The sequence below is a fragment of the Varroa jacobsoni genome, unplaced genomic scaffold, assembly GCF_002532875.2.
Source record: "Varroa jacobsoni isolate VJ856 unplaced genomic scaffold, vjacob_1.0 contig00991, whole genome shotgun sequence".
Lineage (NCBI taxonomy): Eukaryota > Metazoa > Arthropoda > Arachnida > Mesostigmata > Varroidae > Varroa > Varroa jacobsoni.
The window spans coordinates 3,620-75,708 of record NW_019214565.1 but is presented as its reverse complement, the minus strand read 5'-3'; the positions used below and the strand labels follow the sequence as shown (position 1 = coordinate 75,708).

General features: G+C 40.3%; 1 protein-coding gene across 5 annotated transcripts; it reads right to left on the bottom strand.

Annotated features, from left to right (window-relative positions):
* Positions 1 to 16,052: 16,052 nt before the first annotated feature.
* LOC111271762 (uncharacterized) lies at positions 16,053 to 49,415 on the bottom strand. 5 transcript variants are annotated; one of them, XM_022852737.2, is made up of 6 exons: positions 49,319 to 49,415; positions 34,396 to 34,786; positions 29,093 to 29,277; positions 22,772 to 23,102; positions 19,244 to 19,415; positions 16,053 to 18,689 (listed from the first exon to the last, which is right to left on the bottom strand). In XM_022852737.2, exons 2-6 carry the CDS (start codon positions 34,532 to 34,534, stop codon positions 17,354 to 17,356), a joined length of 2,163 nt encoding a protein of 720 aa, XP_022708472.1. In that variant the 5' UTR covers positions 34,535 to 34,786; positions 49,319 to 49,415; the 3' UTR covers positions 16,053 to 17,353. The 5 variants fall into 5 exon arrangements, with proteins under 5 accessions (XP_022708472.1, XP_022708474.1, XP_022708473.1 ...); XM_022852739.2 differs by having other exon boundaries at positions 19,244 to 19,289; XM_022852738.2 differs by having other exon boundaries at positions 22,772 to 23,099.
* Positions 49,416 to 72,089: the final 22,674 nt, after the last annotated feature.

Sequence of the window (72,089 nt, the reverse complement as noted above, 5' to 3'; positions counted from 1 at the left end):
AGCAGTCCGTTGTTGTATACGTTGGTCACTTATACAGTAGAGTATACAGAAGCATTTGCTCGGATAAGCCCACGAAATGAGCCGGACACAAAAACAACATCTTCACGTAACCGTGAACAGATGAGGTAACAAGCTTCGTCAGTGAACATTTACGAGTCACAAAGCCAGCACTACCAGTAGAAGCAGTGTATCGTTGTTATTACATTAATTAGTCGAAAAACGATTTTACTCTTCTCCCTGTAGCAATACTGCGTACAACAACCCGCCATTACCTACTTGCTCAGTTACTTTGAACGAAGTCAACGATCCGAAGCCAGATCACTATCCAGTGGCGTGATCACCTGAACTTTCCAGACAGTCCTTCCCTTTCCACTCTCATCTGCTTGTTTCCCCGCTCGCAAACCGATCATTCTATGCCTTTCTTTCTTTTTAGCTTCGTGTTTCGCTTTTGTCTTCCACGACTATCTCTAATTGCAAGCAAGACGAGCCGAGAGGAAACAAATAAGGAACGAAGCGGAAGCTTCTTCGCAGCGAAAGAGCGCACATCTAATGGGCCGGTGAATCGGGAGGCCATGCCGAATCGACAACAAAGAAAAACAGATTGAATGAATAACAGTAGCACTGGTAGCAGCTATAGAAGCAACAATAACAACAACTACAGCAGCAGCAGCAGCAGCAAGAACTACAGATGTACTATCATCGACAACAGCGCCGACTTTACCAGACAACAACAGCAACAAACATACGACAATCATCCATCCTTTGCCTATTCCTAATACTGCTGTTATTAACCAGATCTCGTTCTTTCCTTTCCGTCCGTCCGCTTTCCGATTTCTTCGTCATCGTTTTTCCTGGCCGTGATCTTTTGCGTTGGCTTCCGAATTCTTAAGCCCTCTGGGTCAGAACAGGGCCTTACCACACCGACTGACTTTTCTGGTCATAGAGGCGCTTGTCTTCGTTATTGTATTCTGTTGTCAATGTTATCTGCAATTCGTTCTAACTCTTGGTTTGACAGTAATTTTAGCCCCTTTTTCCCTTCTCATTTCTCTTTTTCCTTTACCTAATCGTGTAATACGACGATCTACATTGTATATATTAATAGAGTGAGCAAATATACAAATAGAACTTTTTTGTATCCCGGAATTTTTATAATATTAAAAAAAATCGTCCTGAGTTTTAGGGCAAGGAAGGATATTCTTCAGTAAATACTTTCTTGTTCAACCATGTTTCTTCTTTCTATATATAATATACACATTGCACCAATAACGGGATTTTACCGTTCAGGACCGGCGGTTGACCTCTCGGTTAAAACGTGTGCTATATTCATAGTCGGCCGTAACCGAAAATACACTTATTGTTATCATATATTTATACATTTGTTCTGCTATACAGGGTACGATATCTAAATTGGAACTTACTTTGGCGGACCGTTTGCCATTATGGGCATGCGTCCATACTGGCACTATTCCTAGCACCAGACGAAACCTAGCTTTTTTCATCAACAACAAACTTGTCATGGCAAACCAGAGAGTCTCGTTCGAGCAAAGATTAGCCATTATTCAATCTCTATGCAACGGATTATCGCCTTAAAATCAACAATATACCACGTCGTACATAAGCATCCTGCTGTAGAACAAGCATAAGCAGGCTCGATCATGGCATAGCGAAAAGTTCGCCGCAAAAAAACCGTGGGAATTCCATCGCTGCCATTCAAAAGTGCATTTATAATTTTCCCTCTATTTTACCCGAAGCGTCAGTGAAGATATCAAGATATAAGTAATCTGACCATGTTATGACTTCAGGTACGCGTCATATGTCACAAAAGTTAGACGGAATATCTTTGAGGGCAATGGAATCAAAATATTTGACCAATGTTGACTGGTGCTCAATTCATTGAAGAGTGAAGGTTTTGTTTGACGGAAGTGTTTTATCCTGTATGATACAGTGAACCGCAGAAACGATCAATACATGTGCAGCAGTCCAAAAGATGTGCGTATTACAGGTCATCCAGCGAGACCTCACGCCATCATACTTCTTCCAGATACACAAACGTAAAGACGTTCATCTACATGTTCTATGAAATATTGCGTAATCGAGCATAGCTATGTCCGAAAGAGAACGGTACGTTTCTAAGAAATTGATGCGCTGATTTATACAAGCCGATTAGGATACTTGGGAACACAGGCATGTTTTAAGACAAACACAAAATGGTCGACAAAATAGTTAGATTGTTAAATTATTGTGTATAAAGCGTTTGACACAACAATGTCGACTTACGCACTCGTGCTATTGCAACGAAATCATTTGATTTAGACCCGTATAAAATTAGTATCCGCAGTTCATGGCGGTTATATTGGATGTCCATGACCGTCAGACGTGACACTTCTACGACATATAAAAAACACTTTGAAACATCTCCAATCAGATATAGTCTAGATAATACAAAGCTTTAAAAACAACCCTGACATAGGTGATTTATCACGTATATGAATATATTACTAGAAGTTTACGTGGTCAAGCCCAAATCTACCTTGTGGAGTGGCCGGAATAAACTCTTTTTTTCTAGGTTGCCTGTGTTATCCTGGCTCGAATATTTTTCTTCCACAAAAAAGAGTTTACTATTATCCATCTATAGAACGTAGTGTTAATTTCGGCAAGTTGATTGGTTTTTGCGATTCGCTTGGTAAGGTGGGAAACTTTTCGAGGAATGATATACACGATTCGTAATATATGCTATGTAATCAATATTTCAAGGTAAACCATGATCTTTTCCAGGGATACCTGGTTTACTGCCTGAGCGGTTTTGAAAGCACGGTTTGTTTAAGTTTATAAACGCCAGATTGGACCGACGGCAAGACTTCGTGCATCACTTTTGTTCGTGGAATGCTCGCTGAGCAACTTAGACGAATAAACGAGACCTGCAAGAGAGCCTTCTGTACGTCAAAAAATACGTCTCTATCCAGAAACGGCGTAATCAGATTTACGTTTCATAGTCGGTCGAAGCTTCCATATAGAAAAATTTTCAAGCTTATTCTCTATGCCACTCTTCAAATCTTACCTCATTCAGAAAAAGGGCTACATCTGCACGACCACCTAAATTTCCATTTGAAGATGCTTTTCAGACGTATTCTGTATATAGATGAAAATGGTACCATGGAAAAAGTTATGGTTAATAGTTAAGTGATCTTCATGTTTAAAAACTGTTTGTCTTTTTCTCTCTCATGTGTCAAGTATACGAAGTGAATTTTATATAAGGCTAGCTAATGAAATATAAATAGCTTTACTGTCCATAACATTATATCTGGATGTCTAAGACAAGGCTAGCAGATGTGCCGGAGCGAAGTATACAGCTGATGAATGATGTGCTGCAGTCTGCACACGGCCGACACCGACCACACAGGTCCGTCAAAAATTTATATATATATATATTGAAACACGTATGCTTAGCACAGAGGATCAACAAAACCACTTTCTTTATGTGCCCTTTTTAACAGTATTAGGATATCGCTATACTGGGTGATCTCGTAACTAACATTACGGCTTTTGCCGCTGCTTTCATTTATAACTCACTGCAGCAGATCTAACCAGTTTGTCATGTCCTGCACAGTCGTAGTACTTAACAGTGGTTTTACTTTCTGTACGAAATAGGAGATGGGGAATAATAGGGGCGAAAAAGGGAAGATCATGAATATATGTAAGCAACTCTGAACTTTTTATGTCCACAAGCCAGCCTGTGGCAAGTCTGGTCGTGCGACGAAGGGCATAGTGATACTGTTTGGCCGGCTGAACAAGGGGGCTAAGCTCGTTGGCCTGTAAGTAAGGTCGAGCTTTTGCATTCGTCGGACACTAAACGTTTAATGCAATGAATATAACTCTAATGTTTAACGCGGCACTTCGTCGCCTGATATTCCTCAAGAGCCAAGCTATGCGAGTATATTGGAGGGTTGGCTTGATTCCGACCATTGCGAGCGCTCTCAGTACGTTGAGTACACGCGGCCTCCGCATTGTCCTAAATGCATAAAACATGGAGGGGTCCTCGGAATCTTTGCGACTGCGTTATAGTTACGTAGATATAGCTTGTAGTGAAATGCATTTACAATAGCTTATACAATCATTGGAATATAAAAAATAAACTTGTGACTATCTCCATTTTGTATGTGTCATTGATGATGACGAAGATGAGGTTTATTATTATTATTGTTGTTGTTGTTGTTATTATGATTTTTTGCCATTAGTGTGGCAACGTGTTATTATATGCATACGTGCATATTTTATATATCGCGCCAGGTTAAATGTTGGTGTATAAAAGAACTAAAACATAAGAGAGCTCTTTTGACGGTTGTAACTCATTGAAATGAAAAACTAACTTCGGAAAGCCGACTGGAGCGTCCTGTTGGTATAATAAACAACACATAAATACCACACGATTTGTGTGAATGAAGAAAGCTAGTATGCTATGTTTTATCTAGTATTCAACTAGTGAGTCGATGCATAGTACCGAACTAGGCTTAGATGGGGTTGTCCTATTGCATCTGCGATATGCTTGTCTGGTAGATTGTCTTGGCAAAATTCCGCAGTTTGTAATATGTGTATATACTAACCAGGATAACATAGAGATTATCTTGATTGCGATCTCAGCTTAGGCGCGCTTTAATCTACCATTAACTTCACATAGCAATAAGAAAGGCAATGACTAACATAGTCATTATAGATTGAACCTTCTACGCCGACATGTCCTTGAAGCAATGTTAAACAGTGGTACCGAGACCTACCGTGGAAGGGTAATTAGGAACTATAAAGATTTTCTTTTTTTCCAATGGACGGGCACGTTGCCCTGTAATCCTTGCTCACGCATGAAATTTGCAGAAAAAATACACTGTCACAATAGTACGATAAAATACTTAAGTAAAGCTTTTCCTAGGTCGGATTGGCCTAATGGCTATTGAGACCGGCTTGCTTTACTGCTCTCGTCAACGGAGCCAGCCGCCAAAGGAGGTTGCGCTGATAGAAGGGGTACCTAAAATATTAGATATTCAAATTTGTATGAAGTCGACGTTATTGGGGTCAGCAATGAACAGTGAAAAGCTGTAGATACTTTTAAGGATTTCTAAGGAAAAGCAGTTACTGGAAGAGCTTAGATGAAACAGACAAAATACGCATCCGCCTGGTTTATCATTAAAATTCTAATACAGCTGCTGTTCGACGAATCCCTTTTCGAAATTAACTTTACGAACTGTCTTAAGTAAGTGTTGTCACAGTTCAGCCACAGACAGTCAAGCTCGAAGAGCTGTGATAGTGCTTCGCGTACGCACATTGATCACACAGCATCGATGTCAAAGGCGAAATATCCTAGCAATGTTTAATGGTAGAGACAAATTTTTCTAAATTGTTAATTTTAACTCGACTGAACTAAATCTGAAATTATGAAGACAATAGCATCTGTTTCTGCTCTTCAATCTGATCCGGGAAAGGGCAAAGGAAGAAATACAAAGTGGTGCATAGGTCTAGCGAAAAAACATCTATATTTTCAGCTGGTTACAGAATACATGTTTCCCTGGCAATGTTTTTTGCGTTTAGTTAAAAAAGAAAAAACTTGTTTTATAAAAGGGGACTACATCTAATTTATCTCCAGATATTTTGTTTAAAAAACTATGATTACCTACAATAACGGGCGTTCCCGACAGCCAAATCATGTTTGCCAATACGATTACAGTCACTTGAAGTTCACAATACAGCTCTTTGACTTTAAGTACAAAGACTGAAATCTCTTAAGTAGTAACTGTATTCGGCGCAATAAGAAACAGTTTGAATATTTGAGAGACTTTCGGTATGGGGGGTAACATTGGAGTTAATCAAACGAAGCTGCACAAGTGGATGGTCGACTGCAGGAACAAATATTTCTCAGATGCTCAGGTTGGAAGCCAGACTGCAGCCCTACTTGTCCCTCAGGGCTAATCTTTTGTGGTCTTGCCCTCCTACATCCTCTGTCCTTGACTGCAACCGGAGAATACAACGATAACCAACCTAACTAGGATATATCCATAGATCGACTTTGGCAGTAATATTTCGTCGCTGTAAATCAGTATCAAAATGTCCACAAAATGACTTAATGAAACTAGTTTAGTGGAGCCGTCATGGGGTTTAAATTTGGCAAGTCTCTAAAACATTAAACGCTTCACCTGAATTTTGTGAGAGAAGGTCGACGCTAACATATCATAACCAGACGAAGCTCTTTATGGTTAGGTAAGAACTTGAGGAACCGCTAGTATAGCCCCATGATGCTATCCTTTCCAGAGATACTTTGTAATTCGGAGTCTAGTATATACATATATATGTACTTCAATGAACCATTGTTTTTTCGGTAATGCAAATTTGGACAAGTTGGCAGTTTTTGAGCGACTGACTCGACAATTGCTGAGGCGAAAGGATCACTATAGGTTGAAGAGTTTTTTTACACGTTTCATGTGATTTTTCTCTCGAATAATGATTTTTGCTAGAATACTTCGTAATCACTTTATAAGATACGAAATATCTTAACACACATTTTTGATCGTGTTAATATATTTTTAAGAGGGCAATTTCTTTGATTATAAAATTCAAGATCTACAAAATGGTTACAGTTTTTTAAGCGGTAAAATGATAATTTTTGTAATATATGAAACATAAATCATACTCCCGACATATAAATCATATTCTTTTACCGTGTGAATATTATTTGAAGATGTTTTTTTCCCTATGAAGCGTGATGCCTTTTCTGGGCGGTAAGATTGATTGTAGCAGGACAGCTAGAGTAATTGTAAAGGCTAAAGGACGCCTCGTATAGGAGCAATCTGCACGGTGAAGGGTTAACTTCGCACGCACAGATAGAGTGAAATTTCCTTGGATTTTTATTGGCCATTTTGAAGTCAGACTCGGTTATTTCTTCAAGCAGAGGTATACACGCGGCGCGTAAACGAACTAATTGCAACATATTAACGAGCTTACCGAGGCAGTTATTTCAGCAATAACAACCAATTACTGAAACAGGGTAATAGAATAAGTGAATCGAGAAAGTCTGGAACCGGAAAACTCTAACGGGATGACAAATATTACACAACAGAATCTTAAAAATAATTCAACCGTACGGTCTGTAAAGACGTCGGTCTGAACTCGAGCGGTAGCCTTCGTCACGGGTCTAATATGACACTAAACAGGCTTATAAGATAATTGCAGCTCGGCAACAAGACTGCTGGAGTAATGGAAAAACGTAATTTGTGGAAGAGAGTAACTGCGACGTAGTAGGTAGACGTTGGGAACAGTTTGACTGAAGCAGAGAAATCATAGTACTGTAACGGGGTATCTGCAACGGGGTAAAGGAATCGCTGCAAGAGAACTGCAACCGAAGAATTGTAAGGTTGTGTATTTTTCATTGAACTATAATTTGTTCAACTAGGTATAACATCAATCAGATTAGTTTATGTTAAAATAAGCACAGTTACGGGTAACTACAAGCGACTAGTGTAATATCATAAAAGCAAATAAGTTGAATCGACGGCTTAAGCCAGGTACAGGCTAGGCTCCGCGGGTGCGTCTAGTAGCTTAGTAATATGTTGTGGTCTAGGTTTGAACCCGTGCTGGGAGCCAGCCTCTTGACGGAATACGTAACGGCGATATCGTACGTAAAACTCCAACTATATAGGTCTCGTTATACTAAGATCAACGGTCTTTAACAGTAGTGCAATCAATTGAATTATTATTAGTCCATATATCGCAGCATCCTGAAAAGGTGGAACAATAACGGCATAATATAGTGTATACTGTTTCTAGAGAATAATAAATCAACTTCAAGTCGTTTCTGGTTAGGTTGAGACATGAGTTGGGGCCAATGTACTTTAGTACAGTCAATAGAGTCCACAGTCCGAAAAAAAAGGGTTTCTTTCTATGGCCTTTAATAGGGTGCACTACGTGCTCTTTCTCTGCAAAATGGAATTTAATTTTGGATTCTATAATCTTGAGCAGGATTTACGAAATGAAATTGGGCGCTATACTTTGCAAGCCTCAAGAATTTCCTAAAGTTCGTGTTCAGCCTCTATTATGTTCTATAAGGCCTGTAATGAATAACAAGTGTGTAAGCTCTAAACACAAATTACGAAATTAGAAATCACAAAGATTGCTTAGAAGTATAATCAATCATCAATTGTGATTCAAATTTAGTACCACTAAATGTACAATACAGAGGCTTATATGTGATAATGTCGAGCCGACGGCACGACAGATCACTGAAACGGGTGCGTTCAGCAATCTGGTGCATCTTTTGATTGTTACCTCAAGTCCTAATCAACACACTCAATGTTTTTTCGTGCATCATAGGCTTGTCACGACAATAGACCTCCAGTCATCAAATCATCGTATTTTTGTATAATAATAGAGGCAGTGACCAATAAGCGTCTAGTTCTTAACTTAATAATTATAGATAGATTGGTTAATTGTGGATACCCAGATCCAATCTATGATCAGTAAGTGTAACAATCGGTGCTGCCGATGTCTAATAAATAACGAATGAAACGCCTCATTTATTGTATTGTTAATGTTATTACCTTTTTAGGTGTTTGGCAGTTGGTTAAGAGATCAAAGTGAAGGTACAGGTACGAATTTTATAACAGAAAGCTTCTAACCTTATGGTCATAGTTTGTTTATTTAACCTGTTAAGAGCACCTGAAATTGTCTAGAACTGAATTTTCCAAGTACGCAGCTTTTTACGTGTAAGAGTAACTTTAGGTGCTTTCCGACGTGCTGCACGTTACAAATTGGAAGTTATTGTTTAGCGAAATAAACGAGAGTTTTGAAATGAACTCCTTAGCGTGATCCAATCTATCATACCGATTGATTCCATGTATATTTATATTATTGAACTCATCGATATGTTACCAATTGCAGTGATGTGTATATATGTTAGAAACTCTATTATTTAATTAGCTGAAATAAAATTACTCCCTATTTTAAACAGGAAAATAGGCTGAATTTCAGTGATATTTGGTGTATTACAAAATACGTACAATTATATTCTATAAACCGAAAGATGCATACATTATGAGTCATGACCATTCCAATGCCAAGTCGTTAGACACCGCTATCAAAGTCATGCCTTCCTGGATTAATTTTAATCTGAAGTTTTACTATTTTGTTAAATTTCGATATACTTGAATTTTATCGCCCACTTCATTATCAATAAATTTTAATCAAAAGCTGCCTCGCGGTTTTGTAAAAATTTATATCTACCCGCCCCTCAGAAGGGAATAGGCTATTTAATTTTCGGTGTGACGTAAGTGACGAGACAATTCGATGTAGTTTAGTTCCAGACGTGTCGGGGCTATGTTAACTTTTTTCTAACATTTTTTTCCAAAACGAACAAAAAGGACATAATTCTGTATTCTGTTAAGAACGGAAGCCCTAATGTACGAATCGCTGGGAACAAGTTTTGGGAACACTCTTTCGCTGGGAACAATCTTTTCTACCAGTACACTAGATCGAGCGCCTATCTTCTCTTTGACATTAGACTTTTTTGATTATTGTTCTTGATTGATTGTCTTTACCCCGTACTGGCAAGAATGTATAAGGTTTTTATTATCTACATGACGACAGGCATAAGGGACCTGTATAGCACGTCATACGTTATCATGCATATCTTATTTTTGTTCTTTGGAAGAAAAAGCTTCATAGTATTGGAAAAGTATGTTAGCGTGTGAAATATCCAAAACTAAAAGAGCAAAGTAACAGAAGTTGCATAGATAATTTATGGCCATCTTTGATCTACTGACTGCATATAAACCAAACATCTAGGTCATTTTTGAAAAACTATTTAACATTAATTAAAAGTAAGAAGGTTGTAGGCCATTGAAAAGGTTTATCTTAGCCGATAATGTCAGTTGCACGTGCTCCCTAAAAGGAAAGGCTTTGATCAGTGGAAATTAAGTTGTTGTGGAGCGGCGACTAAGTTGCATGATTTATGAATTTATCTTAAGGATTTTTTAATGAAATAAAGAGAAGCTAGAATTGAAATCCGTTGACAGCTAATGAATATTTAATGTGAGTATCTAGCTTACGCGAATTTGCAGTGTTTGTTCGGAAACCTGAATGCAAAACGGCAATCCTCACACCAGGAGTAAATTCAGTCCACAGTCCAAGGCATGTTTCACTCAGTATCAGTTGAACCCAAACAACTATCTATGTTTAAGAATTATATAGTTCAGTATGTAGTTCATGGCACCCTGGTGTATTAAAAGTTTTAAGGTTTAAACTACTAGGTACAAAGACCATTTTAGCGGTTAGAGGGCATAGCCCAGAATTCTAGTGTGTTGTTGTATTTGATAGTGCTCTGTGAATATTTTTTCTATTGTAAATGATTTATCAAAACAACTTGCACACAGACTATGTCCTTCATTAAATTACTTCACCAGTTTAGCGCATTAACAAAACAAACAGCCTGTTTATAAAGGACCTATATACAGATATACAAGCTCGTCTTGTGTAAAGTTCGAGTGTCATCAGAACGCCGATTCCTTGCAGGTTAGTGGGAACAACGATGTTGATCTTAACCACCGTCATGAAGTTACTATATGAGACATGCTCATAACTATTCGGCTTGCAAACGATAATACAGAAACACTATCTAAAAAAGGATAAAAATATAATTTACTTTTAACTTATGGTACATGCTAGATTAACGACGTGCGTTGAATGAAGGCACTAGTGATGGTATGCAGTCAATTGCAAACCCCAAGCAGTAATTAGCATGGCTAAAGGCGACGGTTTTAGAAAGTGCTTTGGAAAATGCTTCTTATTATCGAAGGGTTATTTTAGCAATAGCACAACGAAGGGCAGAATAATATGATCAGCGTACTTTGATGCGCAGGGATAGATGATGTTCATGTCTAGCTGTTCCCACCTGAGTCCTTGTCTATCGTTCTTGCGTTGGAGAGCCTTTCAATCCCAACTGCTCGCTTCTAACCAACACAATCAATGCCGTTGCTAAATAGAGAACAGATGAACCCTTCAACGGAGAATGATTTCGAACGAGTCAGGGTAGAAAATTTGGAATGGCTAGAAACTGATAGGGAAGCCATTAGGTCTTATCAACAATGATAAATTTAGTGTGAGGTTAGAGAAGAAAATAGCGTGCGTTGAAGCAGGACGTCTTTCCTTCCTTTCTTTCTTGTCACTGTTTGCTTGTCTTTCTCGAATAGCGTTTAGGCTGCGCGAGTACTCGAACTTGTATGGAGCCCACAATGACATGGGCCTCATTGTACCGCCGTACTCGATGACTTAACTACACCACCGCGGTTTCCGCATGGTTAAGACATTTCTTTCACCATTGAATTAGAAGTTACTTCGAAAGAACAAACGGAAAAGGGCAGAAGCAGAAAGAACAATGTTCACATGATCCCACATCATTTCATGACGATAGAGGCTAACCCTTTATTCAACTGATAGCTTAATTTCGTACCTCACACATTATCGGCTTCGGCCTTTGGAAACATAGAGCATCTACGAGGGATACGGTCAGCAAGCGATTGGATTCAAGTTGGTGTGGTTTTTAAGAAACTCTTTATGTGGTTATGCTGTTTTCTTGTCTGTCATTCTTCGTAAGTACATGCCTGCTCAGGAGTTAGGTGACTCGAGGTCTGTCGCCACCTTCGCTTCGTTTATGGCGCTCAGAATCGTCATTGTCGTCACAAAATCCTAGTAGTACAGCATTTCCAAAAAATGCGCAGAAAATGTCTGCCTCCTCCTTTCCTCTGACGGCGAGAACGATATTATATCTTTAAGCAACGAGACGCTATGTTGACTTCTCTTGCGCCGCAGGGAATGGCCGGCTTTTGAATGGGAAGACGGCGACGTTAAGCCTAAAGAGGGGCTAGCGCATTGACGCTGGCTGACTAGGCACAAGGTCCTACTGCTGCTACCAAAAAGCTCTGTAAGGTGGCTGTCGTTCCATTATTCGCTTTCGGAAAAACCAGCAGCAGCTGCAGTCCTACCGAAACGACAGCGTTACTAGTACCACAGCCTATTATTGAGTTTCTGCTTCAATGTCGTGGTCGGACTCAAACAACCCCCATCGTTGAAATGGGCTCTTGCTGTTACAGCTACCCATCGTTTCTCTATGCCCTGAATGTGTATCGGACATTTTTCTCAAAGTTAGCGCGCTTGCATAGTTCATTGTTACAGGTGAGGAGCTCGCAAAGAGAGAGAGACTGCGAGACGGCATTCTCTATGCCATATGTACATAGCATTGTTAATGGGGATTTGCAAATATTGTATGTACTAGGGCTTCCATTGTTGGATTTACATTTGTTCTTGATTGTAGAATAGAACTTGTGGCCTTTTGAATAGAAATTTGCTCAAACCAACTGTAGCATTGCAACTATGTGATTCGTCAAAGCTCCCGGAGTATAACTCAAAAGGCTGGAACATTTTCGAAAATGTTCAATGTAGCTATTAAAAACATGTAACACAGAGATGGTTTCGCCTATGATAAATATTTAGATCTAATGTGCAACAAATCCCGAAAATGTATCTAACTATTTGAAAGCAAGGTCTTTTTGTTTAGACAAATAATGGTTGACATATGGCTAGCTGAGTGTAACTCAGTACTGCGATATTTTCTATCAGTCAGATAGTTTTCCTTGTATAACTCTCCAATCAAAGATTGCGGCAAATAGGAAAGTAGAAAATTTTGTCTATTTGAAAGCAATTCAGCAGTCGAAATGGCGGCGTGCGTTTTTACGCGTAGACCTTGTCTATCACCACCAGCCGCTAGGAGATAATTTCTATATATTTCGCCGAGTTAACGATAAGGTCTCGTGACCTTATCTTTGAAACAAAGTTCAAGCGTGAATTCTTATACACGGAATACACAAATGGACTGCGAATAACTATCTTCGTTTCGTTGGCCAATTTCGATTCCTACAGTTTCAAAGATGGAATGTATGGCCACCTTTGCTTATGTCTTACCCCGATATACTCATAGTCCTAGGAAAGTCACTTGAGGATAGCCAAGTAAATTTACAGCCTTGCATTTTAGGAAAGACTTGAGGATGAAGGAGTCGTTGTTGATGCCTACAACTCGCTAGTAAAGCTAACTAAAGTTACTTATACAGTTTTCGTTAGTCGTTATGTAACTCTAAAGAATAATGAGTAAATTACTTGCGAATTTCACTGGTTAAATGAAATAACAAGGCTCAATAACGAGATGTTCTACTACACGCGGAAGAAAAACCTGCTGATGTAAAATAATTTCGATAAGGACCACCAATAGGCAATGTTGCTACATGTACATCAGCACTATTAGCTGATAAGTGTTTCCTTTTGGTCCTACCAGCTGAAATTTCGAGGACATATTAATCGTAAAGAAGTATTTTATTATTGATACAAACAAAAAGACGTGTTAATGACTTACCGAGCCAAGCTAGCGCAATAGCACACGTAGCAAGTACGGCTATTGCGCTATGGTCATGTCGGTGAAAAGCAGACTTTATTACTGGGTGTTGTAACAATTTAAAGCAATAGTGGATTTCTATTATGTCTGCAACGACTCAGTTGTCAGAGCTCCACTTCGGTAGCAGAATGGCAAACTAAAGTGAAAGAAATTAGAGCAATTCCTTATATCTGCATGTAAAAGAAAAAAAAAGTTGCTAATACAGGATACTTCTGGCCAATGACGCTGTCTTATTAATATGTATCAGGTGTATATAGATATTTTTCCGCATGCATACTCAGCTAGCGTTGGTTTTGAATAGCGAATGGACAAGTCAGCTTAAGGTCGTTGCCTATTAGAGTAATCTGTATTAAAAAACATGCCTGTACCATTATACAAAATGTATGCTAATAGTATATATAGACGAACGTGGCAAACAACAAAAATAAACTCTGAATATAGTGATTTTCAAGTTAACCGGGGCAAAACGTTTCCAAATTTGAGCCAGCAGATTTACATTTTCTGTGCCAGTATAATATTCAGTAATATATTATTTTCAACATTCGAATTTAGAGGTGTTTCAAAGGCGTTTAAAGGCACTGCGCCGCTCAGACCCGAAGTTTCTACCCGCTGTATAGGTTATTTAACAGAGCCTGAACAAACGATCCTGGCCTTGCAGCTCTTCGAAAAGTTGAGAATACATCTGGGGTTTACTGTCCTACAATGAAATTATGAAAATAGGACGGAAATGAAATGTATACGGTTTGCCACACGATTGGCTATTATTCCACCGATAACTCAAGCTTGGTGAATACAATTTTTCACTGTTAATTGATATCTATAGCTAATTAATAGGTCAGAAAATTTGTTACGATTGCTGAAAAACAGTAAGAAGTCAACTGGCTGTAGAAACTAGTACTTCAGTATAAAGTCTTTAAGTTTAGTCGTCTTCTGCTTGCTTTCAACGACTCCAGTGGATCGCACTAGCAATGAACTGTTGTCTCGCTAAGTGGCCCTTCGGTGGATTATACCAGCATTTGCATTTTCTACGACGTTGACTTTCCGATTTAAAAACCTCATTATTTGACGATAACAAATTTCCTTTAACGGTCCTACACTGGCGTGACCGTGATACACCCTTGATTGGTGCACCAAATAAAGTAAAATTTATATTTAAAACATCTGTATTTAAGTTTTTTTTTTTTTTTTTTTTATGTATACTGGCGCTTTTTTAACATTCATCGAGAAATACTTATACATCTTACAGTTACCTTTGAGTTACTTACTTAGTTACATTGGGGCCTACTGTTACAGTGATGATTTAAGTGAACAATATTCAGCTTGATTTAATTCCACCTCGCATAAATCTATTTCTTGAAAAAATATTGACTGTAGCCAATATGGAAGGACAGTCAGTTTTCCGTGCCACGTAACATTCAGAAAAATTATCGGGATGTTTTTTTTCGTTGCGGCTTTTGCCGTGTTTCGTATCGATACTCCGATGCGTATGTGAAGAACTTCTTCCATGCAACAAATCATTCCCTATAAACGTAGTACGCATGCGCATGATAGAAGACGTTTGTTTGTAGATTGACAAAATAATGTACATATATAGGTTTTTAATATGCCTTTCATCTGTCTTACCCAATTCTCGAATGCTCAGCGCTCGAATATATTCGTGTGCGGCTTTTAAACTGTAATGTCATTTTCTATGGGTCACAGCAATAGATATTCAAACACTGAAGAGCTTTCCACCATATTGGAACATTATCCATTTAAAAGGCGGAGCGGTTCCGTTCCATCTGTTTAAAAAAGATGCAGCCAATTGTGCCACTTGCTTTATAATTGCGTAGATCGTCTAACGCTACGCGTCATTATCACAACGATGTTCGAAAGGGCGTACCTAAGTTAATCAAGTCTGCAACTTTTCCTAAGTCTCCGTACGACGAGGAACGGATGTTTTTCCTAGCCCACTCCTCAGTCATTAGAATGATTAACGCTACAAAACAGGTTGAAAAGTGAGGCCAGCGGTATAGAAGAAGCCAAAGTCGCAATCCCTTCCAAGGCAATTAAAATGCCATATAACCCCTTCTTATATTTGTGAGCTGTTAGTACTCATATATCTCATACGTTGCTCGTACTATCGAGCTAAGAAATAAATATCGGGTAATACGTTCTAGTATACTAAGTTCAATTTCGGCCTTTTCGGGTATCTCTGTAATCTGTATGCTATAACTGAGTCTCATATCTAGCAATATATTGCTTTTAATTCACTCGAATTTGTCTGATAATTTATTTTTATTGACAAATACAGTATCGAAGCTGCATAGCTTTATAACGATCATACTGTATTGGCCTTAATTATTTTTTAACTGATAATTATATTTAAAAATTAGGCTCTTTTTTTATTTTTTAGGTAGATGTGGTTAACGCAAAGTGACAGCGGAGCATAATGGTTCTAAAAAGCTAGCCTTTCTATTAGAGACACTAATGGGTCTTATTTTGCTTTTGATTATAATTCATTGACTACAGACACCTTGGGGTAATTCTCAACACTCATAGATTCAAAGCGTTAATTCCAAAGAAAGAATCCACTAGAGACAGTATTTCATACACGAGCTACCATTTATTACTCATATTATAACAGAAAATAAATATACAGTAACATTTAGTTAGAACAATGACAGGTACAAACGCAATGTGAATGTGGGCTGTCTCCCGAACCGGAACCAACAACAAGTAACAACCTGACATGATGCTTAAAAAGTCTTCCCGCCATGGAATCTGATGAACGGTAGATGAGTGAGATACAAATAAATGTTGGTCGCGCAGGCTTTTATAGTCATTCTAGCAGCACTGTTACGTCATTTCGACTCCTCAGTGAAGTCGTCGATCCGCCTTCGCAGCTATCGCAGGCATCATTCCGTTACCTTTAGAATTCAGCCCGCCTCAGGATCGCTTTGTCGTGTAACTCGGCACTTCGTGCCCTCGTCACTGCCGACAAACGCCAAAGGTGAATTAACAGCGTTTGACGGCGAAGGCAAAAGCAAATCGAGGACAAGGAGAAAAAAGAAGCAGAAAAGGAAAAGTGCTTCTAAATAGAAGCAGAGTCCTTACATAAGAGACGCCAGCTTTATAGAAGGAACTTCAGTAATGAGGATTGATGAAACAAATTTACCGAAAAGATGGTGGCGGGCTGCCAGGGCAGACGGTTTCTTCTAACCTTCCTCTTAAAGCCAGTACGGGCTTGTATGTTACAACAAGGCCAATGTGTGTGTGTTTGTCAAAGAAGAGCAGAAAGGAACGTTTGCCTACGTTGGAGCTGGAAAAAGCAAGACATGGAATACGGTGCGTTGGGGCGCGGTGTGCGCCTGCTTTATCGATGAGCAAATAGACTGAGTTTGCAGTTGCTCGAAGAAGGGCGTCTAGTTTATCGTAGAAGGAATAGTTTGACAAGTATAAGGAAAATTAAACGCATAAGAACTATAGGAAACGAGAGAGGGAGAATGAGAGGATGCAAACCGGAGAGAAACAAGGCTTAAAATGAGATTAGGATGAACATCTATAACGATGGGAAGCGTGAGAAATATGGAAAGGAAGAAAGACCAGGAAATAAAGAAGTAGCATCAAAGCCATATGCATCGCATAGATGATGATGGCAACATACATGGGAACTAGTCAGCCAGCTTGTGCTCAGTCTCTCTCAACTAGAGGAACATTGTGCTGTTTGGTCCTTATGTCTGACTCCTTCTTCGTGTTTCCATCTCTGTTCGTGCTTGGCTGTTGCTAACCATAGGTAGAATTTCATTGTTTTCTGCGAAACAGGCTGTAATGGGGATCTTAGAAAACAGATAAAGCAGATGCTTGATCTGCATGCGCTAGTCAAAAGGTCATGTCTATTTACTCGAGATATTCTTGAGGGATAACGCCGGGTATCGCAGAAGCACCCTTAAAAATTGGCCCCACGAATTCTTTATACGAACGAGCCGTTCGTTTAAGATATGGGACTTCGTCAGCGGTAGTGGAAAATAGCGTCTTCACGCGTGTACCCCCGCGAACTGTTACCGGCTCCTGAACGAACTCTATGGTTTCTTCAGGCAATCTTACGCGCCGTTCAAAATGACGGTTGTGACGCGAGTCATACTGCTGCAGAGTGAACGCTACTGGCCGGCGTGCCTTATCGATAAGAACTTCGTCGACAATTTCTTCAGTTTTTGGAGAGGCCGGGCGTTTTTCAGTCGTAACCGGCACCGCGGGTACGGCAGGCAGGGATCGCTGCTGGGAAAATGTAGTGGGCGGAAGTGGAGCGGACGTAACCCGCTGACCGGGTTCATAGAGATTATTATGATGATGCTGATGATGACTGTGGTGATATGCGTGAGGGTCGTGGCGCTGACTAGTAAGCGAGCTTCGGAAAACGCCTTTGGCACTCTGTCGGAAGCCCGGAAATTCCGAAGCTGGAATGAGCGGCCGCTGGGTCGGCAAGCTGAATTTGTAACTACGCTCGTAGGATGGGTCGTGTTCACTAACGTAGCCGAGAGGTCGGATGCGCCCGGGCGCTAGCGTTTCAAACCTAGGCACTTCCTTCGGTGAATGTACAGGAGCATTGAGGACTGGATTATACTTATAGCGCGAATCGAACGAACGCAACGTTCCGCTAGACGTGTAATTGTGATTGTAAGGATAGCTAGCTAACGAGATTGTCGTGTAACGTTGATCGGGTATGAAACCTAGAAAACCCATATGTGGCGCGTAAGTTGAGAACTGCACTTGCGCAGTATCTGTGTTAACCTTAGGGGTCTCGGACTGATGTATGTAGTAGTGACGGCGTGAGTGTGACGACGGTCTAGTGATCGCATTCTGAGTATGTCGAGGTGATTCTGCCACGAGCTTCTCGCGCACGGATGCGGGCCGCACATATGTCGTGGTGAGCGGCTCAACCAAATTCCTTTCGACATAAATGTCAGAGTGACCGCCATCATGTGTTGCCATATGCGTGTCGTAGCGAATTCGCCTTCCGCCGCCCTGGATGTTATAGATGATGGCTGGTCGGGAGATATACCGAGTTTTCTCGTAGCTTCTGACGGCAGGTGCGCGTGGAGCAAGAGAAGGAGGTGGACTATAGGTGGCCGGAGCAACACTTTTTGCAATGTTTGTCCTTGGTATTGTTGTTGTGGTCCTCGTCGTAACAGGAGCAGCCGGAACATCAGTCATATAACGCTCTGGTTTGTATGCCCTGTGGGTAAAATACAGGCTTTATGTACCACTCAAATACGTGGTTGTATGTTATCTAGTATTCCTCAGACAAATAACATAAATTTACAGTTTGTTAGAATGATAGCAATTTCTTAGGGGCTACTGTCTAATTTGTTTCCACCAGCGTAATAGTGCATTGTAACTTATTTCTCGAAGCGACGTTGCTTCGCTTTAGTTAAAACGTACATATTTAGTTATAACCTATTTTTCATCTACTGGGAATTGATAAATTAGCTGTACATGCATGGAGAGCGTATATATACATGATGTGCATGGAATTATCAAACAAATGTACATGGCATTTTGACGTCTTCAGTAAAATGACATAGAGGAACAACAATTGACTTTCTTTACGGTACCGTACATAGGTCAAGAAAGGTAAAGCATAATCGAGAGGGCAAAATTATGGACGAAAGGGGGCCATCACCGGAGTTCACCGTTATGGGCCCAGTGCAAATGAACTAGCCCATGAGCTCTATAATTAATTTTTCAGTTCATATTACAAGTTATTTAATAATTACGTATTCGGCTGACCTGTAACTTGACGGATTGAGAGAACGGGCTCTTTCAACATCGGCATCTGAAATGAAATGCCTGTCGGGTAGGTATAGGTTCGAGTTTATGTAAAAGAACTGGTTTGCCGACTCGCATGAAACAGCTGCCCAGATGAAGTTGCAGGTCAGCGTCACCTGATCGAAGATAGTTCCTAAAACATTATTGCGAGAATTAGATTCGTGTTAAAATCCAATGTAAGCTTTTGGGTAAGTATCGAGTTGGTATATAAGAAGGAGAGGGAATAGGCGGATATACCAAGAGTCCGTTGAAAAATAGAGTACATAGGAATAATCGGAAAGTGAATTCGTAGGGATCTCGGCATTTAAACATCGATGCTGACGTCATATATACAAAATGCCAGGAAACGACCCAAATTGTATCTTCTGGAATAACTCTAAAACACGTTTGGTGGAGGCTTATCATTTTACATTATAAAGGCACGCACCCATAATGCTCCGTCGATCTTTCATAAGGATTTGGTTTTCTTGTAAAAGAAGCCTAATAGAATTAACAGGTCGTGTACCACGCATAAAAGAGATAAACAACATGGATAGAAGCCGGCAATCGTTTTAACCCGTGAAAACTCTATTAGAGTTTTTCATTTTATTTAATATTCATCTTGGCTATGACTATTGAATGGACGTAATGTTAGTTTGACGCCCTCCTTTGTCTACTGCCGTGGGAAAGCTTGTCACACTGATCAAGCACATCAGTCAAATTTTATTCTGCATTGCTGAAGAAACTACGTTACTTACATTCTCGATTGATTTTTCAAAGAAGATCATTATTCAACACGAACGATTATACACAAGGCGGTTTGTTTCATCCGTTGGTCTCTAATTGTTGTCACTTTTACATTGTGTTTACATTGTGTGTCGCTTGATAACGTCTTTACTATTATCATTATTATTGTTGACTTTACGTACTGTATACACAATAGCTTCTTTTCGGCCTTTAGACTTCACTATACGTTCAAATGTTTGTAGCAAATTTGCACAGCGAATAGAGCGACTAGATGGATACTTCTGTCGCGCTCGTCATGCACAAGTAACCCCCTGGAACGATGATGGGGATCGGGCAAGCACCGATTTTCAGAAGGGGCGAACTCCTGGCGCGTGTGGTTCAAACACAGTCAATATTTTTCTTCAGAGTTCTAGACTGCAGATCGAATATATTATGCCCAACTAACAGAATTGTTTGAATCTTCACAGAAACGTTATCTTGAAACGTAGGGATGCTCACTCTCAGTCGGCCTTGTGAACACAAGACTCAGGACTCCACTTCATACTGATGACAGCAACGGGATAGATACGTTGCGTAAATAATATCTTTGCGTGCGATTTGATAATGATATAAAGTTACACAATTCTTTAAAACCTCACAAAGTCAAAATATAAATAACCGCAGATTTGGCCAACGTTGCTGCCAATGATATTTGAAAAGGAGATTTATTAAGGGAAGATTATAGCCTGCAACACGTGTTTACGAAGGGCTCTACAAATTATTGCTGGAACAGCTAGTTATAATATGAAACGTGTTAAAGTAATTAGTTGAACTAGATCCTTTAACTTTACGAGCACAACTTCAATTCTTAATAACTCTTTTAAAAACCTGATTCTTGTTGCCAACTAGTAAAGGGGGCATGATTAATATAAAATTAGAACTCTTTTTAGCGAATAAGAAAAAGGTCAAAACATGAGCTTGAGTGGGTTAACCCCACAAAATATAGCATATGGCAATATACAATGACGTTTTGTAAGTCTATTGGAGAAATCCAAAATAAGTCCACCAAAGCCCAGCCCAGTTGTTATTTTCTAGTGGAAGCAAATCCTTGACGCTGTGCCTAAAGGGGCTCTAACGACCTGTTCACGCAGTAAGAGCAGCGAATTCTGCGTGCAATAGTCACCTGTCTTCATGAATTTCCCGGTTTTGGCCAGGCTACCATAAATCCACTTGTGCCTTACAAACACCTGTTTATACCTTCATAAATCTCTAAAATTTGACTACTTAATAACGTATACACTGGAAGAATACCACTTGCGTTGAATTTACCGGGGTAAAGCGGCGTCCTCTTTCTGATATATGTTGACGTTTCAATATTAGATGATATTATTCTGTGCGTCGTGAGCTAGACCGCCGCAGTCGCCATTGCTGTTGTTTGGCCTGCCGCTTCTACTACAACAATATTTGTGTTTTCTCCTCTATCTGATACAGCTGAACGCGTTTCGAACCTAGTAGCCTTTCTGGACCTCAATACACAGCCTACCTGATTTCAGGAAGGTCTAGAACGAGCAAGGCCGACAACATCTAAATATAGGTTTTTGATTTTTGACGTTTAGTCGGGATAGCGTCGTAACTTTTAAATTTCTAATTCCTTGGACATAATTATGGAAAACCTGTTTTTACACGTTGTTAGCGTACGGCCTTAATTTCTTCTTTTGTAGGAAACGGCCCTTTCTTTCAAGACATGTCCTTAGCGATTTGATGTGTCAAAAGACCACTTTGACTGTATAAACTGGTAGAAAATTATAACAACGAACTTATTTTAACTCATTGTGCTGATGTCCATATTCATCCATATTCGGATACCCGACTTACGCTAAACTGGATTATGATAACCGGCTTCGTTACCGCCCCAGCCGCTATTGGGACCGGCGGCAGTATTTAGCAGGATTCAATCAGCGGAAGCTGTGTATAGAATAATCAGTTATAGAAATATCGCCAGTGTCTTAAAGAATCTCCGCAATTCTGTCTATACTGTTAGCTTTGTTGCGTAGGAGCGCTGAACACACAACGCCACCGGGTCCGTGATGCTAAGGACCAGCCGACCGGGTTCTATCCTTACATCTTGAACACTATAATATGTAAGTATCTATATATGACATATGTGTAGATACACAAATATTTAATCCTTGTTATCGGAAACGGCAAGCGACGTCAAGTTAGGCATAGCTAGAGCAAGATAGAGTTTAACAGAAGATCGTACACTAATGCAATAGCCACAACGGTTGGTCTTGTGTCTTCTATCCTGACCCCGTCTACAGAGTTTCTTGTGCACTTAACTAGCATTAACATTATTAGGTTCGGCTAGAAATAAAGTTTAGGCAGCGATATACAGATATTATAAAGGAGCAATAAGGGATGATGTGTCTCATCAGAAAGCAGGCAGCTAGGGAAAAGCTAAACAAGGTTCGAGAAATGCAGCCACAGATGAAAGGACCATCACTAAAATAGTCACTAAAATATGAACGCTTTGCCTCAAAAACCTCAAGGCGAAGGATCTGGTAAATTTAACCATTTATTGTTTGTATATTTGTGCGGTGTTATCAGCTGATATGTAAAACAAAAACTATGTAAGGGAGGCTATTAGAGCTAGAAATTTATAAGAGAGCCCACAGAAAACAAAGCCGATTGATAGCGCATCTATAAAGCTGCGTTTAGCTGCCGTTGGGGCGCAAGTTAAATGTTTCTACAAAATTTTATACGTAGAATATACTTTGCACGTACCAGGAGGACAAAGCTGCGAATACCGAATGGAGTGCGGTTCTCCGTTGGGCATTGTATACTGGTGACAAATGTGGAACACCCGACATCCGTTTTGTACGTCGGCGTAGTAGCCCGGGCGCCCCCTTGGGCACTGGAAGTCCGTCTGGATCGTGGCCGTAAACGCGTCTTCAGGGTTTCGAATCATCGTCCGCTGATACACAACGTCGTCGGGCTTTACCACGCTGCGCTCATTCTGAAAAGGCTGCGTCTGTCGACGTGAGGTGACAAAATATTCAGCGTGACGGTACTCGTCGGGATGAAACTCGTTTGAGTGAAGACGCCTGTCAACCTGCTAGAAAAAGGAGCCCATAAAGTATAAGTATAGGTATCTTTAAATACCAGTGTATTCTGCTCATACAAAAATCGTAAAACCAATAGGCAAATGTTACCGAACGCAACCGTACATATATTTCAATATCACCATATTTTCAGTTATTAATATGTTACTATATAAACAGTAATTATTTTCGGTGCGTAAATTAATTTTGCTTTATAGAAGTAGCACGGTACCATACCAGCCCTATGATATCCACAACTGTTAGCCCCATATAACGCATGGAAATTTCGTTTTAATCATTTTATTTAAGGAAGGCCAAATAGACCATGTAAATTTTTCTTCGCGATTTACCTCAAATATCTCACCGAATAGTTCTCCTCCAACATAACACAACTGATTGAAAAGACAGCATTTACTAATAATGGACAGATCCGACTCGTCATCTCCATTACGTGTAACTGGCTTATTTTGTTCGGTAGCTTATAGTGTAATTTCTTAAATTAAAACGATATCGTCAAAACTCAATTCGTCCGCTTTCGCTTGATGTAAAGCCAAGTGAAACAGTTCACAGGTCAGGTCCAAGAACTTCACTAACTGGATCTGCGCGTACGTTTAAAAAAATAAAAACGTAAGTAACTTCGTACGCTACCTGCTGTTCTACGATTGAAGATACGAAAGCCTTAGCCCCAACTTGAGCCAAATTTATTCCCACTAATCTAGACTCTAACCATTAGAGCTAGGGGATCTGCAACTACAATCAGAGAGTTTGCGTTCGCCATGTTGCTAAATGTAAAATGCACAGAAACTGAAAGTAGAAACGAATGGACGTCAATGGGTTGGTGGCTTAGAGCTCGTTCGGTTGTTGCACACGTCCTTTTTAGATGGATCTCTACATAGAGATCCATTGTCTTTGGGTCTATGTCGAAATTCATTGACCATCATGGTCCTGTTTGAATCGGGCACTGTCCTATACTCGAGCATCGTGTCAACTCAGTCGGATATGTGCGTTTATGTGGACGAGCTTCAATGCGATGATAGATCCTTTGCAAAAGTCGTCAACAAAACCTATTGCCTGCTAGTGAATCTCATCGGTTGAAATTCTTCCTGGTCGTGTCATTGCGTAACCCATGAGCCCGTTTCTGGTTTTGATTACAACATCGAGCAGGACATTATTTGCGCGCTATTTTCCATCGTCCAGTAGTAAAATAATTATAGCCTATTTATGCTAACATGTCAGCGTAACACGATGTAAACGCTCTAGGACAACAAACTGCAATTTTTTATCACTATTGTGATTATTCTTAAACTACCGCATATATATGCATATATATAGGACGTTTGGTTAACGAGTGGGACCGGACTTCTGTAGCGTGATATTTGGCTTAGTTTAATTAAGTAAGCGTAAACCTAAAACAATACCTCAAAAACAAACCTTGCAAATGAATATATAAAGCGTTTGCCTCATTTCAGCGGCAAGGTTGTAAATGTAATGCTATTACCTTAACATCCACTCACGATGCTGTACGGTGGGATCAAGAATGGCTCAATCTGTGCACAACGAAAATGCCTCCTATGGCATAAAATTGATAATGTTCCGATAACCTTAAAAGCTGAAACTTTTTAGCAAATGCAGTTTTCTCTTGGATACAGAAAGTTGATCGTTTGGCCCAAGAAGCGCCTAAAGTGACTTTACCTCACTCCACCTTTCTTTCCACACGTCTGTTTATCTCCGTTGATTCTATGTACCGAAGATAGCAGTTGATTTCTCATTTGGCTGGCAGGTAGAAGTTGATTAAACTTGTTTCTGTATGTGCATCGAGTTATAGTTGAGCACTTTGCATTATGGGACAGCAGCTAGACAGACTCTGGCTTATTTAGTTAGGCTATCGTTTTCGTACACCAACATCAGACTACGCTTGTTGGTTATCGAGTATATTTGAGATAGCTCGTCAAATGCCAATAAATACTAGTTATCATCTTTTATGAGAGGGTAGCACCTCAAATAGCTGACCCAGACCATCGAGATCGTTGGTACCTATATCCACTGGAAACTTGCAAGGAGTTCAATACAACAGATTTTGCTGATCGTCTACATAACAGTTACACAACTGGGAGCATATACCTAACACTACGATGACGCAGCATTAGTATCACCACCCCATGTTGATCATGTTCATGGATGGACGAATGACGTTCTCACGAAGTCATGCGCCGGTGGAAGTGCAAGCGGGGTGCTTCCTGTATTAACAAAGGCGCAAATAGTTATTAGTACCACCAAAACTTTAGCTTCCCGTGATGGCAACGATGATAGTATGGATAATGCAGTGAGCGTTTATAGAGGCCGTCGGAGGCACGGCAGGTAGGCGGAAAGCACACGCCAGCTCATAACTGCAGCGCGAGCACTGGTCGCAATAGCGACAGCGGATTTGATGTCGACGCAGCAGCGTATTACGCGCCTACCTTTGCTATGTTTCGCACCCGTCGTTAAAGAAGGGTGAAATGGGATGGGAGAGAATATCTGCGAGATAACGGAGAGCCAGGGACATCATTAAATTATGCACCCGGTCCCAAAGCGTTCTTGCTGCGCTGCCCCCTCCTCGACTCGCGCTAGTGGCCGGCTTCCCAGAGAAGGTACCTTTCTACCCAAGCCGAAGCACTTAGTGCTTTGCCACACACTATCGCTGCTGTTTTTTGGCATTCCGTCAATGGCGATGAACATCGACAAAGACGAACATCCATATTCAGCTAACCTAACGATATACTGCTTTCATGACGATTAGCCACCATCGCATGTGAGTCGTAAAGTGAGGTACAAACGAGCGCGTCTGTGTATGAAGATACATTTCAAAGAGGGTTCTCGAGCTATTATAATTTCAAAGAATCGAACCTACGTACTATCATTGCTAACGCCTGCATCGTACTCGACTATAGCTCGTGTCCCTTTTGCAGCTAAATAAATACGCTCTACACGCATATCGACTATATTCCACTTTTTACACTTCGTCTTGACACTTGTTGCGGCCGACAGACATTAACCCAAAAACTGGTGACGTGCCGTCTAGTCGCCATGTTACACAGGCACACGCACATCGCCTAAATGTCCGCGTTGCGACCACGGTCAGAAATGTTTCTCTGCTGCGGTCGCTACCTCCATCATCAGCCGTGATACTTGTGCTTCTCAAGGTTATCAAAATTCCGACCAAGAGGTAGCTGTGGGGCTCGCGGCGGTGAGCATCACGCGAATGTCGGTCAATCCCTGCTGGCTGAGGCAGGCAAGCGAGAACAACTGCAACGCTTCATCAGGCAGGCCAAGTGCAGATATCGGCGCGTTCTCTGCATCCATAAGCAGCTTCTGTGATATTTATTGATGAAACCCAATTCACGGGCGCTACGGCACCGCTAAAAACTGAACAGGGCAAAGAGGGAAGGGCGGGAGAGGTTGCAGCTAGTATGCAGCAAGGCAGACTGTCGCGGCAGGACACACGACGGGGACTGGCCGCATGGCGGACTCGCAGCCGTATGGCCCAGGACAGGTCAGCTTGTGAGCAAGATAGCTAGTCTGTCTTTTCTGTGGGCCGTGTACCAGGGCGACAATTAAACACTCGCGATGGGGAGACGACGGGGCGTCACTCGCGGGAAATAAAGAGTGGTCGTCAGTGGGCGTGGACCTCACTGTTTCAGCTGGTCGGTCTGTGCAAGAAAACGACGACAACAACAATCATATGGGGAGACACGAAGGGGAGACAGGTCGAGGAGGAGGAGAATGAGGGGAGAACAACAAAAAAGTTCGAGAAAGAAGGGGAGAGAGAGAGAACATTTCCCTCGGGAGGAGGAAAAAGCAGTACACTGCTGTCGCTAGGATAGCCTTGAAGCGACTACGTGGACGACGAACGGAAAAGCCAGCATGCCGGTGGTAGCAGGAACGGCAGAACAAAATATTATTGCCTCCCGCAAGGCTGCAACAGCATCAGCAGTACCGACAACGACGACTCATTCGTAGTAGTGGTATAAATACCTGTGCAATGTCGACCGAGGGGAAGAAAAACTAGTATTACCGAATAATACAATAGAAGATACACCACAGTATAATACATTGTGCAGGTTTATGCTCATGTACATACGTCTAGCTTGCCGAGTGTGTGATTGTAAAATAAAGAATAATAATAGCAGATGGGGCGCGGACTGTCGTTCAGTATGGGGGACAGGTGTGGAGTTGCAAGGTAAAAGCCGCTATAAATAAAAAAATGTGGAATTAGTCGTAATGCTGTCGGCGAACGATCATAATAAGGGTTTAGCTTGACTGTTTCCGCTTTACGCACGTCCTGAACGCACGAGAGCTCCTTAGAGTGTAAATGGGAGAAAGAAAAAAAAAGAGAACTGGTTTGTTAACTTGGTTTAGTTAGGCTACGTTTTATTTAGAATCTTGCCCTCAGTTTTGGTTAGAATCTTGCCCTCAGTTTTATTTAGAATCTTGCCCTTAGTTTTATTTAGACTCTGTCTATAAGGTATTGGATACGTTAGTTGTACACAAGTAGTAATGCTGAAACTGCCGTAAGTCAAACACTTGAAACACAACCGATTATTTCAATGCTGAAAGTTCGCTTAAATATTCCAACTATGTTATCGCTTATAGTGCAAGAAAGACTATACGCCCATTATGTGTTCTTAAACCTAGGGATAAATCTGTTTTTCCGGGGCCACTCTTGATCATACTCGTTTACTCAATGCATGAACGAGGTAACTTCACTCAGAACCATATGAATGGCTTAAGTCCCGCAACCTGATTTTGAGGGCTGTGTCACCTCACATAATTTTCCAGTGCCGAATAATAATGAATAATTTAGGAGTTAGAGCGGCTATCATTGCTGCAGAACTCCCGGTCGCCATAATGGACACAATATAATATCTGTCTTCGAAGAAATTTAGAACATCGTTCATTTTGTGCTTGCTTTTGAAGCTTGGTTACATTTTACATATACTATTGAATAATATGTAGTATCCTATGGTCGACCGGTGAAATGTTCATTTAGAAAAAATGAAGACAGACATCTATTTCACCTGATCCGACTAGATATTTTTTATCTCTTTAGTCGGTTAAATAGAATTATTCATAAATAAAAGCATTTGGAGCGTCAGATGAGAGTATGTTTATGGATCAGTCAATGTGATGTTAGGTTGGCACTCCTGAAAAAAAGTATATTATCAGGCCATTAAAAGCCTACTTACCTGAAATATGTACGTCGTAATAAAAGTGTTTTTTATAGTTAGAAACAACTTTACGATTGAGCCAATTGGCGATTAAATACTCTCGCTAGTGCGGCCTGCCTGCTTATACATGTTTTATATATATATAGATATATACGTTGGTATAAGTAATAACTGGCTGTCTTGTCTGAAACAGTAGGTCAGCCGTTTCCACTATAGCACAATATCGACAAAAGTTGTAGCCACTAAAATGCTTGAACTACGATACAACGATAGCGAAAACGACGCAGAAAAAAAAGTACGCACAAAGTGCCTGGCAGACGACTCAGATATGTGCACGAAGTACGCGAATTTGAAGACCTCTATTTCGTTGACGGCGGTCTGCTATTTGATGTTCATGCGCGGTTTCTCTTAGGTCCCTAAGTAAGAGACAGTGAGAAACCAAAATAACTGAGTCATACGCAATCGAGAAAACCAGATATGACCCCATCTGTTCTTTCTTTTAGACAAACTCAGAGTAAAACATGCTATATATATGTATAGCGCACACAAACATCGTCGCTCTGGATAGGGGCAGTGTGTGTTCGTGTTTTCAACAAAAAGTGGTAGCCAAACTAGTGTGAACAGTGGCCATCTTGTGTAGTTATAATGGATACGTAACAATTCTGGCTTGCAGCGCCAGGCTCGACGAGTAGCGAGAACCTCTCCATTTGGTGGAGCCGACCCGTCTAATGGCAGTTGTGGGAAAACGGTCAGCAAAAGGTCTTTTTTGCTGACAACCTCGAAAAATAATGACTCACGTTTCTATCATCTGGCTGTGCTGTTGTTATTGCCGGTTTTGCTGTGAAGGAAGTCGGCTGAACAATGCTAAAGGCCGTTGGGGTGGCAGTACTGGCCTTCGATACGGTGATGGCAGGCCTTTCTGTACTGTGCTGTACGACATTCTGTGGCCTACTTTCAGCTTTGCCTATAAACGAGATTACCACTGGAACACAAACGCAGGAACAAACAGTCACTCATGGAAAAATGTTACTGATTTGTGAATGACTATTTGAATAAGGGCAGTAAACAACGGTGCAGTATTTAAAATATATAAGCGTTTTTTTTTTTAATTTATTTTGGGAAGATATGAAGCCTCACTCCAATCGATATGGGTATGCTTTATGTGATTGATTTTTGATGCGAGTAGGAAAGTCTTATACAAAGCCTACTGAGTTAAAATTTTTCTTAGAAGGACGAATATTCAAGTAAACATTAATAGCTGTTTCCGGCTGTTTTTATAGAAGCCTTGTAAAAAATATTGATACCCTGAAGGCTGAGGTCTTATTATTATCAATAATTGAAAACTTAGGTTGTAGGATCAGATCCAAGAGACGACACGGTCGGATCATACGATGTAGTTTTATAGGTTCACAAAACGTAATATATTGTGCTGCAAAATAACAGTTTTTCGTATAACGTATGGATGTGTTGAATAATTTTTCTTAACTAATATCGACACCTAGCGTTTTTCTCTCAAGTGGATAACGTTTTTTGATGCTGATTTTTCAGATTCCTCTGGTCCTGGTTTGCAACGTGTATTCCATTGAATTTTTTGATTCTATTGGTTAAATCCACCAAGGAATTACCCGTAATTCTAATTAATCAGGAACTGGCAATATTAGCTTCGGACTGCACAATTTTTTGCTCATAAGTTGATCTGCTTGCTGCATTAGGTCACGACCTCACTATCTTGTGATGTTACATGCTTGGTCCTAACTGCTTAAAAAAGGGGTCGTCGGATACCTTCGCCGACAACAGAGCGTCGTTTTTTTCTCGCTTCCCGCAGCAATCTTATATTCGAAACAGCTCTTACGATATCCAGTTAAGGGGCGATAGGCCCATTGCAAAAAGCTTGATTTTCGAGTCAAGAATGCTTGCGTCTACTCAGATGCATGCTGTCATTAACCGATACGACGAATTTGTTGAGAGATGCCATGAGCTGCGCTTGTCAGATAAGAAAATCAGGAGGCGTAAAGATCTGCAGAGGGGGGTAAGGAAAGCGAGAAGCGCGTTATAGAATGGCGGAGGACGAGGAACTTTCAGCGGCTGTTGTCAGCGAGGGATCGTTCCTCCAGTGCTACAATTTGCAAGTCAAGTAGGCAAATCCTTCGTACGAGCTCTAGTAGGCCAACGTGGTAGAGCAAAGAATAGGGAACAGAGAACACAGTGCAGATGCAGGCTTTGCTATATAAACAGAGTTATAGGCCAAGAATAGTGCAGCCAAAACAGTGGAGCATAGCTCGGAACAAACCGGATTCAGCTGAGCCAATAGAGAAACCGAAGAGGCCACCTCCAGGAATCTTCGTTTAGAGGTTTCGTGCTTTGCACGAGAATACGGAAACGAACACAGGGACTTGTCGACCTAGCTCTGTTAAGAAAGAGGTGATCAAGCAGGGAGGTGGAAACTGGCTTCAAGAGCGACCAGTCCTGGTGACATCGAAACAGAGGGCTTCTGCCAAACAGAAGATAATTAGCTTAGACAAACAAACCACGACCACTATTGTCACTGCTACGGCCAGAGCCTCAATCTACGCCACAATGCTCTTTTCCATTTCCTGTTCTTCAGTGGTCGTGGAGAGAACGAGCCTTTGTTTAGTCGGCGTGTGACTATGTTCGGATCTCAAGCAAAATGACTTAGTCATGGCAGCCTACTCATATTAGCCCAATCCAACGGAGTGTCGAATTGGCGTCTCCCTAAACCCTGCCTCCTGCCCATGATCGTCCATCCTGCAGCGATGCGCTCACGAGCGTTGAAAACACGTGATTTAGACCACTAGCCCAAAGCGAGCGCACTTAGCCCTAGTTCGCCTTTGACTTACGCATTTTGCGGTTGTGTACTTGGAAAATAGCTTATGGCTATGTACGCGTTACATGGCTATGTACGCGCATACACTAAGAACGTATGAATTGAGACTAAAATGGATATCCGTCAACCAGATCAGCAGATGTTTTCTGTGGACGCCCATATGTCTAACGTAATATTTGTTTACATCCATCCTAATGCAGAAGGCATCAGGCCTTTTTAGTCGGTGCCTAGCTTTACCGTTCGGAAGTTTCACAAAATTTAAATTTTACAGCATTACATGCATCTAGTATTATTGCTGTCAAAATTTGACAGACATTTATTTTTCTTAGATACTTTGCTTTGACAACACATGAGCGTGAAGATTACCATATAACGCTTAAAATGTAATTTTATATATTTTGAATTTTAAATAGATATGTCAAAAAATAACCACAAGAAGACCTACGTATATAAGAATAGAAATAAGCTTTTCTACACTTTTCCATAAGGTCTGTTGGTGCTGATTAAATCATGTGCCTGCCGTTTGTGGAAGTGTTTCATTAGGGTAACAGTATCCGACAAATTAGAAAAGTAGCATTTAGAGGCAAAGTGAGAACGAATATGGAATAGTATAATAAGGAAGAACTGTGCAAAGTTAAGAAAAAGCTTTAAGAAACTACGTCGAGATCTGCCGCAAATTCGACCTAGTGGAAAGGGGCTGCGGATGACTGGCCTTTACCCTTCGCCAGCCATGTGGAGACGGACCAGCGGGCTAGCAAGCCGACAAACGCGTGAGCAAATTAATTGAGGGATGGTGGCTGAAGGTTCTAGCTGCCCTGCAAAGATTAGGTTCCTGCTACATTTGGAGCGATATATAGGCCTGGATAAGTTGATAATCTGTTATGTCTGTGGCAGCAACGGCTTCCGTGGTTCGCGGTGGCATTAGTGTCGTCCTTGTGCCATCGTTGGCGGCTGCTGATTGACCAGAATGGGAAATAGGGACCAATCAGGGTACTGAAACTGGATCGGGGCACAGCAGCATTGCTGGCGTCGGTTCAGCGAGGGGAAACATGTACCAAGAGAAGATATCGTATTAGGCTGGCAATTCAAGCAAGGGAAGGGGGTTGCTATCACGATGAAGTAGGTATCCAGCCCAGACCATTTTTGTTCGCGGGCATCGCGAATAATTATTTATTGAAAATGGAGACAGAAGCACCCCATTTGGTGCCGACTGCGGCTGCAACGGGTCATTTACATAGCAACGCAGCTTTAGTGGAATTGGGGCTGCTGTGCGTGGTCAAGGAGATGATTGCCATGTTCATTTAGGCAGTATAACAAAATAGCGAACCGCATAGGAAACATACAGCAGACGGCCGAATCTGCTTCAGCCATGCTGTTCCCCCTATTTACTACTTGAGACCCAACCAAAAGGAACAACCACGTAGGAGAGCACAGTCAAACCAAAGAAATGCTTCAAAAAACACCCAGCACAGAGGAAAGCTGATTGTGTGAAGTTATGATGGTATACATAGATATTATAATCGAGGTATATCTCTACTAATGGCGCCAGTATAGTGAGTATTTTGTCTACATGTAATCCCTTGAACAAACTTCAGTAAAAATTGAATATGTTCCTTCCACCCTTTCGTAGACTATTAGAAGCTTTGGTGGTACTGAAATGTGTTTCCGTATAGATTCCGCCTTAATAAAAAATCATGTGAGTCCATTTCAAAGAGTCGAAGATAACTTCGTAGACTAGTTTGTGTTTGAGGCAATTATTTTTTATATCCAAAATGCCCTTGCTCACCAACAGAACAATATCGATATCAAACATTTTTTATCACTTTGTTAAACGAAATGCTTGAGGTGTCAAACTTTGCGAGTTATACAGAATGGATTCCCGTTGCGGTCCTGGAAGGTTACGACCCCAGGCTACAAACACTTGAGTTTCTGATGCTGTAACTCGTACTTTCGTTTGGCATATGTCTCACTATATTCTTGCCCATGGTCATCAGGATTGTTTTATATCGCCCCTTTATTAACTAAAACAAGACGCTTATATTTGTAGTTTATATTGCAAGAGTTATGAAAAATATCTCTTACAATAATAGCTGCTCATTAATAGAATATACTAGTCTTATATAAAAGAAAATATATTCTTTCATTCTAGCCTTAGCTTTTTGCAGCGAAGGCTCCATATGTGAAATTGATGGAGTGCATTTTAGTACCGCATCGTCAGTTAAGATAACGGCAGTGCTCGGTGGAACCGAACGGAGTCTCGGTCATGTCTGTCCTTAGATCATGCAAGAAATATGGTGATTAATGTATTAGTTCTGCTTGTCTAGTACTAGCTTACATGTCTGTCGAGTTTTCTAAAATAACCCATTTCGTTGACACGATGACCGATGTGCTTAGGAGCGCATTTGCCTCGTCTCTCGAATAAATTCATTATTTTCTCACGGACAGAATTGAAGAGCCGTAGAATGCTACTTGTTAAGCCGATATTTCAGGGTATCAAAGAGATATTAGTTTATTCATACTAGTTTATTTCTAATATAATTTGAATCATCTTCTTGTTTTGCTTTCCTCAACCTGTTCATTTATTGTCTGTGATAAACGAGTCTGTTGGGAACAATAACGTATATTATATTTCTGGGGTCTAGCTCCTATCAGGAAGCAACTTTCCTAGATAAAACTACAAATATATAACTCGCCGTCAGCTAAGGAAGAGTCGATCTTGTTCATACACCCTCTGCGACATTATGCCGATTATACGAATCAAGCCTCTTACGTATGAATTTATATGGATGTTGCTCCGCCAGCTGGACGGCTGGTGTCTTCCTATGGTAATTCCCTAAGCATGTTCCAGTATTATAGGAGAGAGAGAGACGGGAACAGAAGAGCATGCTATATAGTATCGTTGTCGTAAGCATCGACATAACTTCTGCGAGTGCTATCCAGCGCTGTCAACGACAGCGAATGGCAATACCATGCCATTCATCGTCTGGGAACCTCCAGTTAGTGACGCAAGACGCGTTAGCAGAAGTGAGCTGGCGCGTTGAAACCAATCGGGCAGGAAGGGTGTGAAAAAAGTGTACAATGTTGAAGGTTTAAGACCTACACAAACAAGTGGCAACCCCGAGAAAGTGCGCATGCATGTCTCTAGCAGTGTATATCAGTGAGAAACGCAGTGGAACTTGTATAAACGGCTGTCTCCTTTGCTTCCACTTTTTTATGTTTTCCAATGCCTGTGTGTTCGATGTGTATTGCACATACCAACTGCGATAAGGGCTAAAAGCAAAGACCGGCGACAGAGTTGTGGCTGAGACCACGAAGACACAGTAGTCATGGAACATCGTCGCTGCCGCCATTGAAGAAACAGCATCCTGTTATCGTTGATGTTGGCGTGCGGCATTTCCCGATTGCCCTACCTCTTCTCCTTTCTGTAGTTCGACTTTTTATCTTAAAGCTGGAAGCTTCGTAGGTCCTCGCGTGCTCTTCTCCCACTATTCGTCTATGCTCGACGTTACCGATGACGCGATCCGCGGCGTCGGCACTGGCTTGCTTGCTCTATTGTCACCGGTGCAGAACGTCTAGCTCAAGTGTGAGGTGCATAGAGCTAACGGGTTAGCTGACGTAATGTAGAGCCTTGTTTGCCTGTGGACGACTAGAGAAAAGGGAAAAGTTACAATAAAGCGGGTGAGTGAATCTTCCGGTGTTGCCAGGGGTTGTCAATGAAAAACAGAAATCAGCAGAGGAAGTTGTAACAGAAAAGAGTAGTCGGGGAATAACTGAGTACAACATGAGCGACAAACGAATCAGTAAGCAATAGGCGCTATCGGACCCGCATACATCGAATTCAGTGCGGACGGATGTGAGATCTTTGCTTGCATCGTATAGCTTTCTTGGGCGATGTACTGCATAAATTGGGTGATCGCCTCCGAGCTGATGTGCAGACGAAACAAATAAACACGCAGCATTTACATAAGTTATCATAAAATTTACGATGACAATAACACTTTTATTAGCTAAGCCCATGTTTTTGAAGAAGTCCACCAAGCATTTAGCTTATTTGCGACATAATGCAGACTCGCCATAAACTGCAGCGAATGGGCCACGGCACTGTTTCTCCTTGAACATTTTCTATTGACAGCTGAACGTCAGACGTAGGCTAGCATGTAAGAATGTTCTTTGAGACTACTATAGTAAAACAACGGTCTCTAAGAGTTTTAAATGCCCTGAGAAAACTAGGCCTATTCACCTTTTAGGACAGTAATGTTTCTTGGAGTACTTGGAACCTTGTATTTTGTTCTATTTGATGCAAGTTGCTTGTGGCGTAACGCTTGGTGTACGAAGCTAAGTAACGATCATTTGCATCAGCACTGCGATTGTCAGTAGGTTTGCAACAGTGGCGTATTTTTTTTTGCGATTAGACAGGTTGAATCGGGACGGGAAAACGACGGGCATTATTTTTTTTTATTTACTACTAGTATTCTGTGGTATTAGAATATATACTAGCAATAGTGCAAAATTTCACAAATGCACCTTGAAGACGCCCACTGCTGTTTTCCTTCATCTAATGAAAATATATTAGTAATAGCCCTGGGACGTATTCATGGCGAATCTGTGCGCTACTTCAGCAATTACACACTTGCTCTTTTTCAGCAACCTACTGAGCCTATGAGGAAAAAATTAAATTACATCTACTTAGAAAAACCGCTGCGTTCTCACAGTGTTTATATCGCGCTTATAAAGATATTGTGCCATCGTGCACTATACGCTCTTTCTGCTACCTAACTTACCACACTATGCTTTGTCGATAGCGATTCAACAGCTGATAGCCTTCGGCAATTGTCCTTCAGCTCTGTTTATATATTGATGGCCACGCATTAAACGCCCTACACCATCCCGTCCGAGGGCAAAGCTCAGCGTAATGCTTTGGTCCGGACGCGGCGAATACTTTATAGTTTACCCAGTAACCACCTATCACTCACCATAACAGCGTTGATAAAAACTCCCAAATGCTATTATAGCAGCTTACAGTAATTCTTACTGGATCTCTAAAACACACGTCGTAAGTGCCTTTTTTTTCAATTTTTCCTATTAATAAGAAACGTGCTATTGTTATATTATGTTGTATTATTTTTTATGCAAGAGGTCACGTCCCGCATTATAAATGTTTATATAGGTTGAATTTTTATCTGTATCGTATCCTGGGATATTACGGATAACGAACGAGGCCTAGGTAACAATTTTAGCACGGATTTGATTACACTTGAGTTGAGAAATATGCCTACATAGATATCGGTATTACATACGCGTAGCTGCTGCTCAGTACGAATCTGAGGCTTGCGAAAACATTCATTCGAGGCATTGTTATTAGAATTTCCTTGGTACTGAATAATTGACCCAACCGAGTTACGGACGAGATATATTTATTTGAGTTGCACGAATATATTCATCTATTATAAACAATGGTTTAGTCGTCTTGGAATTCGGCTTTAACTGGTCATTTAAGTTTTTTTTTTTTTCTCCAAAATCTAACTTGAAACTAGATATTTTCAGCAAACGAAAAGAAGTAATAAAAACGTTTGTTTGAGAGATAATTAAAGGAGTTCAGCAAAGTGATCGATTTTATGTAGATTGACAAAAATGACCCTCTTAAGAATAACTAGTCTGCGTGAGCTATAATCTAATTTTACGAATTCGCATGTTCTTCAGTAGCTACGTGAAGCTCTCTAAACATATGTATGAAGACTAAAATAGCTCTGCTCTCAATATTCAACATTTCGAAGGTACTCTCTTCGGACATGCATGTATTCATAATGCGCAGTATGAATTGTAAATTATGCAGTAACATTATATACGTAGTCCAGAGATCAATTTCTAGCATACTGATGACGTGTTACAAAGGAAACAAAGAACAACATTTGTTCTGTGAAGACCTATGTTAAAGAACACACAGTGAGAACGTATGAGAAAAGTATGGTTTACAATCATAGCTATAGCTTGTCGTAGTTCAGTCAGTCTTACGATGATAATTTTCTGCGCCAACTTAGCAAATTGGAGACTGTCTATGACCGTTACGGAGGTATATTCACGTAATCCGCACAGAAATATGCTTTTTCCTGAAAAATATATTTATTTTGTGAAGGAATATTAGGCTATACAGTTCGCAAGTATCGTAAGTTTCTACGGACAGTCGAGGTCAGCAAACACTTACTGTCTTCAACACCGGAACTATCTACTACGCATCTGTAGCTGTCTTCGGCAGAATTTACTTTTTGCTATCGTCACTTCAACAATGTGTCATACCTTTCCAGCTTTAACAAGAAAAAATATGTCAACTAGCTAAAAAATAAGCTGCAAAGATAGAAAGGACAAACGCACGACGTACACGTGCGCCACGCGTCACGTGAATGTCTGCATCGCCTTAAGTCGTACCACTTAGATGACCCGGCTATCAACGGAGGCTAAGTTGATTCAATACATACAGACACCTCGTCTACTTTCGGAGAACCTAACTATACCTGCTAGCTGACATAGATATGCATAGATATTGGTGACGCTACACATATCGATAGGCAAAGACAGACCCGCACAGCTGTACACAAATTCTGGGAAACCCTAATTTAATGTGTAGCTGCGAAAATAGTTATCATAGGATTTTGCTGGATTTCAGGAAGCCGCCTGCTGGCTGTAATGGGTATTATGTCGGTGTGTTCTGTTTAACTTGGCACGGTATACGAGTCACACTAGCTGTCGTCCCCAGAGGTGCCTAGGCGTTTACATCGTTTGCGCACACACGGAACGCGGCTTTTCATGCACCTTCGGCTTCTTAGAAGAAAGAGAAAAAGCGGGCAGATTTCGGTAGGAGGAGCGACTTCGTCATACACAGGAAATCGCCTCCGCTGCCTCGTTTGGGAGGGAAAGCAAAATGCTGGCTGGAATCGGCCTGCGGCTGGCTATGAAGCCGTACGCTGGTGGCGGTAGTGCTAGATCTTCCATTGCAAGCGCGAGATGAGCGGAGGGTGTCAAAATACCGATGCCTGAATTTCTAGAGGACAGACCATCTATAATAATACCGAATTAAGTGGCCATATCAGTATGCTTTTAAAGCTAACATCGACACGATATTTGAGATTCATGTGGATTCTTGGGGTGAAACTATAAGTTACCGTAGTTGGATCTCATTGCCATCGCATCGTACATACGCTTATGCTTTCTTCTTTCGTTTAGCGTCTCTGTCATCCCTGATATACGGGGCCAGCAAGTTGAAGGCCATCCTGAAATCCTGGAAGAAGGAAACTGGCCTATGAATAAGGTTTAGGAAAGCTGGAAAAGGCCTGCAAAAGAGCGAACAGTTGCGGCGGCGCTTCTATAACGACACTATAGCGGTCCCGAGCCAAGTTAGAGAGGAGAAATCTTCCAAGGTTAGTGGGCGGGTTTGGCAGGTTAAAGAAGAAATTGCGGTGTAAACAAACATCCGCTGCTCTGGAGGGGGTGTCAATACCAGGTCCAGTGTCTGTCACGAAGCCCCACCCTCCATAGCTCTTCCACCTGCCACCTCCTCCCATAGGACGACGTTTACGCTACGTGGCTAACCGGCTTAACGACACGCAGGATGCAACTTTCTACCCTATTGGACCTTCTTGTTTTCTCTTTCATATTGCATTTTAACTACCGTCACGACAACGAAGACCAATACCGTGAACATACAGGCTTTCTGAGTGAAAGTCGCTTGTAATGTCAGCAATGTTATCCTTCTAAACGATACTGAACCTTCAGTCGGTTCGCTGGCTGACTATCTATTATTATAATAACTGTCTCTAGCATGACGGAACCAGAAACGCTATGGTCGCTTACCATATATAATGAAAATTGTTGACAAATGCCGTTTCCACATTGGACATACCGCTACGGCGATTTTGATTTCAGGCAGGAAAAGGAGAAAAACCTAAGACTATTATACATTGAACATTTTTGCAGGAATCGTATAGTAATGTCTTTTAGTTTTAAGTCTGGAATCATCTCAAATTTTGCATAGACCACTGTTCTCGTTTCTAACAAAACGATGCATTAGCGAAAGTAAACTATCTAAAAAGTAAACCTCATTCTTTGATACTACAGCTTGCGTTATTATAATGCAAGGTACTGTGTCGCATTATAGTCAAACAATTATAAATAAATAAAAATGACAGAAATGGACACAGACCTAGTCACAGGTAACAAAGCCTTTAAAGGCGACTGGTTTTCAGTGATCCCGATTAACGCTTCCGAGAGGCGTAACCCTAAACACACGAACACACACAGGAAAGCTTCGCATCAATAATGAAAGAAAAAAAAAAAAGCAAATTTAGTGCATTCGTGAGTAAAACGAGGTACAATTCATTCAAAAGATACGATGTCTAACTTGCTACGGAAATAGTATCGCCATCATTATTTGAAGGACGTCAACCTTAAAACTTGCAGAAATTTTCAGTTGCTAGAAAAACTAATTCTCATAAGTTCTCAAATGAAAATCCCTTGACCGAACAATGTAAAACTGCGATAAATAGGGTAACATTAGACAGACTCACGTATATTATTGAAATGATAATATATCTTTTTATATTTACACTTCCATCCCACTATGAATTATATATCGATTTCTTTCAAAGGAATCAATGTTTCCTTTGCTGTAAAATGGTGCTTATAGAAATGCTAAGCTTTACTAACATTTATTATAGTATAGGAAGCAAAAAAAAACGTCAATCGTAATATAAGAATAATTTACACGCATGAGAAATAAAATGGGTTTAAAATCCCCCAACGAATTTATGATATTGCGCTCAAATGTTCACAGCAGCATTGATTGGCTGGTATAATAGAAGTATTGTTCACTAATACAATTCTGATCCGTTGAGCTATTCTATAGTTGGTTTAATAAATTATACATAAATTCCAGCCAATCTCAACCAACGATAACCTGTGTTTTTTTTTCGGTGGGCATTCGTCTCCGCTAGGTTCCTTCATAAACTACATTCATCAATAACAATTCATCTTTGTCTTATTTTTTCGTCTTTTAATAAATCATTGATACTCATATACTGTTTCCTTTAGATAGAAAAGTACAGAATTATTCGCGTGACGTTTTACTCTACTGCTACTATTTGAAAAGGTGTCTTTTGGATCCATTTTAAAAGATAAAACTTTTTCATTTATAACAGGTAGATAGTCTCCATTTCCAAGATTTTCTTGATTATTAGTCGTTTTAGTTATTAATATTCAGTCGTATTCTTTTACTCAGTCCTTTACTATGCAATTTGTGTGCGAGGTGTTTCCGTTATATCGCCTGGGCATTTATGATAATGGTTTCATTTGTTTTGTAGTCAATTAGATGGTTCCATCGCAGCCACGAGTAAACTTTAGAAGGTTACGATTAGTGTTCCGGCAATGTTTTCCGTTTTACGCGGGCATCCAGAGCAGCATAATCGGAGTATAATTTCTTTCCAGACGCACATTGTACAGGTTAGAAAAACAAAATTAAAGCTTGTCCAAACACAGTGGAGGCTCATTTAGGTCGAATGCATCCTTTTGCATAAGCGCCCGCCCTCTAAAGGTACACTTTACTGCTCAGCAGTGATTCAGCAGTGTCTGCGATTATATTTTCTGCCATAACACTACTTTATAGTAACTTCACGCCTTCATTAAATCAATTATCTCTTATTTTGCAAGTCTTCCTTTAGGTGGTTCGTGAAGTAGGACTAAAGGGGCAACACCTCATTCTATTTTCCAATATGCAATATTTCTTAACTATTTCTTCGGCTTCGGTACGTACATATATTTTGTCAAGCTGATGAATTCTTCATTGCAATATTGTCGATTATGGTTTATACGTGGGTGGCTGTTAATCCTGGATTAGGGGCTCGGTTGGATAAGCCATACTTTTCGCAACATAATGCGTCCTACCGCGCCACCTTTCCATGCCGTTCGCCAAAACATTTTTAAGCGGTCTACTTCAAGTTGTTCTGTTGTCGACAGTCATTTTTTAAGTTTCTAACATCACTTATTTCGAGCTAGTCGTCGACATGGTACTCGATAGGGAAGACGGAGCAGGGTTCCGGGGGGATGGTTAGTATTAGGACAAATGGGGCAGGAGAAACCGCCTATCTTTGCCGTCACCTTGCTAAAAGAGTCTCTTCGTGCGACGGTGGCGAAAGTACATCTTAGACGCCGAAGGAGGAGTCTGTGTCAGGAAGCTCACGTTGCCGTAAAGGTTTTCTTGGTGGTCAGTGCCACAGCGGTGAAACAAGCAAGCCTATCGTTGTCGCGGCGCTGTTGAGGAAAAGGAACAATTTGTTCCAATTAGTTCTTTTACCGAACGCGCGTTCCGAGCTGGTCTGGGCCTCGAAGCTGGGCAAAAGAAGGCTTTTTCTTTCAGCAAAGTCCTTCGTAAGTCGACTCGGTGAATGGCTGTTTAGCTGGCGGCCTACTACATGAGTTCGCTCGCTTGATCGCTTGCTGTTGCTATTCGCTTTTGCTGACGGAAATAGCGGCAACGGCGATAGTAGCATTGCAAGAGCAGTGGTGGTGGCGATATCCATCTACTTCGTCTTCCGTTCTTTCCTACCGTTAGCCAGGAAAGCCAAACTGCCAGACACTACTATTACCGCCTACGTTTCCACTTTTTTTTTTACACTCAACGCCGTGCTGCGGAACTCACTGCGTGAGCGATTCTATCCAACCCCCTATTGGCTTCTCACTACACTGTGTCCTGGCCCGCTTTTGATTTCACCATTTCTCTACCTCGTGCCCAGACATTGCAATCCCCAATACTTCTTCTCGTAGGACCTTTTTTTTTTAACTACTTTCATTTTACTGAGGAAATACATCTTCCAACCGCAACTTGATCCAGAGAGTCTACTCTTTCGATGCGCGTGTAGTACTTCTGGCAAGGAAAGACAGCCGGACCTCGGTACGCGATGAGGTAACCTGTCGCGTAACGTGATTGTCAAATCAAACTGAGGTTCTGCATTCATCTCGCCTATGCTCATTATAATGGTTGATTACTTATTGGTATTGTATTTTATAGGCATAATATATTTCACTAGGCCATAATTCTATGTATACGGCTATTTGCTATTGGGCTGTGTCTTCACTTTAGCATTTCATATTGGCTATTGATAAAGCCTGTGTCGACAGTGTGGCACCGTTATCGAAGAAGATCTAATGTGATGTCGTTCTCTGTCAGGTATGCAATCATATATATGTTATGCAATTATCATGTAAAAAAACTTAGGAAAGCTCCTGATTCAGAACACGGCTTCTGTATTAGTTGGCCATAGTTTTACGCTATCAGTCTCGGTAAAAGGGTCCTGGCAATACGAGTAGCGCTTGATTGATAGATGGCTTTTTGACCTTCCATCATCTTGTGCAATTCCTCGCACCATGCGAATAGAGACAAAATGCGCTTCATGATTTCTCATATATTTGAGAATAATATGGAGGATTTATCCTCCACATTGTAATTCATTGGGCTAGGTGCCAATATTGCACATATTCTTACACACATTTCCAGGTGCGGTCGCACGTTTCCGCTTAACAACTACAGCTGAAACCTCGTATCAGTAATGTTTTTAAATCTTGTACAATGGTTTTTGCGAGATTTGTTGGGTAGATTTGTTACATAAGTTTATTGCAGCAGCTTACATCAGTGCCGTTGCTACGACACGAATTCGCTTTCGTACTTGGCGTATGGAAAAAAACAGGACGGGATATTTCGTTTTCAGTGTTCACACTGTAGCAGGACTAGCGCCACACCTATAAGCTGATTCTGAGCAGGTCCTATCAGAAACTAAGGATTTCAGAATTCTCTGTCCAGTATTGTATAGAAGAGGATGCAATATGTCCTAGATGGAAGCTCAAAGGAGACTGTTCTATAGACCGCCGTAAAAGTAGGTTTACATAGTAAAATGCTACAAGCCATTTTGGACTATTTTAAAATAACTTTATGAACTACAAGGATGCTCGTCTAATATCAGCAAAAAACTGATTGATCGGGTAGAGAAACCTTTGTCAACAATATTCTGTAATATCACCGAAGTAATAAGTACGGTATTGAAAATAGTGGTCTATCAGGATAGCGGATGGTTGATGATAAGTCTGAAAGGATGTAGTAGATGCCAACGTTCCTGGCTTGTGTGATGAAACGGGTAAAAAGTACTTGTTTATGCCACCTTCAATTATTATCCTAACATACTAGCGTAGTGATTTTTTTATACGACGTAATACACTTCTAAAAGAGGTTAGGTTTCGCATTGCGGGGCTGCCACTTTAAACTACGGCGACTTAATCTGGCCAGTAAGCAGCAGATTCCTCTTTCTAATATCCTATAGAAATGTCTGAAGCTTATAAGATATCGGCTTGCTATGAGGTTAAATCTTGATATCATATCGGATCCATAGTTGTCCATTATCTTACAAAGACGTTTACCTTCATCGCTCGTATGTGCGCAAATCCGCTCAGCGGAAAATTTACAATTATTGTTAGTTTACAAGCGTCATTGTTTCATGAATGCAGCTGTTCGAGAAAGCTAGGATTGTCGGCTTTTCTTTGTAACCCGAAGAAAGACAAATGTAACACTGCCATGTACTTGATCCCAAACGTGATATTCCATATACGGTATATAAAGAGATTCCTGTTTGTTTATTTTCTAATAAACTTAATAGCTATACAATTGAAAAAATATGACCTTACAAATTGGTAAATAAGTATAGATCAATTTTGTAAAATTGTGTCAACGCTTAATACTCGAAAGTACTAACTGGTACGAAGGTAATACCAACCTCGAGGTAACCAATCCCACGAAACGGACAATCTGACGTTTATTTGGGCCCATTTAGGCGTCCACTGAACACTTCGAGCGCAACATAACTGCCCATAGGGAACGAACTCCGCGTGCATCATACGATCATCTGAATGTTTTTACTCGAGACACAATCGCTTTAATACACTGTCTCCCTATCATTCACATTATAGCAAACAACAGTTCCAAAAGAACACGTTTAACCCGGTCATATCGAGTTATATAGTCTTCTGTGACTGTATGTATAAGACAGTCATTTGTAAATGTAATTTTTATCTCTTTCGTTGCATTTTTTTTTTGCTATTGTATTTAGTCACGTCTATAGACGCTTCTTATAGGTCAATGTGAATCACCGCGAAGGCTAAAATTAAGCAGCGGTATATAGCGTATTTGTTCAATAATTGTTTTAACACTGCCATTTTGCGATACAATCGATATTCAAACTCTCTTCATGATATAGTTTTGCCTGAAACTATTTTCAGGGAGCCGATGCAGAGGCTGCAGCGTTGATCGCCGCTTGTCGATAAGTCCACAAAAAAAAAAAAAAAAAAAAAAAAAAACGAATAACTTTCATGCAGCTGTTACTTTGTGCAATCTTATGACGTCGTTGCTACAGATGGGAAAGATCCGGACACAAACAGGATATGATTTCCTCCGCCTTCGCGTTTCATAAAAGGAACTTGCCCATTCGACGTTTGCCGTAAGCCGGTAACGCTAAACACTAACTAGACTAGCGATCAAAAACTGGGTCCAAAATACTTACAAGGGACGAGCACAATACATATTAATCCGATATAGATAAACAAGTACGCAGGAAAACTCTACGTAAAACTTGCTATAGTTTAGATGATTTTATAAACGACATCTGTTTTCTGTCTATTACTACCGTGTGTCCGCTTCTGCTGTATCCTAACATCGTCTTCTATAACCGTACGTCAATCTATTTGACTCGAGCTAAAAAACGGATGAAGTCGTATTTGTAAGTGAAAGTGATTGCCGAGTCTTCTTTCATGCTCTCTCGCAACCTCCCACGAGTTCAGTACAATTTAATTGTGGTCTGCATTGCAAGCTGCTACTGTAAGACTTAGTTTTACACAAAAAATCGAACCCGTACCCTTGTCTCTGGTAACAGTAGTAGCAACTATGATTTTATCCTTGGCAATACCACTCGAGTTGAGTTTATCGTTTGCTGTGACGTTCGGTCCTACGGCCAAGTTTACCAGCGTGCTGGACCGCGTTTATCATTACTACTTCTACTATGCCTAGTTACGGTTACGCACACCTTTACGGTGTACGTAAAACAGACTAGTATCGAGGAAGATGCTGCTTTCTTTATCGCTTTCTCTAATGGAAGCAGGGTGGGTGCCAGGCAAGAACTAGGCGTCCCTGTCGCCAGCTGGGCGAAACGAAAGTGAAGCAGTTCGTAACGTTATGTATAGAGAAGAAGCGCCGAACGCTGAGCAGCAGCAGTGGCCACCTGCACAGTAATAGCCCGGCTGTAAACTTACGCGAGCAAATCTGCACGTACGCATGTATGTCCAAGACGGATCCAGAAACCCAGTAAGCGACAGAATCCAAATCTGAGAGAGAGAGAGAGAGAGAGAAATCAGGACAGGACGAGAGAAGACAAACAAAGAAGGCGCAAAAGCCTACGCGAATCGCATACGTTGCATAGACGACTCCTACGCGCAGACCTTTACACAAACACATGTAGACAGATATGCTTACGTATTGCATGCATACCATTGACTCGCATACAAAATGATTTTGACCATTTAACGGGATGCTATCGACTGTGGCGTTATGCGCGTTGTTTTGACGAGTTTGTATAGATAGTACATATGGACGCCTTGTACAGAGTGCAAAAAAAGCTCTTGGATGTGTGTCCAGCTAGGGGTTGAAAGGTGCAGATCATTTCATGTGATCTCTGCGCGGTCTGAAGCGGTAAGCTTAAAGTAATGTACACAGAGGTGCGTAACGTCAAATTTGGAAGTTGAAAAAGGTTGAAGACACCTAAACCTAAATAGCAAAATGCTATTACAGACAGTGTTAATACTGAAGTTATATTATCAATACAATACAATGCAGTAGATCACCTGATGCAATAAATGTGGGTTTGCATAAACATTTTAAGGTAAGTACGTCGTGTTTGTCTAGTGTCATCTACTCATAACCGGTTGCAATACGTGGTATCAATTATTTGAAATAACACATTTTTAGTTTTTGTATATTTAGCCGCTAGGGTATATGTTGTCACGATAGAGCTGCACAATAATGCGTTCAAGCTGGCATCCCTTTTGACACGTTAGGAACACCGGTTTGCAGGCCATTCATACCTTCTGAGCTTTTGTAAACTCCATTTTTGTGTCAACGATACTCAGGGGGGTGTACATAGTAAAGTTCTTCCCATTAAAATGCAGTTCTGTTAGTTTTGCAAGGTGTTCTCAAATCCGATGTTTTACTTTTTTTTGATGCTCTTTTAGGATCCGGGAACGCTTCTAGCAAAATTGTTTCTAACAAGTATCCGTGTATTGCATGTAAGAGTGCACACTTGGACCGATTAAAGATTAACCATAGCTCAAGAAAATCCGTTTACCATTTTTTCGCGATCAAAAATTACTAAAATACAATAGCTGTTGAGACGTTTTCTATATTTTTACATGTTATATATATATATATATATATATGCATATATAGAAAATTGAAGCAGATATATATATATCTGCTTCAATTTTCAACAGAAAAAATGAATTGGTACTCATCTTACTGTTATTATTGTCTGTGTCAAAGCAGCGCTCGAGCGATAGCTAGCTTCCCTTTTATGGGTGACGTGTGGGAAAAAATGCCAGTTGAATCCACCAAACTGAGTTAGATGATGACACAAAAGGGGTACTTGAACGAGTACCGCTTAGGGCGTCGTGACAAAAAGCCAACAACAGTATGTACACTTGGGAAGCGTATTCAGACACACCTGAAGCAAGATATTGACGACAGGAAGAAGACAGACTTACGTAGACTTCAGGGAATACATAAGCAGGCTCTTTGAGCTGACAGATGGCAAACAAACGCACAACGAGGAACAGGCGGAACGCGCATTCAAAATTTGTGAAAACAAGCCCAAATCGTATTGATTTATTAGATTGTACGTAATTTCATATTACTCCTAACGACGTTACGTCCATCTAATAAGTAAAGGACACACAAAGTTCTCTGATGCATCGCTCATTTAAGAGAAGATTACTCTAAGCCGACGACACATGACCGTTTTCATCTTTTGCAAATAGTATTTTACTGTTAAAAGCAACATTACACTCTCAAGTGATACAAATATCATATTCGAAATAACGAGTAAGCAGGCAGATGTAATTTCAATTTAAGGTAGACATCTTTTACTACAAGAGACCGGAGAAAACCTTAAGTAGCCTATCTATAGGAAAACACAATCTAATATACAACCTACCCAGAAAAAGAGGAGTAAACATATTATTGAACATATGAGTTAAAATAATAAACAAGTTCAATGCACTGTATATAGATTAAATCGAATCTTCGTAATATCACACTTGTATATAATTAAAATGGAGATCTTGAGGGAATGGGCTCGGTAGTCAAGAAGAACTTTACTTTAGTTTGTGCCCAAGGTCACTTGGAGATTATTAAATATTATTTGATGTATACATTGCAGCATAATAACAATTTTGATTGTTCAAGAAAAAGCTCTTCCCCTTGAAGATATATGTTTCGGATTGACTTTCGTTACTGTCGTTCCCTAATCAGGCTGCGATCAGCTTTGATTCGTCGAAGGGGGATAGAATTGGCTACAAATATTCCTATCATACAATGCAACCTCTACATTGGTTCAAACCTGTTCTCAAGTAATACGAGATAGGTAGGTAGGTCTCTGGTTAAAGGGGCAGGGTATCACCGACCCAATTCTCGCTAAGGAATACATTACACATATATATGCTCTCTGTGTATAATAATAAACGCTTATTTACTACTTCTCTGCCGAGATAACTTCAAGTTTTAAGTTAAAAACAAGTTCGGCATTTGACTTGAACACTACACTCTATGAATACAGCAGTAAATACACCATTTGGCTCGACGATATACTTGATAGATAATGTGGAGGTTTAGTTACTTTTCACTTAGGTTTTGCTTAAGAACGTTGATGAGAAGGTTTTATATTTATGATCAAAGGATGGATAGTGTCAACTGAGTGCCTACGAGGCTTTTTCACTTGAGTTAGAAGCAAAATAATGTTTTTTGGTCATTTCTGAATCCAGCATCGTCGCGCTAAAAGAACGATTATATCGAGTTTTTTTTTTGTTTTTTATAGGAGATATTCTCGAGAAGGAAGGTTACTTCAGCGTGAACGAATGTATAGCAATTCTAGATAGACAAGAGCAACTAGCCAAGACACACAAGGCAGAGAGGTCGCAAGTGCGTAGGACTAGCCAACAAGCCTTCACCTATGATAATAGCGCGGACTCAGATATTGCACAGGTCTAGCTAAAATAACAAGCATACGTAAAATCTCGCTTTGATACTTTTAGTGGCGTATGGCCGTTAAATAGACAGTGGGATTTTTTAGAAATATAGGAAAAAAAAATAGGGTATTTCGAAGATGAGGTGCTTTTTTGCTGCTGTTCGCTGAGATCTCAAAGAAGGAGCAGTTCGGCCGTCTAAGGGCAAATTGCAAACCGTAAACAAACAGAATAAGTATGTCGAAATAGTGCCGGGTTGTCAGTAATCATCGTTCTACTGAGATGCTAGTAAAATTCTACAGTACCCATAAAGTTCTCGTCCGCGATGAGATCCCGTGCTATACGAAACTCGTGTAACTTTGTAATCCCACTTAGTGCAATACGCGACCTCAAGCTAATGTATCGTTAGAGGTTTCTGTTTCGCAGTTGACTAAGCATTCGTTTGAAAGACACTATATAACACTGAAAATGCTGCTTCTGCGCACAAGCTGTAGCAAACACCTTCAGGTGTTAAGAGAGTTATTGAAATATATTATGCACGCTATCAAAAGGGCCCTGATTCATATTAGGACAATTTCTGAATCTCTCTGTCCTGATTGGATGCTTCAGATAAACTGCACCATATAAGCGTCACACATATCCACATATAAATCCTCATGTAGTGATAATCACCATGTTTCATGTTACAATACATCGACTCGAATTTAGAAGAAGCCTTTAATCATATAGAAAGCAAAACGTATGTTCACACAATTAAAAAGCTGCAATAAGCTCAAGATTCACTCTAAACGTATGGATGTATTTTTAAGTCGTTTTACTTATCGGGATCGGTTGTTTTTAATCCTTCACAAAAGGCACTACTCACTGTGTTCACGACGAATAAAACAAACACTGGCACTCTACTTTACAGCTTCGCGGTTATTGCGGTTGAAATTATTCACGCTCCTACTCTGGTTAGATGGTCGAATCGAAGCGAGTATTAAACGCGATGCCCTGCGCTCCTGGAGGAGCGTGACAGTTCATCCCACACCGGTTTAGAGCGGAGGGAATCCAGCACCGTTACCATTGCCTTCAGTCATCGTCTTCTGCGCTCTCCTCTTCGTCATGGCAGCGGTAGCTGTCGTAGTCAGTATTTTATTTTATTCCATTGCTATTCGGTGGGTATCGCCAAAGCATCTGGTCGACCGTTATCGTCGCAAGATGCTACTGTCATCCGTAATAATAACCACTGGAGGACACTTCCACTATTTCTATCGTTACTATTATTAGTGCTTCTACAACTAATCCTACTGCCAATACTAAGCGTGGCAAACATCGCCATTATGCTTTCGCTTGAATCGCCGTAAATAACGATGCGACCGACCACGGAGCCTCGCATCGAACGAGCCTCATCCTCCCCCTAATGTCGACTGGTGTCTTCGGCGTATCAGACGCATTGCGTGCACCGACTGTTGGTCCGCACGATTAATCGCTCCGATGCGCGCGACATGGGGCAACAACATGACACATCAGTCAAACAGGAAAATGCTCACATGACGCGCACGCATAGATCTCACACACATTAAGATACACAGATATACAAATGTAGAAGCTTGAAATTCTGTTCCGTTAACACAGTGTCAATGAATCCAGGAGACAGTAAATTACTGCAATACCAGCGCCGACGGTCAACGTTGGCAAAAGCCGCACAAGAAGAAGACCGCCGCAGTCAGCTAACGAAAGCGTCAACGGTAACGAGTCGCGACAACATCGGCGATTTACCCAACACCGGCCGAAACTGCGATCCGAATAAGCAAAGATTTTTGCGGTTTTTTCTGCGTCGACTGGATACCGCGAACACGCGCAGTTAATCACAGCACGTTATCCTGTCGTTTCGTTATACCAAGAGCCATAAAGAAGACCACTGTCGCTTGGAAACCGGATTAAAATATAAAAGAAAAATAGCCAAGACTGGCCGCCTTGACATTGGTACTGCATCGGCTACTCCTAAGATTTTGTTATAAAGTATTATTATATAGAGTCAAACTATTGTTCGCGTTCTGTATGACAAATACATGCGTTCATAGGAAGCCTATGTATTGTGAACGATAAACTATTTTCGTGATATGGCAAGCCAGCGATTTTTATCTATGATAGCAAAAATAAATGAGGTTAATGGCAGCTTAGAAGATGTCTACTTCAAGTATTTTAATCAATGTATGGCCTTGCGTTAGCCTGCACGCTAGATGTAGTAAGGGAGAAAATCGAAAAGACAAGAGAAATCGAGTACCTAGATTCGACGAAACCATGTAAATATTTTATAATTAGTAAAATTACAAAATGAGCACAAAGTAATCATAGCCGCAAGGACTACCTGTGCATAAGTTATTAAATATTATCGTTAATGTTACCAGGGCTAATTAAGTTGAGCTTCCTGTTGTTTATCGTTTATATATTAAGGTAAAGCGTACACGTGTGAAAATTGTTGCTAAATCCATGACTAGTACTCCACACGAGCTAATCTGTTCGATGCAACGGAAAGAAAATAACAGTAACAGAAGGACGACATTTCATGTCATCTCTTTGCTCATAACTGGCTCTATTTTCAATATGTCTAAGCAGATTGTTCTGTGTTAGCATTGAGCAAGTGTTTCAATTTACCCAGTTTAATCGTACCTTACTATAATCTGTAAGTTTTAGTTGGATCTTTTTTACAGTTATACTTATCCGTCCTAATGGAAATCGATTCGACGCACAAAATTGCTGCCTGCAAAACAGGCTGGAAGCGACCAGGTACTCCATGATATAGGAGGAAAACTTCAAAAACATCGTCTTGGTCGTCGATCATACGAACGGTCGGAATGTTGTTGTTTCCTTATTAACAAACTACGTATAGAGCAAGCAGACTACCAGATCTCAGTTGAAGTTGCAAGGCCAACTTACCTCTAGCTCAAACATTAGCGCGTTTGGTTGCTCATTGTCGTTGTACTATAATGAATCTAGAAACTGATGATTCTACATACTACTATCCACAATACTTTGTGCCACTTTGTTACTAGTTAAGTTAAGTTCTAATGATATCAAAAGAACAGAAACGAATTCATAGTTTTCAACCGAATCGACAGCATGTACACTGAAAGCCTTCACTGAAGCGTCTGGTTGAGAGTAAGGTCGAAGGAGTTGTTTTCCAAGAGACATCAATTTCATTAACAGAGAAAGACAGTGACACGGTACGATATGATATTGATTGCAGACGATCCGGCTGCACCACCTAGTTGAGAGGAGTGCCCTCGTGGTTGTGGTTTGCCCCGGGTTCTGAGACTCCCAACATAAACAATAAGAAGTCTTAGGATAGACAGATCACCCAGACATAATCATTTAGCACTATAGAACACAAACCGTACAGCACCATACGTACAATGGTAAATTAGATTACTAAGTGAATTGTTATTAGCCTCGAAAACAATGCTTAGAAAATTGGATTCTATAGATAAAGTATTAAGCATTTATTATCGGTGCTTATTTAGCGAATTTCCTTAGGAATATTTATATAAAGGTTTATCGATAGTCTATAAGCCAAAAAGAAAACTTAAATAGGATATCTCAATGAGGGGTTCACGGATGTGGTACGATTCTTATAGGGGCTCTATATCAGTTGTCAAACATTCTTCCAGTTTTGTATGTTGGCCTTTCCAAGGTGTCCTCCTAGAACCCTATGCATAACCGTTTCTCGTACGGCTTCACTGCACTAATTTCGCCAATCACTTCACGAAGAGGGTGGCGTGCAAGCCGTGAATTGTTTTCGGCATCGTCCTCTACAGACTGTTTTTGATCTAGTCCTAGAGGAAAAATTAGGAGAGCTAAATCACAGAATCACTCAATATGGTCCGGGAATATGGTCCCAAACAGCTTGATCCTTTTCCTCGTGGTTAAGCAAATTGGCTCTTTCTATTAAAACCAAAACTCCTCTGCAACTAAAATCCTGCGTTCAGTATAAAAAAATATGCAATTACTTTTTGAGCATGATGTCGTGCTGAGATCCTTAAATCGGCATGCATACAATAACACCCAGTTCTTGGTATCTCTGAACTCACTTTGTCTGCAAATAGACCAGTCGCATTTGCTTTCTCGGTCATTAGCCTTAGTGTTACCCTCGTAAACAAAAAGCATCATCTGTAGGCCATGCAGGGCTTACGGAGTGTCAGGGTAATCGATTCTTTATTTTGACAGTATGTTTTTAGCAGAAAGAAACGCTGTTCTGAAATTTAGCGTTTATCAACGCAAACCGAAAAAAAATGCTACTAAATTCACCACTCTATAATCCACTGGTTTCTGCTTATTTACTAGCAAAAAGCTCTATGCACCCTGTATTGTCCAACGCAAATAAGAGTTCCAGTTTTTCTATGCTCTTAATTTTTACCATTATAAAAAAAGTCATGGAAAAAAATCTTTCACGATTTTCCCGCAGCAATGAATGACACATTGAAGGAAGAAGGCGGGCTCACAATTGGATACATCGGTTAGTTCTTTATTAGAAAAAACCATCTGTATACATACTTTCTATGGTCAATTTTTGATCTGCATCATATGTAAATATAAGAAACTTAACGACAGGTCTCAGAAAAACTGGTAATATAAGATATGTGCGGGTAACAAACACAGAATAAATATGAATTTGGTAGCTATGTCAAATAATGTGTTTTCTTTAAAGATGCCGTTCGTTGAAATAACATGCGACAGTTCTGCCTACCGCACGCTAATTACAAATAGAGATGCATACTAGTGGATGATTAGCCCGGTTCACGGTAGGCAGTGGTATAATTAGTAGTATAATTATAATACGGCAAACATGATATAATTAGAAAATTGAACCTCAACACATTGTACGGTGTATTTGCATGTGCTTGTGTTTTTCAGATTGCTGGTGTTATGATTCCCGCATAATTATACATAATCTCGTATACTATCGGTAACATATTACTGGTCGCTGACGCTACCTTTTTTTGATAAATCTGTATGGACCGCAAGTACACGTACATACACATGATGCGTGGATATCGTGGCCTCGTTCTATAAGGAATGATGAAATAAAACCTTGTTTACCTTATACAGGTTTCGTCGAATAGGTCCCCTGATAGACTATTGATATAATCCATGTCCATATCAGGTTTTACAGCATCGACCAAGCACAAGTGATGTGTTTGTCTTGAATTGTTAAAAACATTAATTAACATAGACACACACATATGTAATACCTTAAACCTTATCATCTACTTGCCGCTAAAAACTGACAACCGAAGATAAAAAGGTATTGCCCCCTTATTTATTATTATACATAGAATAGAGCTTTCTACAAAGCTTTGCTTTTAGTAAATTGGTCTTTTCCAAATCTCTTAGGCTATACCTATGCACGTTTTCCGGGTGTCCCGTGTCTGACTGACTTAGTTTTCGATATCACCGTGGGAAAAGCCGTTCAAATTATCACGTCGATAGGACTCTCGTAAGTAGTAAAAGGAGAATCCTTATAGAATAGTAAATCAACTGTGTGAAAGAAACAACAGCGGTAGCAGGCGGCATCATCGTCGGCAGCTGGGCACCATAAGGATCCTGACTTGTTCGACTGGGCCTAGAACAAGCACATTCAATGGTGAAACACCGCGTTTAAAAGCCATTCTCGAGTCGGCCTTTTGGTGTCTTGCCTCTTTCCTGACTCTGTAGTCAAAGGGTGTCCGCCAGAGTCATTTTGGGAGGCAAGTGTGCTACATTCGCCATGCACGCTAAGGGTTGATACCTTTTCGTCTTATCATCAATGTAAATGTCGCTTTTTCGCGGCTCGTCGCGCCCCTATATACCAACTTTCCCCGTTAAAGATAGTGCAAGGGTAGCAAAATCGTCACGTTTTTATGCGCCGTTCTGAAGTGCCGGCTCCTTTCCTTTGCACATGACTACGTTTAGACCCAGGTATGCATGCATGGAACCCGGTCACTTAGCTAACACCTCTTCTGCGATAAAGTGAGAATGACCGTAGCTGAAGCTGTTACTCAGCCAATCGACTGACTTCCAATTTCTCACCTTCTTTATTTCAGTCTCAAAATGTAGGCTACAGATCTCAATGACTTCTGTAGATATATTTACTTGATTGGTTATGTTCCTATAGAAAAAGGCGGTCCATTATTACAGGCTTCTAAGTTCATAGAGCTTATACCTAGAACATAACAGCTTGTAAAGAAAGCCACGAAAATGTTGCATTGTATAGTATGTAATTTATCGTAAGGATGATTAATGTGCAAAATGAGCTTCGCCCACATTGTGATACTCTTCGCGTACTGAATCAATGGATCCTGCAAACAGGGAGTCCTTTTTGTACAGAATTGACGTAAAAAAAAAAACTAGAAATAATTGGAACATCTTAGCTTAATGAATAGCTCACTGGTTTTTAGACGAGTGCCGCTTCGTATACGGCCTAAACTGGGTCCATTATCCACAGCAGTTGAACGTACCGTGGCAGACGATGGAACGTGGATGAAGATATTGGTTACATTCAGTCCTTCGTGAAACCAAGCATCACAGTACTCTACTTCAAGTGAGCAAGATTGATATTTTCGTAGACCAAAGCTGAGGCTACCTTGACCGGCCTAATCGTTGGTAATACTGTAAATGAAGCCCGTACTGTTTCAGGTCCAAATTTGTCCTGTTTGTCTCCCATTTAATGTAGTACGTGTAATATCCGCTTATCTCTATTTTTTTTGCAGCTAGTGGTTCTTCGTATCCAGCTAGAACCTAACAAAAGTTATGCCACGACCCTATCCACGTGTATAGTAGTAGACCGTTGATTACTTTTCATTTTAACAACTTAACTGCATTCTCGGCGGCTCTAATCACATTGTAAACAATAATTACATGAGTCAGGTCTACCTCTAAACGTAACAGATGCTCTTCATCGTTGCCTGCCATTGATACATACATGCACAAAGGCTCAGTCTGTTTATCAGTTTTATCTTGTGTATGCCTCAGAAGAAATAGGTTGGCCAAAAACACTATTGGTTCACGAGTACGAGTAATTACGATACCTTTTTGCAATTCGCTCGCCAATAAATACATTTATATAAACACATCAATAGTAAGTTTCGTTTTATGTGCAAAAATGGATCGACAGGTTCATTTGTTTGTCAATGAGATTCGTTTATCGGAACGATCAACAAACGGCAGACCTGAAGGGAGAAAATTACTTAATTAACCCTATGCCAAATTATTAGTACGCACAGAAATGGCTAAATTCTGCAATTAAAATATGTATATTACTATCATTTCATGCAGAGAGGTGCTTGTACTGGTTCAACGTAAGTACTGAACCAAAGTACTACCCAAAAGAGTACTGAACAAAGTGACGCACTCTCTGAGTTTCGGTCAGCGCTAATTCGTAATGATCGAGACGAGTATACATGTATATGAGCATCTACCTTTTAAATTCGGTGACCCATAGACAATGGTGGCTCTGGCCTCGCAGAGACGATCTCTCTAGCTTTCAAGAGCCATTTATCCGATGAGGCCATCCGCATTCTGTCTACCGACATGAAAAGCGTATAAGTATTTGGTTCTATTCAGGCCAAAATTTGATGTATGTGTTTACATAGTATTAGGTTTACTACTCTGTAGGTTAGCGAATAGTTAGGATAAAGCCTTATTGTTGGCCAGATCAGTTGGCAATCAACAAATAACCAGTACTACCGTTCACAGATTTTTGGTTCGGTGAGCCCACCGGCTAAAGGACTCTTTATTCGAAAATAAATGGGTCATTTGTTTCAGGTTAAAATGTAGCTATTTAGATGCCAATTCAAATTGTCCCTTTCAAGATGAGCTCTGCCGGATGTAACACATTTATAGTACCTTTTTCACTTCACAAAAAAAAGAACGTGATCATTAGGGTAACTCTTAGCTCAATCAGCGGTTTTGTTATTATCCATTTTACTGCATTGCATTACTATAAACATTTTCCCTTTAGATTTGTCATCAGTTTTAGGCAAGATAAGTTGCAGGAAGTTAGATCCGTCGAATGCGGGGTTAGGAGTTTTTTTTTTTTTTAACAGAACCTGCTGTACAAATCTTGAATTACTAGCAGTGGATGATGTATTGTCTTGACGGAGGAACCAAGACTTATGTGGCTACAATTCTGGTCTCTTACGTCGCACAGTGAGCGTAATCTTCTTATAGCTTCTCTATAGAGCTCCGCGATGACCGCGGGGCTGAAGGATATGGACCCATGATGAACGATTCGAGGAAAGGCGTTAGGTGCAATACATTCTCGTCTGTCATTGCTGTCACAGGCCTTTCAAAATTAGGATCGTCGTTGGTAAACTCCTTCGAGGTGCTCAAAGCACCTGTTGAAATCGTTCAGTGACATAAAAATTCATACGACTCATTTATTTCCGAATCGTATACTTCTGTATTTAAATAAAAATAGGTACTTCAACGGACTACTTCACATGAGCTAGAGGTAGCATTCATGAGGGTTATGTGCGCAACCATCTTTTATTAAGATTGCACCTTCAATTCGTGTCCTAAACTACTCATAGGCTTGTTTTAAATATTTCGTTTGAAATTCTGTAATAGCTTTGTAATGTCTCAGGGAAGCGAATCAACGTTGTTATGCCTGGACCTATTGGACTACCGCTAAATAACGCTTCATACGTTGTACTTCAACAAACTCAATCTGATCTCTTTGGTAGCCATATGAAATCACACCAAAATATGCTTGTGTAACTAATTCAGCAATATAAATAGGCCTGTGTGAGCTGATACCCTAATTTGATGAAAGATGTATGGTTCCCTTTCGAACATTTTAGCTAGTTACGATCAAAGAATGATTGGTAGAACATGCAAATAAACTTCTTGATAAAATGCGTTCGCTTTAGGAGAAGCATAGTTGCATAAAGTTTTTTTCGCTGGACAGCACACTCAAAACATGAACTTCGGCTAAAATTTTGCTTCCAGTTACAGCAGACACAAATACCTTTACTAACGCTGTGATCAAAACAGAAAGATCATTAGAAATAAATTCTGCGCAGCAGCGATTTCCTTTCTGAGTTCGTTTTTATCTATTGCTAATTTTTCGTCATGCTGTGATAAAATTTGCTTTCCATTTTTCTGCGCCCGCACTCATCTGCGCCACCATATGCTGTAGATTTGAATGACCCAGAAACTTCAGTATAGAATTTATTAAGCACATAGAAATTGAACAATAGCCAAGTTTCGGAAATACCGCTCTGTTGTTTCCCATGACGGATTTATTGCAGAAAAAAACCACCTGTCATCAGAAGGCAATTAGTAAGGACTGGTTTAATTACTTTTTTGCCGTACTCGTTGTCATTAAAAGGTATACATTTTTACAGGATTCGTAAGTATCTTAGACCAATGGAGATTTCAGTAGGATTTAGGCGCCGTCCCAAAACATTAACGACTTTTTTTTTTTTATTTATCAGCGTTTAGTGTTCTGAAGAAACCTGTTGTGCCAGCGCTCCCAATTCAAATGTATTACATTACTTTATTAAATACATCAACTAGTGAAGACGAGGGGTGTTTTCATATGAGGGGCGATATTTATGCTTCTATGACCATTTCAATATAAAATAACCTTTGTCAAAATGAAGTATTGCGCGTCGTAACAAACGGTGTGGATATAGATATGTAAAATCGCGGGCTTATCCCCTTCGTTGCAACATACTAAATATATGTCGTTTGCTTTTCTATTTAGCAATAATTTTATGTAAATCTATTTTATTTATCATATCTTAACTAGCTAATACTTACAGTCAATTTCCTTTACGTTTGAATTGAAGCGTCGACGTAATTTGGCATCACAGGGACCCTCGTTTTCTGTCTCATAATGTATAATATTACATATGATTAGATATTGAATTTTCTTGATAGTTTGGTTTCTTGAAACAGGTTGTCCAGGTAGATATTTCATTAATATCGTTATGTAGTTAATACATATGCGCCATATGGGGCCAACCTGGTCATTTGAACTATCTTCAACAATTGATAAAGGCGGACGAAACTATACAATATAGAAAGATTTGTTACTCAATAAAAAGTAAACCAAGTCTATAAAGTAAACCAACATTATAGAGAGGGACCTTGAAGACTGTGGATGGATAAGAGTCATAACAAAACTATAAAATAAAACACAAAAATAAAATTATTAAGGGAAAAGTATCCGTTTCCTATAAGTTTATAAGCGACGATGAACTAGAAATATGTACATAACTAAAAAGATGTGCTGGAACGATAGCTATCAACTAGTGCAAGCAACAATAGGACAGAAAAGAAGGAATTTACGGTTTTACCAACCGTAAATTCCTCACTGACTATTTTAGCTTCAATGATCAAATAAACTTCTAGCTACTTACGGTACAGACAATCGAAATAACTTTAGAAGAAATGTATCCATCATTGATAGCGCCTGGAGGCAAAGTACCATATATCACACAGATTTATTTGCCGGTCTTGTGGAACACTATAGAACAGGAAGTATTTCGAATATATTTGAAGGTACCTTTAGAAATGGCGATATACAACGAGAGAGAAATTAATAAATGGAAATTAGCTGAGAGCAGTACTAACATATATTCCAACGACATTCTAACCTAAATTCATCTTTATGGTTCCTACAAATAGTACACAATCTTCACGTGCATGTGCAATTAAATCGTATTTTGTTTTCATATGAGTTTGGTAGATTAACTTTAAGGTACCAGCAAATGTGTTGGGCCTATATTTGTGTGGGTCCGGTCCATCAAGGCAATAACATGTAACGTAGGACAGATGCTGCGCTTATGTGCCTTGTGAATCGTATCGTCGATGGCAATTGCTACCTTGTCCTCCGTACCTTCTTCGTTGTACGCCTTGTTTTTTTACCGCTCAGTCGGTAGCCTTTCTACATTCCCGCAAGGTCCATAGCTCACGTTCACTTTGTCCTGGCACTCGGTCGCAGTCAGCTCACATGGCACATCGAAATGCAGTTCAGGAGCTAGAATTGATTTAGCTAATCGGTACGCCTCTATACTATAGTAAAACCTGTACCTATATCCGTTGTGCCTATCAACAATTTTAAATTTGGCGGTGTAAGTGGCTGGTCATGAAGTAGCTTAACTTGCTCAAAGTTCAATAAGTAAATACTTAATTCAGTTTTAATTTGCCGAACCAGTGTCGTAATAGCCTGTCAGACTGCGTGCATTATGCGATAAATTTAATTAACTCGGTTGACTTCCTTCACTCCGAAGTCTGCACCCGATATATAGGACCACGACACAATTCCTAGGTCATTTTCATGATGGACACTCGCGCGATCTGTACTTCGCAAAATCAACCTTCGAAGGCGGTCTCTTCAAAGATTCGTCGACTTAGGTCTACCCGTCTTCGCCTACGGCATTGGCGCTCTCTGTATATAAACCTACGTGAGGAAATGTTTATTGCCTTATTAAAAAGTATTAATTGCAGCAGAGCAAAGCTGTTGTACATAGGAATCCTTTATTCAAACTCTGACTAACTCATTCAGTTTCGTGTCGACTCGCTGCTTTGAAATGACATATTGGATTTAAATACGGCAATAAATGATTCATCTAGGGCTAAATACAAACTGCCCAAATTGTTGTCTCTTCATTACTGATAATATCATCACATAGAAAGTGTTTATTTGACTAAGCAATTTTTTGTTATTTTTCTCCGATCAGAGATTAACAGAGCGTCCTATACTATCCACAATTGTAAGTGGAGCTCATTCGCAATTGCGAGTTCTCGTTCGCCCCTCTTAACTCAACGTTTTTCCGCCCGATAGGAAACGCTTTGCCTTAGGTATTGCTTAGGCTGCTGAAAACCGACCGTAGCTAAAGGCCACTAGAAGGTAAAGTGTCAGGTCAACAGCGTGTTTATCGCCAGCTGCCCGAATTTTTGGAAAAGATGGCATGACGGATCGAATGTTTCAACAATTCATCCCGTTTGGCGAAAATAACTAAAGTTCCTTCAAGGCAAGAACGAGTAAAAGGATCTATAGCAATAATAAATGATAATGCGAAAGACAGACTCTGATGTTGTTGTAAAGGATGAGCTGCGATAACAATCGGGCGGGTCTTCTATGGAATAGTTGTTTCAACTTAGAATTCACTTGGTTGAATGAGAAAAAAAAATAATAATATTGAGTAATTCAATGTGAATTTGCTGCGAAAAATCGCGGATCTGCTACTAGCAATATATTGTTTTATGTGAGAATTCATATATCGTTTATAGCGACGGGCTTTGTACCACGCCCTATTTAGTGATGTCCTGTGCATTTTCGTTATATTTATGTCGGCCTTCTATTTACATTGTCCTAGATTTAAATTGATTTTCATACGAAAAAACATATATTTCGTGTGAAGTAACTATTCTGAACGTCAGAGTATGTTTGTGAACATGCTTAAAATGACCAAATTTGAATTGATAGCGACCAGTCGATTACTAAGCCGTTTTGCAGCTACTGGCAGGGATACAGTCGACTGCTTCCATTTAGATCCTTGTATTTCGATTAAATACTATCGAGACTTTTGCCTTAGTAATTGTAGGAAAAGACTCTATTAGTATGACATCATGATAACCAAGCTAAATGCCCAATGCTGAGTGTCGGCACTTGATGGAACATTGGCAGCTAAAAATTTAGCCATGTCTGTCGCCGTTACAATTGCTGATAGTCAAGCACAGACCGACTATAAGATTGCTACCCAACGCGCGGGGCGGTATATTTTTTTTCGCCAAAAAAAAAGTTGGCCTGGAAAGCGTTGTAGATCATCAAATATTTATTGTGCCCATAGGCATTTTTCTCTTGCGTATGGACTCAAGTCTGTGTGTCACAATACCACTTCTGTGGGTGAAAAATGGGCGCATAAATAGGATCAGGCAACTTTTGTCTCATTTCGAAGCTCTGCTGGCATGTATAGTTACGCGTGTATGCAGTGCGCATAGTTACACTGAGACGTAAACTCGTCACTACACAACGAGTGGACAGGAATAGAAGGACTGATCTTCAAATACAACACTTGAAGAACTAAACGTATGCCAAAAAGTCAAATAGCCTTCCTTTGTATGATTCTGCTTATGAACCTAGCATTAGAACGCTGCTTGTATATTATTAATGAAACAGATACAAGATTCAATCAGTCATAATCAATCCATCCGGGATGCAGGTCTGTGATTGCGTTCATGTTCCGTTTCTGCCTCCTTGATGAATACTTGAAGACAAAACTTCCACAAAAATGATAATATTATGGTGTTTGTAAAAAGCACGGCCTCGAATAAGACTGTCGTATGTGCATCGATTGCTCATTTGCACATCTTAAGAGAGAATCGGCGGAAGTCCTTCTTCAAGGCTCGCTAATAGCAAAAATGAAGGATGATGTTCATTACATGAAGTCAGCTATCTAGACAATGTAGCTTTCGCCGCAGTCTCGTCTTTGACTCATGACGGCACACTCGCTGAAATAGAGAAACTGTACCAGTTTTGCAAATCCTCGTTAATGCGTCCGGCCTTTGTATATTTGTGATACTTTAATGTCTCCATCACCGTTATCGTCGTCCACTTGGGCAAAGATCTCAAAATAATTAAGCTTGATGAGGCGATCGCTGTGCGTCTGTTGAATGAACCCAACTGCTGTTTTAGTATGACTGTACAATACACTTGCTGACACCAGCGGTAAAAATAAATTTGCTAGGACAGACATTGTCAGGGCTCAGTGCCGTCATTATAGGGAATAGCTCTGATACTAGTGCTGCTACTGTTGTTATTGTTTTCTGAACTGTCCTTTCTTCGTCATGCTCTTCCTTTGATGCTAGAGCTAGACTGTTGCTCCTACACTGCATGAATCATCAATTGACTTCTTCTTTTCATTCTGCGGCTGTGGGAGCCTCGTAACGTTTCATTTGTCTGGAGGGCAGCTCCCAAATTGCGCGAGGTCGTAACTCAATGAGCGGGCGTAAATACGTGTGCGTGCGAACTTGCCCTTGTGCGTACTAATAACAGCTAAAAGATTAATTTCAGTCTCTCGCTCTTTTTTTGTACGTCCAATGATGTAACAATGGCGCGACATATGTATGTGGTTAATTTTTCGTCAAGAGAAAGCAATGTGCCTGGTTTAAGTGGCACTTCGTCATATAATATAGAGATAGCCGGCTCGATAGGATATAGCGTGTAGAAACTTCTGCAGCCATATCCATATGGCAATAACACATACGATTAATATGCTTGTGCTACTGATTGGGCGTAGGACAAGGCGAAAAAGGTGGAAAGGCAAAACGGTGTGCGCACATACTAAATGACATTTACTCTACAGCCATCGAAAATTATACCGGCCGATCGCAATTTCTGTCGTATCGTCATAAATGAAGCCACGTCTAGGAGGATATCGGCTATTCCGTCACCGTTATTACGTACGTACGACGTTACGTTCATGTTCACTTTCATGTTGTAAATCCTTTTATATATATATATGTATTTATGTGTAGTACAACCATACATGAATATACTACATTTAAACGTATTCATAGTTGCTAGACTCATATGTACATAAATGTTGCATGTATAATTGTGTTACATACCTAAGAAACACGTTTCTTCATTACTATTCACTTACGCGTAATGTACGATTATAAGTTGTTCATTTAATTGGCATGCATTGGTATAATAACTAGACCGATAAATAAATATAAATTTTAAAATATTTTAAATATAAATGCCCGTGCTTCTAGCATTAGCGTAGCAAAATTTGCTGTCCATTACGGAATGGTGACAAGGATATCTGTGCAAGATAATTATTTTACTAGAGCTCGATGACGATTTGTACATCCCTTGTAGATGCATATTATATGCTCAGGACTTTTTTCATTTATGGAAGGTTCGGCGCTCGTGCTTCAGATGTTCTTTGTCGGCCTTCTATTTTTTGGTGTCGAAATTAAGGCTCAATACAAGATAGGCTTTTAGGAGAAAAAAAAAAGTTTAGACAGTATTTAGACACCTATTTATTCTTTGAGAACAAACGTTGCTCGGAACTGTTGTAGATTTGACGGGGGCTGCTGAACGTTAATCTAGCAACCTTCAAAATGACTGTTAAACCTCGAAAATGCTTTCCGGTGTAACTAACTAACTAACCGAATTCGATGGACATTGTCTTGTACTGCAACCACAAGAAGGCAGTCGTTAAACGGTTCGTCAATTGGCTGAAAAAATCAACGATTATCACGCGACGCCCGTGGCTTAATAGAACATACACAAACGCTGAAATACCGTACCGCACACACTGACTAAAAACAATCTTTCTTTCGGACACTTCTCGGGCGGTTCTGTTTTTACGTATTTCAACGCTACAGTTATTATGAAAACGGACAGACGGCTATAATTTGTCATCTGAAAAGCCAAATTTTGTCTTCGTGAGTAAAATGACTTGCTCAATAATGCTTGACACACGATGAGATATCTTTATTTTTCTTTAGCAAATGTTCACGTTTCTGTTCCTGATACGCATTGGTCTTGCAAAAAGCTAAAAGCTTTGCGCTGCCAGCTTTGATCAACGATAATTTTCTATGTGCAATAATACATATTTAAAGGAGGCAGCTTGCTGGCCGCTTCGTATAGAGCCTCTGAATTTCAACTGTTAATAGGGTAGTCGATAGAATTTTCAACATCAAGATATATTGTTGTTAGGTAAATCTGGTACAGCATAAAAAAGGTGACCCTATATAGATCTGTCATTTTTCGACACACTTATTTACGGACGGCCTTGGTAAAACATATGATTAAAAGCCTGGTTTAGCCCATAGCGAATCGATTTACTCTTCTCACGAAGCCAAGAGGTCTTCATAGCAACTGGTTGAATAATGTAAATACATAAATAGGTAAAGCGTGTCATTGAAAGTCCTGCAACTTTTCCTTCACGGTTGTAACTTCTGAACAAGCGAGCAACATGGCACTTTAACTTTTTTTGCAAATATGGCTGCGGAAACGCACCATAGCCTAACTGGGAGTCAATTCTATATATTCCACAACATCAAAACCATTCTGTCGTGCCGAATGACCCCGCTCGCAGGTAGCGTTCATAGATTGAGCCAAGCTTTCCCTGCTGCGACAGCCAGCATACCGCTTCTCTCATGGCAGATAAAACGGGCCCATGGTCTCTAGTAACATTGACCTGCAGTAGCCTGGACATTTGCGGCGCTGGAGTATCCTTCACATAGCTCTCCTACCTGCTTTCAAACTGCCAAGATGAATGAGATGCAAATAGAAATGCTGTTGTATAGCTGGCCCTATAGCAACTGTGGAAAAGAAAAGAGGGCTTGAAAACTTTATTTCCCTTTTTGTAGCTACTATGAACCGGTCCAAGGGGTCAGTAACGGCGGAACTAGTTCAATATACTTTTTTATGTACTGTTATATGAATGCGAATGTCATCGTCTCTACTTGTAGGTAAATCATACTTGTTTTAAATGCTCCTCTAAATCGTCCTGCTATACTTTCGCTCCATGATACTTCTCCTGCTTAGCGTCATGTAAAAACTAAAGTCAATCCAACGTTTTGAATTATCATCGATCGAGATCAGTGCTAGATTAACGTAAACCATATGGAATCGATTTTGAATACAAAGTCAGTCTGATTAATAAATGTTTATCATTCAATAGCAGTAATGTAATTCTGAGCGTATTGCAGACGTGAGTGCGGATTTACGTTAAAATGGTTCTGATTTTAAAGTTCAGTGAAATTGGTTGATTTCTAAGTTATTATTGGTGCTGCAGATGCTTCTTTCGGGACAATTGAATGTTATTATTTCTAAAGCTTGCTACGTATAACGCTGAAACCCCAGTGAATCAATTGCTAAATTGTCAGGCAATTAATTAGCAAACTTGATAGTTTTCCAAGTGCTACTTACTACTATGATTACTGATATATTTAAGTAAAAAGCGAAGCTTTGAAGACTGATATTAACCACCGAAGGCTGCCTACATTTCGAATTTCCAGCAACTTATAATTCTCCCGTAGGTACCGTCCCTGATCGTAGTACTGCATCACAATTGTGATTCAATGGGAGTACGATAAACACACCGATCGACAGACAGAAGAACAGGAACAGCAGCACTGTGAAGCATGCAACAGCCACGCTGGTCTTAGGCATAGTCAAATCTGATTGTTTTGGGAACTTGTGAAAAGTTACAATCGAGGGCCAAGTTATCTGTGGAAATCCCATCATTATCGTTGTGAACACTTGCTGAACTGATCGGAAATGAACAACTTTTTCTTCACATTAATTATGTTGGATGTCATCTGGGGTAAAGAAGATGTTTTCGTAGCATCTGTTTGGGCTATTATTATTTCAGGCGATTGTCTCCGCTCTTCCGTCGTTGCTCACATCGAGTAGAAAGGAAGTGTTGTCCACTAACGAGGTTCTAGCACAAACCTTTACAGAGTGTCTGCTAAGATCGTAACGCTGCCGGAAAAGATGATCCCTGAATGACTGTTTTCGTTAGATAGATAAGACGAAAGGCATCTACAGGAACTGTCGCTTAGCTCAAAGTGGGAAAGTACTGGTATCAGAATAGTACGTTGCAGCGGATCGAGGGACTTGAAAACACCAAAAGGGAACGCCAGCGATAGAGTCACTATCGTCGACTCAACGACGAATGAATGCTGTTAGGCCACTGATGGATTCCTAGCAGAGTCAATACTGGGTATCTGCAAATAGAGCCGACTCTTTTACGTGAGCTGAAACCTGACGTCACATTTCGTTATCTAATCTATGATTTTTGATATACCATTGGTGATTTATCATTTGTCCAGCAAATAGGCTAGATGTCGGTTTAAGTTATTCAGAGGCATTAAAACACACCTCAGTCGTCTTTGACGGATGCTACCCAGAAACTTACATAGTCGGGCATACGCGAATTCTTACGGGTTTCTCTTAGCTAGTTTTTCTGGACTAGCTTTTTTAAAGGCATCTACGAAAACCGGTTAAAAAAGATTACACCCTGTTGCTATAATATGTAAACAAACACTCTTCCTCTACGATATTTTGTTTTTGTTCGACATCGATTCATGGTCGTCTAACTCAGTTGCTTGTGTGTCATTAGAAAAATACTAGAGAAGGCTTACTACCTACCACCTAAAAAAGCCCCTTAACAACATTAGCGGGAAGGATATTATGTGCCATTTTCAAGGGCAATTTATGACACATACATTTTCATTTTCAAACTACACCATTGCAATCTCTGTTTAATGCCAAGAACCCATTTAAAAGAAATCGAGCGGTATACTCAGGTCGCTTTCGGTCAGTGCACTAAAAGGCATTAATATATGTGTGTCGTATTGAGCGGGGCTTAATGGGTCGTTTTTCGGAAATAGGTGTCAAAATTTAAAACTGAACAGTCTATTTAAATTCGTATTTAGCCATAGCGACTTAACTAGAATAACTGTTTCCCAGTTATTACAAGCTGAACTGGAATAGGCCTATGAGACAAGAACCGCAAAGATTAGCAGTAACGAATTTATATTAAACACAGCTTGTGTGTTTTCTAGTTGGAAATTCCGCTAGGAACTTTGAGATCAGTTCCCGTCTTCCCTACAAAGTTGCACCGGATACAGATTAAGCTAAAATTTAACTGGGAAACCTCGTCTACGATGAATTAATTTGGTTATCAATGCAAATGTTCATAAATGGAAATGACTCGTACAAAGTTAAAAACTACACATAGCGTAAGAGAAGTACGGGCATGAAAACACGCATGGTGCGAGAACATGTATAACATGACGCTTGGAGAGATCTTAGGGTTTTTTTTTCGCACCGTCTCACCAAGACTGTTACGTTGAGTTTGGAGCTTGTGAGCGCGATAAACGGAATGTTCCCTGGAGCGATCGCACGCCGATACTGTTTATCGACGTCTGGGCACCTGCTAGATCTGTCTTAGGAGAACAGTGATCCGTACCGGCTCTGTCCTGCTCTACTGTGTGAACAATCCTATCAGGAACTTTATATTTGGCTGCCAACGCTGGCAGCCAGGCCTCAGTTTGAAGAAAAATTCAGGCGCGGGCTCCACGATGAGCTTTGCTTCTTGGCATTGGACTCCGAGGGGCCAGCCCTCTTGGCTTTTTAGTTTTACCACAGAGTGTGACACCAGGTGCTCCACTTTATGGGAACGCCCGTTTTTGAACTTAAACATCTTTTGGGGGTCGACAGACCACTGGCCTTAGGTAATATTGGAAAATATAACGCCTGCTCTAGCCGCTAGCGATAAAGGTCGACAATATAACGTCGCAAAGAGAAGATGCTGATAAATATGGCGGGCTTCTGTATATTTGATTAGATCTAACATTATTTGCACCACCTTAGCATCACAACTTTTTAGTGCGTCTGGTCACAGGAATCGTTATTAGCTTCTAGACAAAAGAAATGGCCTGGACGGTTGCGCAAGAGTGGGCGTAAGCGCAGGAAATGAATTTGTTCGCAGTAGCTCCGATGGCTGAACCTCCAGGCTCGAAACTAGAGGCCGCCAGTGGCGATGGAACATACTACCCCGCCGAGTTTTTGTCTCATGAGCTTAATATGAACGAGCTAAGTGTCTATATTAATAAATGTTTATCAGCTCTCTGCAATCACTCTATTCAAACGCTTCTAATTGTTCGGCATTGACAGTAACTATTGTGACGTAAATAATAGCCCTCTAACGTGACTGAGTAAAACAATTTCACTTTAACAGTTACTAAGCGCTTAATTGAAGCAGAAATACTAAAGTGTACTAGAAGTAAGAGTCCTATGATATTTGGCACCTCATATACGTTATTTCTCAGCAAAAGCGGGCATCTAAAGGAGAATTATCTTGGTCCTATAGTGCCGTTCGAGAAAAATTTCTACTAGCCTACATATTTTCGTTCCTAGTAGCCACTCCGGTTCAGGAAACTAACTAAAATATTTCGAAGTAAAGGTTGGTTTTCTTCTGTGCAAACACTGTTCGCACTATCTCTAAGGCTACGAAAAATTATCTGTCATTATGCCATAGGCAATTTCTAATTACCATTAATATCTTAGGAGGTCGAGGACTAAGTGCTGCCTCCGCTAATTCAAAAAATAGCTATTCCATGTATGCCCATAGGACAGATTACCGCATCAATTATGCACCAGAGTCCCTGTCTTGTCGCATCTACATGGGATGCTGTGTTATATGTTTATCTGAGGCGTGCCCAATGCTCAGGCTTCATCTACGTAAAATGATGGGCATCTCGAAAGGCTTGGAGCAACCGCACCCCTTTCCGCCAGGTGGAGGAGAAACGGGTTCACGCGGCTACGATATTTGCACTTCCAACCGGCCATCTCAATTTGCTGAAAATATTGACCCATGGAAAGCTGCCCATGAAATAATCAGCATACCAAATTAACAACATACAATAAGTGCTTGAGACAAACGTAGTTCCGTCTTGATGAGAATATAGTCTCGTTTGCTTATTCTCAAGGTTTTCGACTGTACTATTTAAGTAAAGCATTCAACCCTACTAAGATTGTTCTAATTCATCTAGCATCAGCGTCGTCATATTTTTCAAAATAATAAGTATATGTATTTGCATTTTTATACAATTTTTACTAGATAGAAGTCAACCCTTAAATAATGTTAGAGATTTCGGATCGAACCGTCTCACATGCATTTCCAATCGGCAATTGTAAAAATATTTATTTTTAATTTACGTTCTTTTTAATGTTAATATTAGAAGTTATGAAATGTTTCTCTCATGTAAGCTACGTGATTTTCACACTCAGCTGGTTCTCTTACAACCTACCGTTTTCAAGGAGGGATTATAAAAAAAAAAAGTAGTCTAGAGGCATTTAGCTTTTGATCGAAGTTAAAAATGATTATCTTCGTATCTGTGTGCCTGCAACACTCGTTCCACTGCTTACTTTCTATCGGGGGTGTCACTCATAAAAATAATCAACCAAACTGGAGTATATAAGTTGGCGGGTCTTTTGCGAACAGCTTTCCAGTCATACTCTAGTGTTCGATAGCATTCATTTTGTTTCGAACAAACAAAAGTTTCTTTACCTAACTCTATCAGCATTTCGTCATGTAAGGCAGCCCAATTTCGAAAAAAATCGCCATATTGTCTCTCATATAAGCCTACTTTGCTTGGGATGTTAGATACGTTCGAGCATAATCACGCCTAGCTAATCATGCTGTTATCTAGATTACTTTGTAGACCTGAAAATGTATTTTAACTAACCAAATAAAGTCAACTCCAATGTAGACTGACCTTTTGGGTAATACGCACGTATGAGAATAATATTCCCACCCAGCCCTTTGAGCACCGAATGAGAAGTAAGCAAATTTCCTCTTTTAAGGGACAGAAAGATAGAAATTTCGTGGTGCACAGTGGATGCGACACCGTAAACTGTTCGTTAATAGATAAAATGCGGTCAACTTCATATAGAGAGTCGAGGGTCCTGTTTGACCAGCGGGAGTATGTTTAGTATCGTGAATTTAGACCGATGTAGCAAAAAGGTCTGTTAATTAAGAGAAAAAGTCAGTCACACACGTTACGTAATTGTTTTTTTTAATGTTAGCTTTTCTGTTTAATGCGCGAATGAAAAATCCATGTGAACGTTTTACATTTCCTCCGCCCCCCTAACTTTATACCCACGCTCTAACAAGATAGGCGCCCTTAATGCACCCCTGGTTAAATAGCTATCATAAACTTAAGCGTTAACGTATGTGCATCGCTGAAGCACGCAATGCTAAAAATATTTTAAAATTTTCACACAACACAAGCATGGTTTAGTACTGGGAGTCAGTGCACGACAAGCGACGGACCTCAACAGCGGAGCAAATCAAACACTGACGGATATAGCGGAACGAATGAAGAACGTGACAGAGATGATACAGATTAAGGACAATGCTAGATATATGGGGATTTAATTGGATCAAGCTATGAGGGGAAGAACCCAACGCATAAGGATGGTTGGATATGGAGCTAGTAAGATATTCACAGGGTTTGCTTGAATTCTTGCCAATATCTGCGGCTTCAGGAAGGGAAATAGAAAACTACTAATGTTGAGAAAGGAATCTATCATTTTTTTCAGGATTCCTGCATGGACTAAACATACTGCGAATAAAACATTGCATCAAGGACTTCCACGGAATGCTCAGCGCTCCTTAGATCCCAGGCATATCTGGCAAGCAGCGGCCTTGGCCCTGGTGGGGACTATGCCCTGGGATCTCAAGTCTAAGAAGTGATGTAAGACTTAGAAAGACCCTGCAGGGAATCCACATAAAGAGAATGGTCAGATAAGTAGTCAGCCATATCCAAACAAACTCGGGGAACGACTGTGTGAGATATTATTCCGAGCATTCAAACACGAATAAACGGACCGGAGGGAGAAGTAGAATTCTATTCAATAAAGGTGCTGACAGGATACGGTCAGTTTCAGAGCTGCTCGCAGAGGGTAGGGAAAAAATCTCCTAGACATACGTACTCTGTGGTCGTAAGGGAAAGAGGAGAATGATTTCCGTGTTCCGACTGAAAGCATAGCATTGAGAAATTTCAGGGAAAGGTTCGTGGGTGCAGGCAGCAAAGCGGCAGCCGCTAAACGATCTAAGAGTTTGTGCGGTGTATGTACACCTCCAAGCGGTCTTGGAATGGCGAATGGCGAAAAACTTGCGAAGTAGATCTTAAAAAGATGGGACAAACTTGTACGCGACAGAATGATCAGATTTTCGGAGATGGAAGATGATGGCCATAGGTCGAGAAGTGATGATTCAGGTCTAACTAGTCTGTAATGCTATTTGATACTAATCTGGGCTACTACAAATTAAAAACGAAACAGTCGCTTTTATCGCCGAAAGCCGGTCACGTTTTACCTTTTACATTTACATGTAAGCTTGATGAACCTCTACTACATAAACAGCGTTGTTACTTGGTATAGGAGTCCATAATCTTGAATCTTTAATCTAAGTTTTACAGCTTCCATTGTTAACTTTTTTGAAATGTTTTTGCGTTTCTATACTTTTACTCGTGCACTTATACAACAAGCCGATATAACTTATATTTTAATAATGTGCGTTAATCTTTGCTCATACCTAGAAATTTCGTGGATTTTGATATCTTAAAGACACCAGGTGACACCCCTTCGGATAAGAATGAAAAATTTTGTAGCATTATACAGGGCTTTGGGCCTTACATAAGTTCATAGGAAATTAAGGCAATGATACACTGTTCGCCCTTTTTGTGCAATACCCTTGTGAGATAACTTCTTTAGTTTGCACTAAGTCATTAAAATGAATACTTTTCTGGATGGAACTCTCCAGAGATGATTGCAGATTTTAAATTGAAAAACTGGAGTAATTTAGATTTTTTTTTTGCTGATAACGCAGCAGCTATGGAAGCATCCATTTACGCGCTATCTTGGGATTGGTGCAGAGGGAATCGCTCGGCCCACAAACAATAAAATGCTTACGTTCAAAAATACATCAAATGTGTTCTCCGAAGAAATGTCCTGTTTCACTCAGGCCAGAAATGTTAGCATCTTCCTTTTCAGAGTAGCTCTGCTCATATGGTACGCAGAATCTAATTTTCGTCAACAGCATACGTTTACGTGCGATCGAATTAGC

Excerpts from the sequence above, each read along its gene's own strand:
- LOC111271762 (XM_022852737.2), bottom strand. The coding sequence starts at position 34,534 with ATGCCGCACGCCAACATCAACGATAACAGGATGCTGTTTCTTCAATGG. Across the intron at positions 29,278-34,395 it reads TTTAGCCCTTATCGCAGTTG|TGGTAATCTCGTTTATAGGC; the intron begins GTATGTGCAATA and ends TTTGTGTTCCAG. Across the intron at positions 19,416-22,771 it reads TTCGCAGCTTTGTCCTCCTG|GAACTATCTTCGATCAGGTG; the intron begins GTACGTGCAAAG and ends ATAATGTTTTAG.